The sequence below is a fragment of the Somniosus microcephalus genome, chromosome 13 (genome assembly GCF_052327205.1).
Source record: "Somniosus microcephalus isolate GS21.2 chromosome 13, FLI_Smic_1.0, whole genome shotgun sequence".
In the NCBI taxonomy this organism is placed as follows: Eukaryota; Metazoa; Chordata; class Chondrichthyes; order Squaliformes; family Somniosidae; genus Somniosus; species Somniosus microcephalus.
Genome location: NC_140999.1, coordinates 36,683,338 through 36,755,426, shown reverse-complemented (window position 1 = coordinate 36,755,426; position 72,089 = coordinate 36,683,338). Strand labels below are relative to the sequence as shown.

Sequence of the window (72,089 nt, the reverse complement as noted above, 5' to 3'; positions counted from 1 at the left end):
TTGGGGAAAGGATTTTTGTTGGAACAGAATTTTGTATTTCAGTGTTCTGCTCTCATTAAATCTGCTGTGTCCATGAAACGGTCCAGTTGTTAACCCTGGTGTCTGGGTTTGAAAAAAAAACTTCAAGAGGGGTGAAATTCACCTTCAGCAGGGGTGCAAATTGGACAGTAACAGATTGGCTTCATGTTTTACACCCTGCCCAATTTTTCTTTTCATTGACGTCAGTGGACTTAGTAATGAGGGAACAATATTCAACTTTGCTGATTACGCCAAATCGAGGTATGGACAGCTGCGGTAAGTTTGCCGGAGGATGTAGACCAGACTAGCAGGATGGTCCAGTAGGTGGCAGATGCTGTTCAGTGTAGGACAAAGTGAAGTACAAAGTGAGCACTTTGAAAAGAACCAGGAAATGAAATAAACCATGATTACTAAGGTTTTAAAGAGAATAGAGGAGCTCAGTGGCCTTGGTGTTAAATTGGTCATTAAAGGTTTTTGTTTTATACCTAGAGGCACACAACACAAATGCAAGGAGGTATTGTGGAATTTGTACAAGACTTTAGTTAGGCTGCAGTCAGAGAGCTGTTCACAGTTCTGGGCACCCAATTCTAGGAAGGATATAAAAGTAATATGAAAGGTGTAGCATAGATTTATTGGAATGTTGCTAGGGATGAGGAGTTACAGTTATTAAGGGAAACTTGAGGAGTAGGGATTTTTCACTGGCGCTGAGATTAGAGGTGACTAACAGAGATATTCAAGATTGTGAAGAATTATGATAAGGGAATAGTGATTGATTATTTCCATTGGTTAGCAGATTTAAGATAATCACATTAAGAATTAAAGGCAAGGTTAGAAAAAAGACCGTTGCACAGTAGGTAGTTAGAATGTGTCATCCTCTCCCACAAACTGCTGTTGAAGCAGAACCATAAATTCCTTTAAAAAGGAATTTGTTAATTTAAAAAGAGGAATATTAAAGGTTACAGAGAACAAGCAGGAGCGTGTGATTAGATTGAGTGAGTAATGTGGAGATTAACAGGCACAGATTTAATGGGCTACATGGCCTGTAACATTCTCAGATTTGTGCAACGTGGAGTGACAATCTCAATGCGTTCTGAAGATTTCCCCTGTGTAGTGCTGTCAGCAAAAATTGTTCGAAAACAGTGTTGCCCAATAGAAATTGCTGACTAGTCACAGCTGTGGCTATAGCGACACTTTTTTAGCCACATGCACTAATTTTAGTAGGAAACGCCTGACACACGATACAGGTTAAAGTACTTCACGTGTATTTACTTAACTAATATCTCCCACCATTCAACAACCAAGGAAGTAAAGCACTCACAACAATCAAAACACAATCGCACACTCTGCTTTTCATAACTATTCTACCAACAAATGTACAACAGGTTAAATCACACATGCATACACCATGTGAATATGAACATTAAGATCACATGCTCATTGACAGTGATATTCCTCATTTTTGTTTACTATTAGCCATATCGGGATTCCCAATTAATCACCTGTGGTTAGTGACTAATGTACTGGACAAAACTGTTCTAAAAGAATGAGCTCACAGAGTCATTAGAAATACAGTATTGAACAGAGGGAAGCTACACAAACATGTTTACAATGTCACTATATCTAGTGACTGGAGGAAGAGAGTGTTTGAAGACCAGGACCTCAAACCCGGCACTAAGCTCATGGTCTACAGAGCAGCAGTGATACCCGCCCTCCTGTATGCTTCAGAGACCTGGACCATGTACAGCAGGCACCTCAAAGCACTAGAGAGGTACCACCAACGCTGCCTCCGCAAGATCCTGCAAATCCATTGGCAGGATAGGCGCACCAACATCAGTGTTCTCGCTCAGGCCAACATCCCCAGCATCGAAGCTCTGACCACGCTCGATCGGCTTCAATGGACGGGCCACATCATCCACATGCCCGATACGAGACTCCCAAAACACGCGCTCTACTCGGAGCTCCGACATGGCAAGAGAGCCCCAAGTGGAAGCGCTTCAAGGACACCCTCAAAGCCTCCTTGAAAAAGTGTAACATCCCCACCGACACCTGGAAATCCCTGGCCCAAGACCGCACAAAGTGGAGGAGAAGCATCCGGGAAGGTGCCGAACACCTCGAGTCTCTTCGCTGGAAGCAAGCGGAAGCCAAGCGCAAACAGCGAAGGAGCACACGTCAACTCAAGCACCCCACCCACCCGCCCCTTCAACCACCGTCTGCCCCACCTGTGACAGAGACTGTAGGTCCCGCATTGGACTCATCAGTCACCTGAGAACTCATTTTTAGTGTGGAAGCAAGTCATCCTCGGTTCCGAGGGACTTCCTAAGAAGGATATCTAGTGACTGGAGGAATTCTTGCCAGATAGTGTTAGAAGTGCTGATTGAGAAAGGGAAAATGAAGAATCATAGTCAATAATTGAAAAAAGAGCCTTGTGGAGTGAAGTAAAGGAAATATTAATATGGATGTGTATGTCTTCAGGTGATTGGAAAATTTACAACAGCTAGTTGGAAAAGGTTTAAACAACTGTGAAAAGTATATTTAACAGTGAATAAAATGAGAAGCTGAAGGTATCTATTTTCCTCCAACTTATTGGTGAAGAATGAGATGCTACATTTCTTTGTGATGGTCCAATAGGGTTTCCAATATTAACCTGGTGTAACTTTCTCAGTATCGCCCCATTTGGGGCGCCGTTATCAGCCGTGCGCAAAGTTCAGCGCCTGGCGCTAATTATCGCCGCCGACAGCAAACTTGGCTTTTATCGCCCCTGGAGGTGATTGGGGCGCTAAATCAGGCGCTACACACCTCTCTTAAGGCACAAATGCTGAGGAGTGAGGCGCTACCTCAGAGTGCTGGCGAAGCAAGGAAGGGCAAATCAAAATAAACCTGCAAAGTGCTGCTCAGTACTCAAAACTCCTTCACACAGCGTTGAATCTCTCCAGAAGTCTCTCTCTCTCTCTCAGACTGAGTGGTGCAAAAATGTCACCAACAAAAAAAGGCAGGAAGCGGTCGCCTTTAAATAGCGCTCCCCTAGTCCCTTTCTGACAGCATAACGTTCCCCTCAACCTGTCGTTGCTAGCGGCAGGCGGTAAGGCAGGGGGCACCACTCAATATCCAGTCTGGGGCACTCGAATGATGTCACAATCTGCCAGCGCAGGAGATCGTGGCGGAAGTGTTTAGCGTCACCGCAAAATATCTAGTTAATTTCGCGAGCGGCACAAACATCGGTTGCTTTGCGCCCCAATTGGCGCCCTCTTAAGGTGCTAATGGGAGGCGCAAACAACTGAATTTTTCCCCCCTTGAGTCTTCAGCATGCAGTTGCAGGTCTTCCACCACAGGCGGTGCTTCAGTGCTTCCATTTCCACAGAGTCTTCTTCACCACCGTCAACTTCTCACCGCCAGTTCTTGGCCACTCCCTGGGCTGCAGCCAGCTTGCCACTGCCCAAAATCCTTTGGGATCTCCCCTACCTCTCTGTGCCACTCCCCAACTTGTGCACAGCCGCTCACTGGCCTGTAACTTTCTCACCCCAGCCAATAATGGGCCTCTTTCCACCCTGGCAGCTTTTTGGACCTCCCCAGCCCCTATCCATTCTGCATTGCTCCTCAACTCGTTCTCAGCTACACACTGCTCACCGCCTTCTCCCTCCAATTGACTTTGGGCCACTTCACTGGCCACGGCTTCATCAAATGCTTTCTCACTGGCTCGCAGCCTGTCGCCCACACATCACATGTTGACACCACGGCTGCATCTGCAGTAACCCCCACCCTGGCTCTAGGCTGCTCTGTGTCTGTGCCATCTGTCAGTCTTTGAGGCCTAATCTTCAATTCCATGGTCTCTCCCTTTCAAGAAGACAATAATTGTTTGGTTATAACATTCTAAACACTGTAACAAACAAAGTGCTGGTTTCTCATCTCCCTCTGTTAATTTTCCATGTTAGGCTTGCAGGGGGAGCAGAGGCAATGGATATAAGGAGTGAATATTAGGGGGAATTGGAAGGACAGAATGTATGACATTAAAATGGAGACTGAATTTTATCTGTGCCCTTGTCCAAATATCCCCCCACCCTCTAACCCTGCATCACCTGAAGACTTGGTCTTCACTCCCCATGTGAATGTCATAGGTAATATTAGTTAAATCTCTGATGGGTAGATTTTAAACCTGCTGCCCAGGCAAGAAACTTGCACTGAAACAGAGCTTATGGGTGTCATTGACACTAGTTTAGCTGCGTAAAGAGGAAGAGGATCAGCAGCAGCAGCATGTTGGCCAATGTTATGTTGTAGCAGTTGGGCCTCTCATGAGATCACATATGGGGGCAGAGGAGAGGGCTGCTTGAAGAAGGCCTTATCCAGCCCATAGGGTCTACAGGCTTAGAGTCACTTTCCTGGAATTATCTGAGGAGCAATGCATGAGGAGGCTGCACCTCTCCAGATGGGTTGTCACAAACCCACTGGGCAAGGTGGCCATGCTTTGCCTGTTGTAGTAAAAGTCACCACTGCCCTTAATTCCTTTGCCTCAGTCTCCTTCCAGGCTGCAACTGGTGACAGGTCTCACATCATAGAAACATAGAAGTTAGGAGCAGGAGTAGGCCATTCGGCCCTTCGAGCCTGCTCCGCCATTCAACGAGATCATGGCTGATCATCCAAACCCTAGCACCCAGTCCCTACACCGACAGGCATCCCACCCAAGCCCTATCACCGTAACCCCACGTATTTAATCCCCCCTAACACTAAGGGTCAATTTTTATCATGGCCAATCAACCTAACCCGCACATCTTTGGACTGTGGGAGGAAACCGGAGCACCCGGAGAAAACCCACGCAAACACGGGGAGAATGTGCAAACTCCACACAGACAGTCACCCGAGGCCGGATTTGAACCCGGGTCCCTGGCGCTGTGAGGCAACAGTGCTAACCACTATGCCACCGTGCTTTTCACGGTAGCAACGCGCGCCTGAACCTCGTCTTCCCTCAAGACGACCAACGCACAACCGACGAACAACCACGGAACAGCAACCGCCTAACATCGATTCCACCAAAAGCGACCCCGTCATTGCGTACGTATTCGCAACGGAAGCGCAGCTTGGAGGTGAGCCCGTTTTTCACGAACGATCTCACAGAGGTAGAGCACGACCAACGGCAACCGTCGTCCACCAGCGCTACAATTGGTGGGTTTGTGAACGTCTTTCACAAACGAAGCACGCTATGGAAGCATCAGCCGTTCCGCTGTCGCTACCGCAATCCAGGGAGCCACGGTCTCCCTCGTGCTTTATGAAGGTAGAAGCCCTGTTCGCCGAGAACATCGATGCGGCACAGACCACGCACGTGCTCACGGTCTCCGTATTCGACTCTTCTACCGCCACACGGATCATCCGCCTCTACGTCCAAAGCAACAGCAAGTATACATCTCTCCAAGCGTGGGGTACAGCATGTTCGGGCCCACAAAATCGGAGCGCGCCCTGCGGGGATACCACGAGGATTCAACCCCGCAAAGCACGAGGACGCACTCCTCGCGCACGAGGACCCATCCCTCGCGAACCACGAGAACCCATCCCTCGTGAACACCGACGGCTCCTTCCCCGCCGACGATGCACCAGCCCTTCAGCCTGCTGGTTGTGTTACCTACTACACGATTCGGCGTGAACAAAAAGCGTGCCACCCTCCCGGCTGTTTTCTCCTAAAGCAAGAACTGTTACAAGTGTTGCCGCCCTCCAGGCAGAGTTAACCCCTCCTGAAAGCAACAACAACCTGGACCGTTGCTGCCCTTTCTCCAGTTTTCCCTTTAACAAACGCAAACGTCTACTGATGCTGCACACATCGAGGACGGGTCCAACGGGCATCCTGCGGCCGCGATCAGCCACGTGAAAGTTGCTGGCCTCACCGATCACTGATCAGCGCAGCAACTCTTCACCCTCCATTGTGTTATCGTCGTAGCACTATGGCACGCACCGTTCCGTGCGTTGAAGCCTCCCAAAGGTTTCGCTCACCTGTCGGCGAGTTCACCGACCTCGCCTGTCAAGTCCTTCTGGATCGCTCGTTTGGCGTTCCTGCAGAGTTCGTCGGAACAAGGACTTGTTTCAACATCAACGGAGCCATCGCCCGCGTCCGCCCAACCTGCCCGTCACTCTGACAAGGCCTGCTGTTTCGCACGTTTCCACGGTCTTTCGCCTGACGGATACGTTTTATTCGCCACGACGCGCGTAAGGATCTGCTAACGAGCAGCATCTTCATACCTCGCCTACCAAGTCGAGACAGCACGACCGCCGTGACCACCAGCTCGTCAGACCATCTCATCCTTGGACTTTCGTTAAAGCGAATTCTGGGGTGGCCTATGTGGCGGTACCACTGGTTGTACCTTACATAAAGATATACATAATTCCCTTTAACTTACCTTACTGTATGTATAACTTACTTGTTGGGGCCGTTGCCCCTTTAACTTACCTGTTGGGGCCACTGCCCCTTTAAGACGCACCCTAGCGTGCTGACGTCACGTCACGTACGACGTGATGTGCGTGCGCTGGCACAGCCCGGCCTAGCGTCTTCGGCCTCAACGGCCAGCCGGCAGGAGCGACGCGATCTTCCGCTCCTGCAGCAAGCACCGGCACGGCCCGGCCTCGCGACTTCGGCCTCAACGGCCAGCGACGCAACGACGCGCCTCATGAGACGCCCTAAGCGCGGGAAACGCGAACAACGTGATGACGTCACAACACAAACGCGATGAAGTCATCGCGCTCCCCACAGGACTGCGAACTCAGTCCTCGTGGAGTCCCCGCTGGGACAAGACCTATACCACGGTGCTCCTACAGCCAGCCATCTTACCTGCCATCTTACCTGATGTAATTAGTCTGTTCCTGTAAATAAACAACTTGTTAATAGTTCGTCGAAGTCAAACTCTCTTATTTAGTGGCGATCTACACGAACCGCTACATTGGTGACCCAACGACGTGAGTACGGGAGCTCATCAATTCCAACGCTACAATTGGTGAGCCCGTATCCGTGAACGATTTTCACGGTAGCAACGCGCGCCTGAACCTTGTCTTCCCTCAAGACGACCAATGCACAACTGACGAACAACCACGGAACAGCAACCGCCTAACATCGATTCCACCAAAAGCGACCCCGTCATTGCGTACGTATTCGCAACGGAAGCGCAGCTTGCAGGTGAGCCCGTTTTTCACGAACGATCTCACAGAGGTAGAGCACGACCAACGGCAACCGTCGTCCACCAGCGCTACAATTGGTGGGTTTGTGAACGTCTTTCACAAACGAAGCACGCTATGGAAGCATCAGCCGTTCCGCTGTCGCTACCGCAATCCAGGGAGCCACGGTCTCCCTCGCGCCGAGAACATCGATGCGGCACAGGCCACGCACGTGCTCACGGTCTCCGTATTCGACTCTTCTACCGCCACACGGATCATCCGCCTCTACGTCCAAAGCAACAGCAAGTATACATCTCTCCGAGCGCGGGGTACAGCATGTTCGGGCCCACAAAATCGGAGCGCGCCCTGCGGGGATACCATGAGGATTCACCCCCGCAAAACACGAGGACGCACTCCTCGCACACGAGGACCCATCCCTCGCGAACCACGAGAACCCATCCCTCGTGAACACCGACGACTCCTTCCCCGCCGACGATGCACCAGCCCTTCAGCCTGCTGGTTGTGTTACCTACTACACGATTCGGCGTGAACAAAAAGCGTGCCACCCTCCCGGCTGTTTTCTCCTAAAGCAAGAACTGTTACAAGTGTTGCCGCCCTCCAGGCAGAGTTAACCCCTCGTGAAAGCAACAACAACCTGGACCGTTGCTGCCCTTTCTCCAGTTTTCCCTTTAACAAACGCAAACATCTACTGACGCTGCACACATCGAGGATGGGTCCAACGGGCATCCTGCGGCCGTGATCAGCCACGTGAAAGTTGCTGGCCTCACCGATCACTGATCAGCGCAGCAACTCTTCACCCTCCGTTGTGTTATCGTCGTAGCACTATGGCACGCACCGTTCCGTGCGTTGAAGCCTCCCGAAGGTTTCGCTCACCTGTCGGCGAGTTCACCGACTTCGCCTGTCAAGTCCTTCTGGATCGCTCGTTTGGCGTTCCTGCAGAGTTCGTTGGAACAAGGACTTGTTTCAACATCAACGGAGACATCGCCCGCGTCCGCCCAACCTGCCCATCACTCTGACAAGGCCTGCTGTTTCGCACGTCTCCACGGTCCTTCACCTGACAGATACGTTTTATTCGCCACGACGCGCGTAAGGATCCGCTCACGAGCAGCATCTTCATACCTCGCCTACCAAGTCGAGACAGCACGACCGCCGTGACCACCAGCTCGTCAGACCATCTCATCCTTGGACTTTCATTAAAGCGAATTCTGGGGGGGCCTATGTGGCGGTACCACTGGTTGTACCTTACATAAAGATATACATAATTCCCTTTAACTTACCTTACTGTATGTATAACCTACTTGTTGGGGCCGTTGCCCCTTTAACTTACCTGTTGGGGCCATTGCCCCTTTAAGAAGCGCCCTAGCGCGCTGACGTCACGTCACGTATGACGTGATGTGCATGCGCCGGCACAGCCCGGCCTAGCGTCTTCGGCCTCAACGGCCAGCCGACAGGAGCGACGCGATCTTCCACTTCTGCAGCAAGCACCGGCACGGCCCGGCCTCGCGACTTCGGCCTCAACGGCCAGCGACGCAACGACGCGCATCACGAGACGCCCTAAGCGCGGGAAACGCGAACAATGTAATGACGTCACAACACAAACGCGATGAAGTCATCGCGCTCCCCACAGGACTGCGAACTCAGTCCTCGTGGAGTCCCCGCTGGGACAAGACCTATACCATGGTGCTCCTACAGCCAGCCATCTTACCTGCCATCTTACCTGATGTAATTAGTCTGTTCCTGTAAATAAACAACTTGTTAATAGTTCGTCGAAGTCAAACTCTCTTATTTAGTGGCGATCTACACGAACCGCTACATATCATTCAATGAATGTGCAGCTGGTCAGTGATCAGCACCACAGAATCATGCAGGTCTTTGACTGGTATCTGAGCAGCTGTCACACTGCCTCCAGTCAGCCATCTCCCCACTATTCCACCTGTCTCAGAACGTCAGAGGATTGCTGCTAGGGCACAGGGGCTACCCCTCCACACATGGCTCATCACACCTCTCCGTAACCCGAGCACACCTGCAGAGATGAGCTACAACCACAGCCATGGGACCACCAGAATGATTATTAAGCACACAGTTGTGCTCATCAAGCAACGCCTTCAGTGCCTGGATAGTGCAGTATAGCCAAAAGAGAGTCTCCTGCATCATGGCTTTGTGCTGCACCACACATAAACTCGCTGGACAAAGAGGGATGCACATGGAGGAAGAACAGCAAGAAGATCTTCCCTCATCTGATGAGGAAGACCCAGACAAAGTCAAGGAAGGGGCAGAAGAGGGAGGGGGAAGACACCAGCTTGCAGCCAGAGATGCTTGGGATCATTGATTGCCCAGCACTTTGCTTGATCTACTCATTCCACACAAACCACCCCCTCCGCAATAACCTCCTCTGCCAGTCCTTCCACCCTGCAATAAAGAACATCCAACATCTGAGCTAAGTATCAGATACATGACATCCTGATGGTGCTGGCTCAGAACCTGCTATGAAATCACACTGCAGACAAATGTGGAAAGTTAAAAAGGTTAATTTCTTAATGGCTAATGCATTAATAGCCTTAATATTATTTTTTACCTGTGCCTTTATTACAGTTTTTGAATTATCCTACCACTTCTACAGGTGCTTCAGGATGGCTGGGGAAGGCTGCTGTTGCTCAGTCAAGGTTGTTCCTAACGCTAACTTCAGCTAACAGAGGCCCTCATTACATATTTATACATTTCTTAAAATGCACCTAATTCTACAGTTTCCTTGTCTGTAACTGTCACCCATCCTGACTCAGCAGATAGAATCATAGAAATTTACAGCACAGAAGGAGGCCATTCGACCCAGTGTGTCTGTGCCAGCCGAAAAAGAGCCATCCAAACTAATCCCACTTTCCGGCTCTTGGTCCACAGCCTTGTAGGTTACAGCACTTCAGGTGTATCTCCAAGTACTTTTTAAATGTGATGAGGGTTTCAGCCTCTACCACCCTTTCAGGCAGTGAGCTCCAAACCCCCACCACCCCCCGCAAAACCGTGAGAACTAAGGGCTCCAATTCTTATCTGTACTTCTCAAGGCCGCTGATTCCTGCCTTTCTCACAGTCTCTCGAGTTTATTTCTTCGCCTCAGTATCTTTCCATTTCCCTCAAACTTAGGCTCTGATTTTAACTGCCCTGGCGGAAACCGGGCGTGGGCGTGGCGGGGGGGGTCAGTTAAAATTAGGACAGACACTTACTCCCTCTGATCCCGCTGCCTTCCTGCTATATTCCGATCCTAACCTGCTCCTTTGCGCAGGCGAGCAGGAGATTTTCAGGAGGGCAGTGGGGTGCTTCTTTAAATATGCAAATTGGGTCTGATGATGTAATCGGGGCCCGATCTGTAATTTCAGTCAGAGGCTGGAGCGGGGGAGCAGTGACGGCTTCCCCCATCAGGCCAGACCTGCCGGGAGGGGGATCGTGGGTCAGAAGAGGCCCAACAGGTAAGTGTGAAAAAATGTATTTTAGGTTTCCTTATGGGCCAGGAGGAGCAGGAATGCCTTGTGCCTCCCTTGCCAACCGCTCCCCCCAAGCCCCGATCGCCTCCAGAGCCCCTCCCCCCCCCCCGCAACAACTGACTGCTGGGGACCATTCCCACAGGTCCCCCCTCCTGCAGCCAAATTCCCAAACTCCTGCCGAGCTGGTCAGCTTCGGGCAGGAGTCGGAGAAAATCTATTTAAATAAGATCAGCTGGGCCTCCAGGTCCCCGGCCACCCCAGGTTGTCCACCCACTTCAGGGCTCGCACGTACTGTACACGCCCTCCCTTTAAAATTGGGCTCTTTAATTATGTTATAACTATATTTCCTCAGCTTAATGAGATTGCTTTCATTGTTTGTTCTAAGTTCAGTTTACGTGATGGTCAATCATGGACTGGCACATCTGTTCCTGCTCCTGCTTTTGACCTTCTCACGCTAGCTTTACCGTGACGTTCCCACACTGGTAACCGTTGTGCTGTGTCAACGAGTCAGCACGTAAACATTCTTCCTTGTATCCTTCTCTCTTCAGTTGGGTGCGAAAGCTATTTGTTCTAAATGTCTCCCCTGCACATACAGTTGCAATACTGTCCTTTAGTTCTAATATACTTTGGTTTGGAGTTTACGCTGTCATGGTGATAGGCAAGAGCTGAGGATTATTACACTATCGCAACTAGTTGCTACTGAACTTTCATAAAGAAAGAAAGACTTGCATTTCTATTGCACCTTATACGACCTCAGGACATCCCAAAGCACTTTACAGCCAATGAATTACTTCTGAAATGTAGTCACTGTTGTAATGTAGGAAATGCAGCCGATTTGCGATAATGACCAGATAATCTGTTTTTTTAGTGATGTTGTTTGAGGGATCAATATTGGTGTTTACAGGATCCTTGCTGCTGTTCCCTGGTGAACTCTTTTCATACCAGTCAGTCAATTTCATCAGGTTTTATTTTATTGTCCAACAATATACAGAATCAATGACAGTCCACCAAAACTACAATTACAGCAGCCAGGCACGAGAATGTCCCTTTAAGCTGCTGCAGCTCGTTAAGGTCTTACTGTACACTAACTTCCTCTGTAGACTCCCTGGGCTGGATTCTCATTGAGGAGGCGTGTAGGAGGCGGGACTACAACTTTCGGGGTTGTAGTCCCGCCTCCATCGAGTTGTGGCCATCCCACGCAACTTTCACTTGATTGACTTTGGTGAGCCCGCCCAGCAGGCTCAGCAGGCCAATTAAGAGCCAACTGGCAACAGGTGATGTCACAGATTGACATTTCATCTGTCAAAAGCTTTTGACAGATGAAATATCAGCATTTGACAGCTCTTTGAAGTTGTCAAACACTGACAATCTGTACTCCAAATTAATTCCTTCCTCTCAGGCTGATTTAGAGATCTCTCCAGAACAGAAAGCTGAATACTGCAACTTTTGACAGCTAGCAGCCATTCTGCTTTCTGTGCCGGTGAGATGAGGGACTCCCGAGACCTGAAGGAAGGAAGGCTGTAAAGGTAAGTAAATGTAAGTAAAACTTCTTTAAACACTTTACACACACCAAACACACTTACCTCTGAACTCATGCACCCATCACTCACCTGAACACCGGACATCTCGAACCCTCCAGGCCCTTCAGCCCGACGGTCCGCCTCGCTAAATTGGCGTGGTTTAGAGCCGTCGGGAATCCCACACTTCAGCAATAAAAATAGGGATTAGGCTAAAAACTGCCTGTTAACTACCCGTTAACAGGCAGTTAATTGGCACTAATCCCCTTCCCGCCTCGGGGAGGCGGGTCCCAGCAAAGGTCGGGTATCCGCCTCCTTTGAAACTGGCATGGAGGCGGGTTGGGGGCGGGATGGGTTCGAGCCCCCTGATTTCGAGATTTTAACCCCCCACACGCCTCCAATCCCGCCTCCATAGCCCAATGAAAATCCTGCCCCCTATCTCTGTAACCTCCTCCAGCCCCACAACCCCCCTGAGATATCTGTGCTCTTCTAATTCTGGCCTCTTGAGCATCCCTGATTTTAATCGCTCAATCATTGGTGGCCGTGCCTTCAGCTGCTGAGGTCCTAAGCTCTGGAATTCCTTCCCGAAACCTCTCCAACTCTCTACACCTCTTTCCTCCTTTAAGACGCTCCTTAATACCTACCTCTTTGACCAAGCTTTTGGTCATCTGCCCTCATTTCTTCTCATGTGGCTCAGTGTCAAATTATGTTTGATAATCGCTCCTGTGAAGCGCCTTGGGACGTTTTACTATGTTAAAGGTGCTATGTAAATACAAGCTGTTGTTGTTGTTGTCTGCCCATTCGCAGGGTGCCAAATGCACGTGGCACATGCCCTTTACATGCTAATGAGGCAAAACAGGAAATATGTGCGCTAGGGGGAATGGCCTGATGGAGTGTAGCTCTGGTGTGTCCCACTTGCTGTGAGCTTGAGTGCAGGCCAGAGGGGAAAATTGGCCTTTGTGTCTATTTTCACTTACTTCGCATTCCCTTTAAGTATCAGTTTGAAACTGAAACCTGCACTGATGGGTTTTGTAACACTACCTGTTCACGTTATGTATGGATTAGTGATGGTGTACTCTTTTCATCCATTCTAGCTCTGATTAGCCTTCGCCTACTTTGTTGTTGGCAATTTTATTATTTTTATCTTTTTGCAATTTCCAAAAATTATCACGCTGCAATTTTTACTTGACACGAAGATCCTATTTATCCAATACTTAGATAGTGAAAATGTAAACTCCTGTTGGTTTTCAAAGAAGCCATAAGAAACAGACAAGGGTTTGCAACCAGACTTACTACTTGTGCAAAGAGACACTAATTTCCAACAGATGCTTGACAGTGGATTGGAATACAACACTGTGACTACAGCAAGTAATAGCTTGGCAGCAAGAGGGATAGCATGAATAATGAAACACCTCATCAAAAGTAGGAACAACTCCATACACTGCGCCCAATCTAATACTAATCTAATATTAATGGGAGTTCACACAAAGAAACACCTTGACCTGCACTCAGACACATACATTGTCTAATGGGAATATTCCCCAATACTCCCTCTAATACATGGACACACACACTGTCTAATGGGAATATTCCCCAATACTCCCTCTAATACATAGACACACACACTGTCTAACGGGAACATCCCCCATTACCCCCTTTAATATATATAGACACACACATTGTCTAACGGGAATATTCCCCAATACCTCCTCTAATACAAGGACACATACAGACTAACAGGAACAGTCCCCAATACCCTCTCTAATATATAGACACACACACACACTGTGTAACAGGAACAGTCCCCAATACCTTCTCTAATATATAGACACACACAGACTAACAGGAACAGTCCCCAATACCCTCTCTAATAATAATAATTCAACTTTATTGTCATTGTACAATGCATAAGTACATGAACAACGAAATGTGATCTTGCAAGCTCCCATGAGTCCAGTACAAATAACATTAACATTAAACATAAATAGCACCGTCCTGGGAGAAGCAAAGCTGCTGCATCTGTGCTCACCGCCATTCCATTTCCACCATTCCTCCTGTCCGACAATCTTCAGCCCAACGCCCGGGCCTGCTCACCAGCCGCCCCTCCCGAGGCTCCTTCCGTGACCTTCTCACCAACCGCCCCTCCTCGGGGCTCCTTCCGTGACCTTCTCACCAACCGCCCCTCCTTGGGGCTCCTTCTGTGACCTTCTGCACCTGGTCTTCCCTGATGGTCACCCCTGCCAGGTATTAAGCAGGCCTGGCTCTGCTTAGCTTCCAAGCCTTGCCACACACACACACACTGTGTAACAGGAACAGTCCCCAATACCCTCTCTAATATATAGACACACACAGACTAACAGGAACATTCCCCAATACCCTCTCTAATATATAGACACACACAGACTAACAGGAACATTCCCCAATACCCTCTCTAATATATAGACACACACAGACTGTGTAACAGGAACAGTCCCCAATACCCTCTCTAATATATAGACACACACACACACACACTGTGTAACAGGAACAGTCCCCAATACCCTCTCTAATATATAGACACACACACACACTGTGTAACAGGAACAGTCCCCAATACCCTCTCTAATATATAGACACACACAGACTAACAGGAACATTCCCCAATACCCCCTCTAATACAAGGACACACACACACTGTCTAACAGGAACATTCCCCAATAACCTCTCCCTTGTTATTTCTGGGGATCTCCCGGTCTCCAACCATAATTTCAGCGGAAACCCCGTTTATGAAGTTTCTCTGGGGTTTCCGCCAATCTTCTGCCGAAGTTACAGGAGGAGATCAGGGAACCTCTGCAGAAATTCTACCCCACACACTGCCCTGCCTAACACAAGCATTCGCCAAAATAACAACAGAGAATGCTGGAAAAACTCAGCAGGTCAGGCAACATCCGTGGAGAGAAATTTGAGTTGACGTTTCAGGTTGAAACCCTTCTTCAAAACTGGAAAGAAAATAAAAAGATCGAAGGCAAAGCTGCGATCGAACAAAAGAAGAAAAGGAGACAATAAAAGGTATTAGAAGCCAGATGAGATGGTAATGGGCCCGTGGAGACAAAAGGCAGCTGATTACCATCTCATCTGGCTTCTAATACCTTTTATTGTCTCCTTTTCTTCTTTTGTTCGATCGCAGCTTTGCCTTCGATCTTTTTATTTTCTTCCCAGTTTTGAAGAAGGGTTTCAACCCGAAACGTCAACTCAAATTTCTCTCCACGGATGTTGCCTGACCTGCTGAGTTTTTCCAGCATTCTCTGTTGTTATTTTGGATTTCCAGCATCTGCAGTATTTTGCTATCATACAAGCATTCGCCAGTACCCTCTCCCATGCACACACATACCATCATCATGTCTAATAAAAACATTCCTCACCCCCTCCAACCCGCCATCCTCCACATACACACAAACAAATACAGCACTCTATCCAACTGGAACCTCCCCTACATGCACACACAGAGCACACATCTCCCAATCTAATAGGAACACATTACAGTTGCCAGAAACAACAAGGCAGAATTCTGCCAAAATGTAAACAGTGATAAGAGAGGATAACGCAGAGGATTTTAAAGAAAGGGTACGGACTCGGTTACTAGGTGTGTTGTACAAGGTAAGTATTAAGATTTAATAAACACTTTGCATAAATATCATCTGTTTATTGATTCTGTGCCATTCAAACCCTTTGCAGTTTCACACGGCATGGCTCCATTCAGATTGTATATTTATTCAAACTTCATAGAGCTGGGCAAGCACTCAGGCAGCATTCTGTATATTTGATTTTGAATTACAGCCTTTGAATGAAAGGGGACCTTGAATCCTGAACAACAAACAGATATTCAAGCTAAAAAGCTGAGGGACTGGAGCCATCCCTTCCCGTGGGTGGGGAATGGGTGGAGGCTGTGGAACTGGATGCGTCCAAATAGTTCTAGGAAGCCATTCTAAATCATGAAGAGCAGCTCGGCTTGGAATGTGCAGCAATCTGCATTTTGGGACATGTTGTTACGCTTAAACATGTCCCATTCACGTTGATCCACAATGTTGTGTATGTACCTTTAAGGGAATAACTGGTCTTAGACTGCAGTACCGACAGTGACCACCCCTGTATAAAAGGCCCTAGCAGGCTTCTGTAGTGTCAGTTTCAAGCTGCCTCTTGTTCAGTAAAGTACCTGTTAAACTGTTCTCCCGAAGTCCGTGTATTATTGAGGCGCGGACTTTACAGTGGCGACGAGTAAGTTCGAACTCACCTGCAGTGTGGCATCATCTCACGGGGATCTCGCCTGAAAGGAAGGTCCTGGAAGGTCGTAGTCTGAGCAACGGGCGTCGACCGAGGGCAACCGCCCAAAGAATCCATCGGTGTTCGGAGAATTGCGGGAGAGACTGTGGTCCCAGTGAATCGTGCTGGTAGCAGGTAGCGCGCTGTCCCTTCCGGACTGCGGCAGGCTCAAGCTCGATCGAGTGGCTCTACAAATCGGGCCGCGCAGCGTCGCCGGGAAAAGAAAACAAGAGAGAGAGGGTGGAGTGCACAGGGCGCGGTCGGTGCTCGAGAACAGGACAGCGGAGAGAAACTAAACGGGGGGGAAGGAAAGCGAGACGCGCCGAAGCTGCGGGTCGCCGCCATTACCCCGTAGAAAGCTAGGAGCAGCGTGACAGTAAGGGGAAGAAGCAAAAGCACGGGAGGCACCATTTTATCCCGTTGGGGAAGAAGCAAAAGCGCGGGAGGCGCCATTTTATTCCATTGGGGAAGAAGCAAAAGCGCGGGAGGCGCCATTTTAAATTGCCCAAGATGCCGAAAAGTGGCAGTATCACTGCTTTCGACAACGAGGTAGAAGACTGGACCACGTATGTGGAAAGAATTGAAGTGTACTGCAAGGCAAATGAGGTGGCTGATGGAAAGAGGGTGTCGGTATTATTAAATCTGATGGGTGCGAGTACGTACGGCCTATTGCGGAATTTAATTACCCCAGCTAAACCAATGGAGAAAAGTTTTGAGGAGATTGTTCATATCTTACAGGAACACCTAAGCCCTACACCACTGTTGATAGCAGAAAGATTCAAGTTCCATAAAAGAAACCAGCACAAAGACGAGAGCAATGCTGACTATCTTACGGAACTACGCAAGTTATCGAAGAACTGCCAGTTCGGAGCAGGACTGGCAGACACCTTACGGGATAAGTTTGTCTGCGGGCTCCAGAGTGAAGGAACCCAGAAACGATTACTTTCAAAAAAGGACCTGACGCTAGAACAGGCTTTCAGCGTGGCAGTATCCTACGAAGCAGCAGCACGGGGAGCTGCGGAAATACAACAGAAACCACAAGAATACAGCGCTAACGAAATGGCGTATGGAGCCGAAAAGTGCTATCGCTGCGGCAGAACAACCCATGAGCAGAAGGACTGCTGGTTTAAAGACAAAATATGCAGGCAATGCGGGAAAATGGGACATATAGCAAGAGTCTGCAGGTCGGGAAAGAAGACCAACATGACAAGAACTACTAAGGAACAGTACAGGAAAGTAAAGAAACTGACAGATAGTAGTTCAGATGATCAGGAGAGTGATAAGGACTCCGGGAGCAGGCGACTAAGTTGTTTAAAGTTACACAACGTGATCGCAAAAGAAGATCACCGAACCATTTGGGTCACCCTCATGATAGCAGGGTCCCCAGTGAAGATGGAATTGGACACAGGATCAGCCCTAACTGTCATGAATCGACGAGACTATGAGCGGCTATTCTCACACATACCCTTAAAGGACACGTCCATTGTATTGAAGACATACACGGGGCAAAAGGTCTACCCCAGAGGAAAAATAAGGGTGCCAGTTGAATATAACGGAAAGGAAACACAGAAACTATACATGTATATACTACGAGATGGAGGACCACCATTATTGGGATGTGAATGGATCCGAAGACTACAATTGGATTGGCATTCCATTCTGGCACTAACTGTGACTGACAAAAAAGATGATGACGTCGCACCTGGACGTTTGTCACAAATTCTATCTGACGCGGAAGAGGTGTTCCAACAAGGACTTGGGACTCTAAAAGGAGTAAAGGCAACCATAAAGATTGAGGATAACGCAACCCCAAAATTTTTCAAGGCCAGACCAGTGCCATACGCGATACGCCCAGCTGTGGAAGCTGAACTGGAGAGTCTGGAGCATTCGGGGGTGCTGTCTAAGGTGGACTGGAGCGAGTGGGCCACACCCATCGTTCCTGTAATGAAGAAAGCATTGAGCAGCACGCCTGGGGAGCCAAGGAAGGTTCGCATCTGTGGGGACTTCAAGGTGACTGTGAACCCAGTCCTGCACACAGTACAGTATCCGCTTCCGCGGATAGAAGATATTTTCGCCTCACTATCTGGAGGGAAACGTTTTACAAAGATTGACCTGGCTCAAGCATATCTACAAATGGAGGTGGAAGAAGCATCTAGGAAATACCTCACGATAAACACTCACAAAGGCCTTTACCAGTACAATCGACTGATATTTGGGGTAGCATCGGCCCCAGCTATGTGGCAGAGGGCAATGAAACAAGTCCTGCAAGGGATCCCGGGGACCCAGTTTTATTTGGACGACATCCTGGTTATGGGCGAAAATGACAATGAACACCTTGCCAACCTGGAACAGGTGCTCACGAGATTGCAGGAATATGGGCTACGAGCCAACCGTCCCAAATGCGAGTTCTTCAGGAGACAAATCTCGTATTGTGGCCACATGATTGATGAGGAAGGGTTGCATAAGTCGCCGGACAGGATTGAGGCTGTAGTCAAGGCTCCAGCACCAGAAAATGTGTCGCAACTGAGGTCGTTTCTCGGGCTGGTGAACTACTACCATAAGTTCTTGCCGGATTTATCTACAATTCCGCACCCACTGAACGCCCTCCTTCAAACTGGTGTAACATGGAAATGGAGTGATGAGTGTAAGCATGCCTTTCAGGAATGTAAATGCCAAATCACTTCAAAAGAAGTATTGGCCCACTACAACCCAACACTACCGATTCGGTTGGCATGTGATGCGTCACCTTACGGCATTGGAGCGGTGCTGTCACACAAATTCCGTGATGGTTCAGAGAGGCCAATAGCCTTTGCATCGCGCTCGCTAACCTCAGCCGAGCGTAACTACGCCCAGATTGACAGGGAGGCCCTCAGCCTGGTGTGGGGGGTGAAGAAGTTCAATCACTATCTGCACGGGCAGAAATTCACCCTACTGACTGATCATCAACCCCTGGTCTCAATTTTTAACCCAAAGAAGGGCGTTCCGGTGATGACGGCGCAACGGCTGCAAAGATGGTCACTTTTTCTAGGGGCACATCAGTATGACATAGAGTACAAAGGTACGAAACAACATGGAAACGCTGATGGGCTGTCGCGCCTACCGTTGCCTACGGCGGAAGAAGCACCTGCAGTGGTCCCTATGGAGATATTCCATGCGACCATAGTCGAATGTTTGCCTGTTACAAACGCAAGTATTGAGAAGGAAACTGGAAATGACCCGACACTCTCTCGGGTCTATGATTTGATGGTGAAGGGATGGCCAGCATATGGCGACTCACTGTTGCCAGCATTCTCGCCAAGGAGGGAACAGCTGTCAGTGTGCCGGGGAACCTTGATGTGTGGATCCCGAGTGGTAATTCCACCCAAGTTGAGAGATAGAGTACTCAATGAGCTTCACGAGGGTCATCTGGGAGGGGTAAAAATGAAGAGCCTAGCCAGGGCGTTTGTGTGGTGGCTGGGAATCGATAAAGAAATCGAGGATATGACCAAGAGATGCACAGGATGCCAGAAGGCCCAAAACGCTCCACCACAGGCCCCGCTACATCCATGGGAGTGGCCCTCATCTCCATGGCAACGGGTACACATTGATTTCGCTGGTCCATTTATGGACTGAATGTTTCTAATCGCTGTGGACGCCCATTCGAAATGGCCAGAGGTCATTAAAATGTCCTCCACCACCACGGAGAAAACTATTGCAGTCCTAAGGACCATCTTCGCCAGGAATGGGTTGCCAGAACAGATCTGTTCCGACAATGGCCCACAGTTTGTGTCTGAGGATTTCCGGAGGTTCCTGAAGAATAATGGGGTGAAACATTACACATCTGCCCCATATCATCCAGCCACAAATGGATTGGCTGAGAGGTTTGTTCAGACCTTTAAAAAGGCAATAAAGGCAATATATAATGACGACATACCACTGCAACACAAGGTGGATAACTTCCTGTTTGCTTACCGGAATGCGACACATGCAGTAACCAACCAAACTCCAGCCGTACTGTTTTTCAACCGGAGACTAAGATGTCGCTTGGATTTGCTCAAACCAAACATAAGACGAGATGTTGAGGATAAGCAGTTCCAGCACATAAATGAGAAGCCAACCAGGAGCTTCAAGATAGGGCAACCAGTCTTGGCCCGCGACTACCGAACAGAAAAATGGCAGCCAGGCACGATATGCACACAGCAGGGACCACTAATGTACACAGTGGACGTTGGAGAGAGCATCGCGAGACGCCATGCTGACCAGATTCTAGAGTCACAGGAACAAGCCAAACCTGTACCACAAGCATGTGCACCTGGTAATGAGCCCGAAGTACAGATTGCGTCTACCTCAGAAGCAGGGGTATTGGAAGCTGACGAACCAACCAATGACAATGAGCCAGAATTGACTCCACCGCCAGAACAGGATACTCGAGAAAGGCGCTATCCAGTCCGGATCAGGAAGCCTCCTCAAAGACTGAACTTATAAATGACTATTTCAGTTGATGTATATATTACTGAGAAAATTGTAATCGTAATTGTAATTAGTTATTATTTAGTTGTTAAATGAATGTTATGTACTGTTTATCTAAAAGGGGAGGAATTGTTGTGTATGTACCTTTAAGGGAATAACTGGTCTTAGACTGCAGTACCGCAGTGACCACCCCTGTATAAAAGGCCCTAGCAGGCTTCTGTAGTTTCAGTTTCAAGCTGCCTCTTGTTCAGTAAATTACCTGTTAAACTGTTCTCCCGAAGACCGTGTATTATTGAGGCGCGGACTTTACACACAAAGGTGGGCATTAACTGTTGGCGGTCTGAAGTAATATCATTGCAAAAACGCAAGGAAAAATAATGTTTCCAATGAATTTGCCCATACTGCAACATAAGAAAGGCTACGTGGCTGTGCTCATTTGAGTATATTTATTTGACAACATAATGAAAGTAAACAATAGCTGCTCTCTGGTTACACTGTGTGATTGCAGAGCACCGCTTTCCTCCAGTTGTTCTGGGGGGGTTGCTCTCAGGAATGTTGGATGTGGGCAGAGTAAAGAGAAATGGAAATTTACAGCTGTTTGGAACGGTTTTCAAACAGAGCGAGAGTATCATGCTGATCAAAGAGAAATTCTTCCCACTTCTGGCTTAATATCGAGGTTCAGAAATGCAAATTCAATCCCATTGGAGAAGGGACAGGTAGAAGCCTTGGGTATGGTCTGGGAGCTACAAGGCGTAGCAACCTAGAGAACGTGAGTTCAAATGTCATCAGTTATGAAATTGAATTCAATAAATCTGGTAATTTTTGGACTGGCACCAGAAAAAATCATCATGAAAACTGTGGGATTGACATATCTTTAGTTGTCCAGGGGGTATTAAGAGTCAACAACATAGTGTGGAACGAGAGTTACGTGTAGGCCCGGTCAAGCAGGGTCCCTTCCATAAAGAGCATTAATGAGCATGTTGGGTTTTTATGTCAATCTAGCAGTTGAATTGAATTTCCTAACTTGCCATGGTAGGATTTAAATTCACGATCTCTAGGTTGCTCGACCTGTACCAAAACCCTTTTTTTTGGTGTGGATGCAAAGAATGGGTCTTGGCATTTGTATGAGATGAAGGATCAAGTTGCTAGCCTATTTTTCCAACACCATTTGGAAGACACAGATGGCTGTACATGCCTTTTGGAATCTCTCCAATTCGTGAACGATTTTCAAAAAGACCTCATATAAATTGTCCTTGTTGTGGTGGATTAAATTTTAGTCTATAGTGCAGAGAAACAAGACTATACTCAGAAACTGGAAGCCCCGTTGAAGCAATGCCAATGAAAAAGTATTAAACTGAACAAGGATAAAATGAAGTGCAAGGAGCGAGAGCTGAAATATTAAGGCCATAAACTTTCTGGATATCAACTAAAACCAGATCCTGCTAAAGTTGAAGCAGTACTTAAAATAATGTTGCCTATAGACAAACAAGGTACCGACCCTTTGTGCCAGCTAATTTACTTGCTTGTGCTCCTAATCTAGTACTCTTATGAGGTGCTGCCTTTGTGAAATGAGATTATGCAGTAGATGACTAGTTTCCCCAGCACTTAGAGACCTGAGGTGGCTCAGCTCATGGAACCTGCTGATGCAACCTTTTTGTTACAGTGGCAAGGGGTGCTGGTCCACGTCTGAAGCTCTCTAATGTGTAGGTATTTCCGAGGGCCTTAAGGAAGCAGGCTCAATGCCACTCTCCAGAGATACAGCAAACATGTGTTTACTACCGTTTCCAAGACTGTCACTGACCTCATCTCTTCTGGAGATCTTCCCCCCGCGGCCACCAACCTCATAGTTCCCCAACCCCGCACAGCCCGCTTCTACCTCCTTCTCAAGATCCACAACAGGACTGCCCTGGTAGACCCATCATTTCAGCCTGTTCTTGCCCCACGGAACTTATCTCTTCCTATCTCGACTCTATCTTTTCTCCCCTTGTCCAGTCTCTTCCCACTTACATCCGCGACTCTTCTGACGCCCTCCGCCACTTTAACAGTTTCCAGTTTCCTGGCCCCAACCGCCTCCTTTTTACCATGGACGTACAACTCCTCTACACCTCCATCCCCCATCCGGATGGCCTGAGGGCGCTCCGCTTCTTCCTTGAACAGAGGCCCAACCAGTCCCCATCCACCACTACCCTCCTCCGCCTGGCTGAACTTTTTCTCACATTGAACAACTTCTCCTTTGACTCCACTCATTTCCTCCAAATCAAAAGTGTTGCTATGGGTACCCGCATGGGTCCTAGCTATGCCTGCCTTTTCGTGGGATATGTGGAACACTCTTTGTTCCAGTCCTACTCGGGTCCCCTTCTTCACCTCTTTTTCCGGTACATTGATGACTGTATCGGTGCCGTTTCCTGCTCTTACCCTGAACTAGACAATTTCATTCACTTTGCCTCCAATTTCCACCCTTCCCTCACCTTCACATGGTCCATCTCCGACTCTTCCCTTCCCTTCCTCGACTTCTCCGCCTCCATCTCTGGGGATAGGTTATTGACCAACATTCACTACAAGCCCACTGACTCCCATAGCTACCTGGACTACACTTCCTCCCACCCCACCTCCTGTAAGGACTCTATTCCATTCTCCCAGTTTCTCCGTCTCTGCCGCATCTGCTCTGACGATGCCACCTTCCACACCAGTGCTTCCGACATGTCTTCCTTTTTCCTCAACCGAGGATTCCCTTCTACCGTGGTTGACACGGCCCTCGACCGTGTCCGTTCTATCTCCCGCACTTCTGCCCTCACCCCTGGCCCTCCCTCCCGGAACCACGATAGGGTTCCCCTTGTCCTCACCTTTCACCCCACCAGCCTCCACATTCAACGGATCATCCTCCGCCATTTCCGTCAACTCCAATGTGATCCCACCACCAAACGCATCTTCCCCTCCCCTCCACTTTCAGCATTCCATAGGGACCGCTCCCTCCAAGACACCCTAGTCCACTCCTCTATCACCCCCAGCACCCCTTCCCTTACGCCCAGCACCTTCCCGTGCAAGCGCAGGAGATGCAACACCTGCCCTTATACCTCCCCCCCTTTCCACTGTTCAGGGCCCCAAACACCCCTTCCAGGTGAAACAGCGATTTACTTGTACTTGCAATCTAGTGTACTGTATTCGCTGCTCACGATGTGGCCTCCTCTACATTGGGGAAACCAAACGCAGATTGGGTGACCGCTTTGCGGAACACCTCCGTTCAGTCTGTAAGGGTGACCCCGAGCTTCCGGTCGCCTGTCATTTTAATTCACCGCCCCATTCCCACTCAGACCTCACCGTCCTTGGCCTTTTGCATTGTTCCATGGAAACCCAGCGTAAGCTCGAGGAACAGCACCTCATCTTCCAATTAGGCACTTTGCAGCCTTCCGAACTCAATATCGAGTTCAACAATTTCAGATCATAACCTTGGCCCCCATTACATTTTTACATATATTTTTTATCCACACCTTTGTTTTGTGCCCTTCCCCCTTTTTTTCTCTCCCACATGGCAGCTGTCTCCCATTCTGCCAGCGCAGTTCACACCTAATCTAGAGCCGTCTTTTGTCTCTTTACTAGTCCTATCACCATCTCGTCTCATTTTGAATACCCCTTAATGTCTCTTCACTTCTCTTTTGTTCTTTCATCCCCATTTCCCAGCCCCCAAACTGGCCTTTTAATTTGTTTCATTTCCTGTGTTTATTCAGTCTTGACGAAGGGTTTCGACCTGAAACGTTGACTCTATGGGGTCGATTTTCGTTCAGGTGCGGGGAATTGGCGGTTTCCCCGAATTTAGTGATTCCGACAAGATTGTAAATGGGTCTGTGAGATTGATGCAAATTTAACACAATTGGCCAATTGATTTCCAGCGTGTGGGAAGCCTTGGCAATTGAGTATTTCCAATCAGAAAGTCGCAGAATATGGCGTCATCATTGCTGCTGCTTTTAAGGTCCACAGCAAGCCTTGCTGCCTCTGCAGGCTTCCAACCTTCCACATTAAGATATCACAGGAGCCTGTAGGAGGAACGGCCAGCGGGATGGCCAGATCTGCACCCAAATTTGATGAGGCTTCACTACAGGCATTATTGGATGGTGCTAGGGCCCACAGGAAGATCCTCTTCCCTTCTTCAGGGAGGAAGAGGCCTCCCAGCCAGACCAAGGCTGTGTGGCTAGAGGTGGCAGGTCAAGTCAACACCTTAGGGCTAACACAAAGAACGTGGTTGCAGTGCAGGAAAAGATTCCGTGACCTTCTTCGCACTGGAAAAGTAAGTACTGTATAATGTTTCCATCACCCTCAATCTGATCCCCATTGCCTTTCCTCACCAGCACTCAGCTTTAGCAATCTCTTCCTGCACATCCCACTAGACACTCACATCCATGCACCCTTACCCATTCCCTCTCGCTCTATGCTCACATTCACAGTACTATGCCACCATGCAGCCCTCACACTCCCTCTCGCTCTGATGCTTTGAACACAGCTGACAACACACAGGGAGGGCCCTTGGTCTTGCAACCTCACTCCATCTTTGTCTCCTTCTAAGCATCTATGCTATGCAATCTCTGCACTCACTCCTTCATTCTCACTCAACCTCCACTTGTCTCCCTCATTGCAGGAAAAGAGAGCTCACAACAGGAGAGAGCGAGCCAGGACAGGAGGAGGGCCGCCCTCATTAGCCCAGCTCACCCCCTGGGAGGAAGGCGTCCTGGAGATTGCTGGGGCTGACCGAGATGTGGACATTGGGGAAGGACAGGTAGGAGCATCCCCGCAAGCCGGTGACAGAATAGTTTTCCATCTCTCTCATTGGCACTGCATGAGTCGCTGATAATGATTCTGAAGCTACATCATATGAACTTATGATCATCTGCAGAATGCAATGTGCATGTAACCTTGGCATCACATCTCTAACTTTTTCCTTGACTCCCCCACAGGACCATCGAGAGCCCCCGTCCCCACTGTGCAGGAGGAAGAGCCTGAGCAGCCAGACTCCTCAGAGGAATCTGCAACATCTGAGGGCGCAGCGTCATCAGCAACAAGTGCACCCAGCACCAGCGCAGACACTCACACCTCGGTGGGACCTTCGGGACATCGAGTAGAGTTGTCACCTGGTGTATCACAGCTCACAAGTGAGCATCAGCAGATTGTGGAGACAGGGACAGCAGTGGAGAGTCCTCGTCGGAGGGCGCAGGACTCTGCCAGCTCGGCTCAGCTGCATGTCGACCCTCTGCCTCTGGGTCCATCCGTAAGATCAGAGGTGATGGAGCTCCAGGCACAGATGCAGGAGTCTCTGGCAGGTTTTGTCTCTAGGGTCGCTGCGAGTGTGGAGCGTGTGATGAAATATATGCCTTCATCAGCCCTTGTGTTTTACCTGCTTTGTATTGTGTGTACCGCCCCCTTTTTCCTATTGTGTGTATTGGCTACGCCCCTGTCTTTTGTCATATAAAGGTCTCAAGAGCTGTATGAGTCATTCTATCAGACAAACTCGATGTGTAAAGACCTGCAATGTTCTTAGTGATTAAAAGCCTTTAGTTGAATCCTTTAAACTCCTTGTCTTTGAGTTATCGATGGCACATCAATTTTAATCACTAAAACACCAAGATGGATCGACTCCTGAAACCAGAGCGCTTGGATCTGGACCCCCATGCCTCAGACGCAGCCACACAGTTCGGACACTGGTTCCAATGCTTCGAATTTTTCATTGCAAACTCATCCACCGCCATAGCAGCCGCAACCGCCACCGGAGACGTGAAACTGGGAATCCTGCGAAACTGGGTGAGCCATCGGGTCTCCCCTCTCATCCAAGATGCCACCAGCTACGGGGATGCCTGCACCATTCTGAAGGCCCACTACGTGCGGCCAATAAACGAGGTGTACGCCAGGCATCTTCTGACTACTCGCACGCAGCGGCATGGTGAGTCACTAGAGGACTTTATGCTAAGCCTAAAAGTACTGGGCAGAGACTGTAACTGTAAGGCCGTGTCTGCCATCGTGTACACGGAGGAGCTGATCCGAGACTCCTTTATTGCGGGCCTCAGTTCAAATTACATTCAGCAGAAACTGTTTGAAAAGGAGGGACTGGACTTAAAACAGGCTATGGGTATAGCGCGATCGCTGGATATGGCCCAGAGGAACTCTGAATCCTGTTCCTCAGGCCATGCGGCCCACTCCGCCTCGTGCGCGCCGTGGGGGCCGCCATCTTGGAAGCCATCTTCACCTCCCAGGTCTCAGGCCAGCCCAGCACCATCGGAGCCCCAGCCCCCACCCAGGAGCCCCACTACTGCCGCGATGCATCGGGGCCTGAAATGCTACTTCTGCGGCCAGGACAAACACTCCAGGCATCTGTGCCCAGCGAAGGGCACCACCTGTTTTAAATGCGGGAAGAAAGGACATTTCAGCAAAGTCTGCAGAGGGAACCCCGCCTCCAACTCCACCACCGCCACGTGCGCGCCGTGGGAGCGGCCATCTTGGACGCCATCTTGTCCACCCTCATGGAATCCACCATCTTGCCCCGACTACACGGACTTCCAGGACCCACTGGTGGCCTCGATCACAGTGAATCAATCCAGGCCGCATCCGTTGTCTAAATCGATGATGGACATAGAGGTAAACGGGAACAAGGTTAAATGCTTGATTGACTGCGGGAGCACCGAAAGCTTTATTCATCCTAGCCTGGTAAAACGACTTTCACTAACGATAGTCCCCACACTGGGCAAAATCGCCATGGCTGATAAGACTCATACCTCAAAAATTACAGGTTTCTGCGCGGTTATGTTGTCGGTAAAAGGCACTGATTACAGAGATTTTAAACTATTGATAATGCCAGATCTCTGTGTGAGCATGATCTTGGGTCTGGACTTCCAGTGCCACCACCAAAGTATCACGCTTACCTACGGTGGGTCCCAGCCGCCCCTCACAGTGTGCGGTCTGGCTACCCTGAAGGTCAAGCCGCCCTCTCTGTTCGCCAACCTCGCACCCAACTGTCGACCCATAGCGACCAAGAGTAGGCGGTACAGCTGGGAGGATAGACGGTTCATTGCGTCGGAAGTAGAAAGACTCAAGCGGGAGGGTATCATCGAATGCAGTACCAGCCCGTGGCGCGCCCAGGTAGTAGTAGTTAAGGGTAGCGAAAAGAAGCGGATGGTGATAGATTATAGCCAGACGGTTAATCTATACACCCAGCTAGACGCCTACCCTCTGCCCCGCATAGCGGATATGGTTAACCAAATCGCGCAATACCGGGTGTTTTCCACCATCGACCTAAAATCGGCATACCACCAGCTCCCCATTAGGCCGGAGGACCGTCCATACACCGCCTTCGAGGCGAACGGACGCCTCTACCACTTCCTCAGAGTCCCCTTTGGGGTAACGAACGGGGTCTCGGTCTTCCAGCGGGAGATGGACCGCATGGTCAATGAGAACCAGTTAACAGCCACCTACCCATACCTAGACAACGTCACCATCTGCGGCCACGACCAGCAAGACCACGACTCGAACCTCGCGAGATTTCTGAAAACCGCCCTCAGACTCAATCTCACCTACAACGAGGATAAGTGTGTCTTTAGCACCACGCGCCTCTGTATCCTGGGCTGCGTGGTGGAAAACGGGGAAATCGGTCCGGACCCCGACCGATTGCGCCCCCTACGGGAGCTACCCCTACCAAACACTCCCAAGGCCCTGAAAAGGTGCCTGGGGTTCTCCTCCTATTACGCCCAATGGGTCCCCAATTATTCCGACAAGGCCCGTCCCCTCCTGAAATCAACGTCCTTCCCGCTCACGGCCGAGGCCCACGCCGCCTTCAACAGCATTAAACACGACATTGAGAAGGCCGCGCTGCGGGCAGTGGACGAAAACATCCCTTTCCAGGTCGAAAGCGATGCATCCGACTTCGCTTTAGCAGCCACCCTCAACCAGGATGGGCGGCCCGTAGCCTTTTTCTCAAGAACCCTCCAAGGGCCCGAGATCAGGCACTCCTCGGTAGAGAAGGAGGCCCAGGCCATAGTGGAGGCAGTGCGGCACTGGAGGCACTACCTAGCCGGCAAACGCTTCACCCTGCTTACCGACCAGCGGTCGGTAGCCTTCATGTTTAACAACAAACAGAGGGGGAAGATCAAGAACGACAAAATTCTCAGGTGGCGGATCGAACTCTCCACGTTTGAGTATGACATAATATATAGGCCGGGGGCCTTCAACGAATCCCCCGACGCCCTATCACGAGGGATGTGTGCCACCATCCAGGGGGACAGGCTACAGGGCCTCCACAATGGCCTCTGCCACCCGGGGGTCACCCGGCTATTCCACTTTATAAAATCCCGTAACCTGCCCTATTCCATCGAGGAGGTCCGGTCTATGACCAGGGACTGCCGCACCTGTGCGGAATGCAAGCCCCGTTTTTTCAGGCCCGACCGAGCCCACCTGATCAAAGCTACACGGCCATTCGAGCGCCTAAGCTTAGATTTCAAGGGACCGCTCCCCTCCACCGACCGCAATGTGTACTTTCTCCACATTGTGGACGAGTACTCCCGCTTCCCATTCACCTACCCCTGCCCAGACATGACCAGTGCCACGGTCATCAAGTGCCTCGGCAACCTGTTTTGCACGTTCGGCATGCCTAACTACATCCACACTGACAGGGGGGCGTCGTTCATGAGCGACGAACTGCGCCAATACCTGCTGTTGAAGGGGATAGCCACGAGTCGGACCACTAGTTATAACCCCCGGGGTAATGGGCAAGTGTAGAGGGAAAACGCGACAGTGTGGAAGGCGGTCACCTTAGCACTAAGGTCTAAAGGCCTCCCCACCTCCCGCTGGCAAGAGGTCCTCCCAGACGTACTCCACTCGATAAGGTCGCTACTGTGTACTGCTACTAACGCCACTCCTCACGTGAAGATGTTTGTTTTTCCCCGCAAATCAACCTCAGGAGTGCCCCTACCCTCGTGGCTCTCCACCCCAGGGACAGTCCTATTATGAAAGCATGTGAGGGGCCACAAAACGGATCCACTCGTGGAGGCAGTACACCTACTCCACGCAAACCCACAGTACGCGTACGTCAAGCACGCCGACGGGCGTGAGGACACCGTGTCCATAAAGGACCTCGCCTCGGCAGGAAGCGACGACGACCCATCACCACCACCCCCAGAAGAACCTCCACCATCCCCAGGCTCACCACCCCCAGAAGTACCCGCAACACCCCCAACACATGGGTATGCCCAGGAGGGCACCACGGACTCCCGGTCAGAACCCGAGGTACTGTTGCGACGTTCAGGAAGGACTATCACACCCCCGGACAGACTAAATCTGTAGAAGGGGTGAATGTGATGAAATATATGCCTTCATCAGCCCTTGTGTTTTACCTGCTTTGTATTGTGTGTACCGCCCCCTTTTTCCTATTGTGTGTATTGGCTACACCCCTGTCTTTTGTCATATAAAGGTCTCAAGAGCTGTATGAGTCATTCTATCAGACGAACTCGATGTGTAAAGACCTGCAATGTTCTTAGTGATTAAAAGCCTTTAGTTGAATCCTTTAAACTCCTTGGCCTAGAAATTGGGTTTTGGCGCAGCAACGGCTTGAGCGCCGGAAGTTAGTGCCGGAGCTAAGTCGCGCTGGTCGGGCCAAAAATTCACTACTTCTGCGCCCAAATGGCTGCCGGCGCTGCTGAAAGCTGTTAGCGCCTGAAAACTGGCGCTATGCACTGAATTTCGGCGCTATTCCGGCGCTGCGGCGCCCGCTGCGGTGCGGCAGGTTCGGGAAGTGCAGGCCTCCTCCTTCCCTTAAGGAGGACCTGCCTGCACCCGGCCGCGGCCCGCGATAATCTTATTAAAAATGAGCCCGGCACCTCGGACAAGTGCCGGGCTTGCTTCTGTTCCGGGGGGGGGTGGGGGGAAGTCCGGGGAGGGAGCTGCGGCCAGGCGGGCGGCGGGAAAGCGGCCGGCCGCCACGGGGCCTTTAATGCGCCGGCGCAAACTTGTGCAAGGCACCTCTGCCAGAACGTTGCTTGCGGCTGCCACGGGCGAGGCGGCCGCAAGTCAATTTCCCAGTTCGGGCGGGTTACCATGGCAACCGGGACGCTGCGCACACCGATGACGTCATCGGTGCCGGCGCAGCGCTACCGGTCTACCGCGGCGGAAGGGCCCCAGGCAATTTAGGCGCCGGCGCCAATTGCAGCGCTAGGCCCTCTAGCGCCGCAAAATCGGCGCTAAGGGCACTGAATTTCTAGGCCACAGTCTTTGAGTTATCGATGGCACATCAGAGCAAATGGAGGAGTCCATAGCGAACATGAGCAGAGCCTTTGTGGAGTCATTGGCGCATGAACGTATCACCACGGAAAGGATGGCAACCTCCGTGGAAAGGATGGCTACAGTAGAGGAGAGGATAGCTATGGCCATGGAGGAGCTAAGTCGCCAGAGTGTTGAAAACACGGTGAGTGTTCAGAATAGACTGACATCTCTGGAGGAGCGATGGTCAGCTATTGAACAGAGAAACCAGACCTTCATGGCAGGCTCTCTGAGTAGGACTGCCATTGTAGAAACGGGTCACCATGGCCCCCCTAATGTGCAGCAAGCTGCTCTCAAGCCACTTGCAGGCACTGAGGGGGATCTGACCCATGAGTGGGAGGTTGGTGGCAGACTTCATGGAAGTGGGGTCTCCTCTCCAAGCGCTCACAGTTCCATGCCACCGCAGAGCCCTCGGTCAGAGCCCCGCCGGAGTCCACACCCAACGGAGATAGAGGTCTGAACTCCTGCACAGCCGCAGGAGCAGCAGACTGCTGGCGAGCCCTCACAGGCTCGCCATCCCAGAGGACGCCCGCCAAAGGTGTCGAGACAGGAGCAGCAGGAAAGTGAGCAAGGGACCTCCACATCTGCTGAAGCCACAGGGGAACCACTACGTAGGAGCACGCGTAAGAGGAAAATAAAGCACTAATAGTCACAAGGGTAGTCACTTGGGTGAAATGTGTTTATTTTTTAAATGCCATCAGTTGGTTATTGTAAATAAAATTTCTGATGGCAACTTCTGCAGTTGTGGCGTGTGTCATTTCGCGAATGGGGCTGGAGGTCCTCTAATGCCAAGAGGGGAAGGAAAAAAAGGCCTCCCATGCTTCTGGTAGGTGCCTCAGTTGAGGAAGCGCTGAGTGAGGGTGGCGAGAGGGGTCTCGCAGGAGGTCACACTGGAGAAGTGTGTGAGGCTCCAAACTTCCACAGCTGTGGTTATGCCTTCTAAATGTTCCCCCAGGCCTGAGACAACAAAGTCCTGCCACCTGCAAATGATGACTGATCAAATATCCTCTTTAATGTTGGACCTGCAGCTGATAGTCAGCAAGCCAATAGTGTTCACGCCAGGTTTCACAGGCGTCATCCCCACCAGGTGCGTTTTGCGTGGGAAAAGGGTTAAACAGGCATGGGCCTGTTAAAATGGGATTATAAAGGTCAGTCGGTGCTGCTTAAGGGCCCTAAAGACCAGTCCTGCCTGTTGCAGGCGGGACTGATTCGGGTCAATCAGACACACCTAGGTTAAAATGGCGTGGAGGCGGGAACCAGGCGGAGGGGGGGGTCACGACCCCTAGGTTTTGCGATTTTAACCCCCCGCACGTCTAAAAGCTCGCCTCACGGCCCAATGAAAATCGAGGCCTATTTCTCTCTCCACGGATGTTGCCTGGCCTGCTGAGTTTTTCCAGCATTTTCTGTTGTGATTTCGGATTTCCAGCATCCGCAGTATTTTGCTATCGTACAGGTGTTTACTCCTTGCAGCCTGCTGGTGTTGGACACAAGCATATTGGTGTTATGGGTTGGTGTCCAACTGTATAGTCCCAACAACACCTTAGAAGCACTGTGCATGTGTGGCATTCAGGATAATCCTTAAGGCATCTGTTGAAGCAGCAGTAGCTGCCTTTCCAGAAGCCACCATAGAAGCTGTCCCCGCGGTCTTGATGCCACAGAAATCTCCCAGACTATCACAGTGATCTGCAGGTCATGGGAAACAATCTGCAATGAGTAGTGGAATTCTCTCAATTGTCCATCATCTAAACCATATGCATGGAAACCATATTCATTGCCTCCTGGGAGTCTGCTCTGTTGGCGAAAATGTGGTGGAGTGGAACCTCCATCCACCCTTGCCTGATGTTATTGACATAATCCAGAACTTCCAAAGACTGGGTCATTGCATGGCCATGACTGGCTCGTCACATCTGGAAGGGCATTTCAATGTCGCCCATGCCGAACCACCGCTTGGAATGTTGGAGTGGTGCCCGACCACTCCAACACCAGAGAAGGGTTACCATGAAATCTTATACGGGTGGAGTGGACAGAATTTCCTGGGAGAGCTCAGGAACTCTCCTAGACATACCACTTTGCATTGGGAGGCATGAGCAGAAGATCCACCCATAGCCCTTTTAACCTGAGCAATCTCTCAGTGCTCCAGTACCTGTGTTTTCAAGTCTCTGCATGGCCTCGCCCCTCTCTATCTCTGTAACCTCCTCCAGCCCTACAACCCTCTGAGATCTCTGCGCTCCTCCAGTTCTGGCCTCTTGTGCATCCCCGATTTTAATCACTCCACCATTGGCGGCCTTCAGCTACCTAGGCCCTAAGTTCTGAAATTCCTTCCCTAAACCTCTCCGCTTCTCCATCTCTCTCTCTTCCTTTAAGACGCTCCTTAAAACCTACATCTTTGACCAAGCTTTTATTCATCTGTCCCAATGTGTCGGTGTCAGATTTTGTTTGATAATGCTCCTGTGAAGCACCTTGGGAGGTTTTACTATGTTAAAGGCTTTATATAAATGCAAATACAAAAGCAAAATACTGCAGATGCTGGAAATCTGAAATAAAAACAGGAAATGCTGGAAATACTCAGCAGGTCAGGCAGCATCTGTGGAGAGAGAAAGAGTTAACATTTCGTCAGAAGGGTCATTGAGTATTTCCAGCATTTTCTGTTTCTATATTATATTATATAAATGCAAGTTATTGTTGTTGTTGTAACCTGAACAGTCTCTCAGGGCTCCTGTACTCCTGTCATTGATCATCAGACTTCACTAACCAATTATATCAGTACAATTACATGAATTTTGAATTAATGTTCCTAAATGTTTCTGGCACATGGAACATATCTTTCTGCAGTGTGTGTGTTTTCACTTAAAGGAGACAAGTGAATCAAGTCCAGCTTTTAGTGTAAATCTAACCTTGGTAAGTATTTTGGTCATTGTGTTTGATTGAATCAGTGTGGTTTTGGCATAGCTGGGGCCCAACTGAATAGAATCACTAAAGGATTTGTTTAGTTCTGTCTCTTTTGAATTTCAGATATTTAGAGCAAGCTTTGAAGTGATTTCCAAAGCAAACTTCATTTTCATCCTGTCTGGGTAGCTCTTACTGCCCAGTCCCGACACAGCCCTGATACTGGAGTACTGATGGCTGCTGCCAATCTGTTCAAAAATTTCCTCATGGTCATAGAAACATAGAAGATAGGAGCAGGAGTAGGCCATTCGGCCCCTTGAGCCTGCTCTGCCATTCAATGAGATCATGGCTGATCATCTAAATTCAGTACCCTGTCCCTGCTTTCTCCCCAAATCCCTTGATCCCTTTAGCCTTAAGAAATATATCTAACTCCTTCTTGAATATATTTAATTAATTGGCCTCAACTGCCTTCTGTGGTAGAGAATTCCACAGATTCACCACTCTCTGGGTGAAGAAATTCCTCCTCATCTCTGTCCTAAATGGCTTACCCCTTATCTTTAGACTGTGACCCCTGGTTCTGGACTCCCCCGCCATTGGGAACATCCTTCCTGCATCTAGTCTGCCTAGTCCTGTTAGAATTTTATAAGTTTCAATGAGATCCCCTCTCATTCTTCTAAACTCCAGCGAGTATAAGTCCAATCGACCCAATCTCTCCTCATATGTCATTCCTGCCATCCCAGGTATCAGAATGGTGAATCTTCGCTGCACTCCCTCCATGGCAAGAACATCCTTCCTCAGATAAGGTGACCAAAACTGCACACAATACTCAAGGTGTGGTCTCACCAAGGCCCTGTACGACTGCAGCAAGACATCCTTATTCCTGTACTCAAAACCTCTCGCTACGAAGGCCAACATACCATTTGCCTTCTTAACCGTCTGTTGCACCTGCATGCTTACCTTCAGCGACTGGTGCACAAGGACACCCAGGTCTAGTTGCACTTCCCTTTCTCCCAATCTATTGCTGTTCAGATAATAATCTGCCTTCCTGTTTTTGCCACCAAAGTGGATAAACTTGCATTTATCCACATTATACTGCATCTGCCATGCATCTGCCCAATCACCCAACCTGTCCAAATCATACTGGAGTTTCTCGGCATCCTCCTCACAGCACACACGCCCACCCAGCTTTGTGTCGTCTGCAAACTTGGAGATATTACATCTAGTTCCCTTGTCTAGATCATTAATATATATTGTGAATAGCTGGGGTCCTAGGACCGATCCCTGCGGTACCCCACTAGTCACTGCCTGCCACTCGGAAAAAGACCCGTTTATTCCAACTCTTTGCTTCCTGTCTGCCAACCAGTTCTCTATCCAAGTCAGTACCTTGCTCCCAATCCCATGTGCCTTAACTTTACACGCTAATCTCTTATGCGGGACCTTATTGAAAGCCTTCTGAAAGTCCAAATACACCACATCCACTGGTTCTCCCTTATTAATTCTATCAGTTACATCCTCAAAAAATTCCAGTAGATTAGTCAAGCACGATTTACCTTTTGTAAATCCATGTTGACTTTGTCCGATCCTGTCGCTGCTTTCCAAGTGCACTGCTATTACATATTTTATAATGGACTCTAGCATTTTCCCCACTACCGATGTCAGACTTACCGGTCTGTAATTCCCCGTTTTCTCTCTACCACCTTTTTTGAACAGTAGGGTAACATTAGCTACCCTCCAATCCATGGGAACTGTTCCAGAGTCTATAGAATTTTGGAAGATGACCAGCAATGCATCTACTATTTCTAGGGCCACTTCCTTAAGTACCCTAGGATGTAGATTACCAGGCCCTGGGGATTTATCGGCCTTCAATCCCGTCAATTTCCCTAACACCATTTCCCTACAAATACTGATTTCATTCAGTTCCTCCCTCTCATTAGACCCTATGTTCCCCGACATCTCTGGGAGGTTATTTGTGTCCTCCTTTGTGAAGACAGAACCAAAATATGCATTTAATTGGTCCACCATTTCTTTGTTCCCCATTATAAATTCCCCTGATTCTGACTGCAAGGGACCTACGCTTGACTTCACCAATCTTTTTCTCTTCACATATCTATAAAAGCTTTTACAGTCAGTTTTTATGTTCCCTGCAAGCTTACTCTCATACTCTATTTTCCCCCTCTTAATCAATCCCTTTGTCCTCCTTTGCTGAATCCTAAACTGCTCCCAATCCTCAGGTTTACTGCTTTTTCTGGCCAATTTATATGTCCTCTGGTCGATTAATGCAGCAGCGAACAGTTCCCCTGGAGTCATGGGGCTCGAATTTCACAGGGCCATGGAGGCAGGAATGGAGGTGTGTGGGGTGTTAAAATTGCAAAAAGTGGCAGGCGGGCCCAACCCTGCCTCCAAGCAATTTTCAAGAAATTGGGGCAGAAATTCGGATCGGGGGCTTGCCGCGTGTGCAAGCCCCCGATCTGCACTTACCCGACGCGCCTGCCGTTCACCTCCAGGGACGCCTGGAATTCCTTTTTGAAAGAGAAGAATCCCGGGCAGCGTATGACGTCACGCCGCCCAGGAGTGCAGCCAGCGCAAAGCCTGTAGCGCGCTGTGCAACTGAGATATGCCCCTTGAGGTCTCAGTTTAATAGGACACGCCCCCAATGTTTCTCACAAGCTGCAAAGCATTTTTACATGCAGAGCAGCATTTTAAATAGGTTTTTGGTATTTTTATGAAGCATAGTGGTTAGCACTGTTGCCTCACAGCGCCAGGGACCCGGGTTCAAATCTGGCCTCGGGTGACTGTCTGTGTGGAGTTTGCACATTCTCCCCGTGTTTGCGTGGGTTTTCTCCGGGTGCTCCGGTTTCCTCCCACAGTCCAAAGATGTGCGGGTTAGGTTGATTGGCTATGATAAATTGACCCTTAGTGTTAGGGGGATTAAATACGTGGAGTTACGGGGATAGGGTGGGATATGTGTTGGTGTAGGGGTTACGGGGATCGGGTGGGATATGTGTCGGTGCAGGCTCGATGGGCTGAAATGGCCTCTATCTGCACTGTGGGGTTTCTGTGATTTCTGTGATTTTGGTAACTTTTATAAACTTTTAAAAGCGTTTACATTATTTTGAAGAATCTGAAGTAGTTTTAAACAGAATTAAAGCAATTTAAATAATTTTAAAAGCCCTGAAAGCATTTTTTCATTCCATTTATTTAATTAGTAACGTCGTCATCGTACGTGGCTTCACACTGTTCCCTTTGGGGAACTGTATGAAGTGGTGGAAGGATTTATGGCCATGATTAACACTCCTTCCGTGACCGTAACCATCTTTGTACCAGCCATTAGGGTGGTTAGTCCTATGGCGGGAGGGTTTTACGGGCTCCCACAACCTATACGGTGGGGGGGGGGGCCACCCACACCCACGGACGCAAATATCCCACTGGATGTCAACCCAGAATTTAGAGCCGGAGCTCCGACTCCACTTGCCGGGACTGTCTGGAGCGGGGTTCGAAACCCTACCCCGTCTGGCCAAGCGGCGGGGATCCTACCGCTACACCAAAGGCCCACTCCGATTAGCAACATGAAATGGCTGGAATGAGCACAATTCACGGCATTAAAAGAACTCACAATTGAACTGATGATGACCTCAGCAATCTCCTCAACGAGGTGGAGGCGCAGCGCCTGCTCATCATTGGCAATGAGAAGTCCAAGGCGCCGCAAAAAGGACAGATGATAGCTTGGTCTTTCAAGTGGCAGCATAGGGCTCCAGTCACGGGGAGGGAAAAGGCGCAGGAAACGTATGGGTGTCACCTTTTGCGCGGAGTGGGCCTTTTGCGTAGCGGTAAGCATCCCCGCCGCTGGGCCAGAAGGAGTAGGGTTTCGAAGCCCGCTCCAGACAGTCCCGGCAAGTGGAGTCGGAGCTACAACTATAAATTCTGGGTGGACATCCAGCGGGATACTTGCGTCCGCGGGTGTGGGTGGCCCCCCCCCTAAGGTGGGTTGTGGGAGCCCGTAAAACCCTCACGCCATAGGACTAACCACCCTAATGGCTGGTATGAAGATGGTTATGGTCACGGAAGGAGCATTAACGTGGCCAGAAATCCTTCCACCGCTTCATACAGCTCCCGAAAGGGAACAGTGTGAGGATACGTACGACGATGACCTCTTGCGCAATGCACCTCCTTGGACCCTCAGTCGCAGATGCGAGGGGGCAAATCGTGCAATTGTTAAATTTTTCATTTTATTGACATGTAAAATGTTGTGTTTGCTGTTTTCATTGAAATGTTTATTTGTGACTGAAAGGATATGTAACCTTTTCCTTTAAACAGTGCAGCCTGTAGTCAGTTTGAAAAAAATTAGCAACTTTTATTGGAGCCAAAGTATTTTTACAACAACTGTTTGAAAATTAGAACATAGCTAGTTTCCACCTTGAATGTCTTTATTGCACTAAGAAAACAGAAAAAGTCACTTTAAAATGTTAACACATTTTTTTCTGAACTATTCATGTTTACAAATGTTTGAAAAGCAGGAAATAGCTAGTTAACATTTTAAAGTTATAAACTGTCTACATCAAAATTGACCCTGAAAACTGTTTTATGATGCAATAAAAGTTCACTGCTTCACTTTAAATTGTGTCTGTTCCTTTCTTTGCCTTGCGGGGGGAGGGGGAGGTACAAGGCGCCACTAGCTCGTGAAGGTGTTGGCTACTAGCAGTTCCCGGGCATTTTTCTCGCTCACAGGCCTCCTGCTTACACAGACGTCCTTGCAAGGAAGAAATGGAAAAAGTTGTTAAAGTAATTTTAATGAAGTGACTGGCTAGAAAATCACCCTGGCCTATGGCAGGAGAAACGCGTTATCGTCTTGGTAATACATCATACCCGCCTGATCAATTTCACAGCCCGAGATGATTTTCCAATAAGTTACTTTCTCTCAAAGTCATAATTAAATACATACATTCATACACATAAGTAAAGGAATATATAAATGCATACATATACGTAAAGGAACATATACGGACATACATACATAATTACTTACTGATGAAAAGTTTCTTTCTTAAAAATGTTGGAAATGTTACATTATTCATTTTCGAACAGTCATTTTCACATTTAATAAACACAGCAAATTCAATTCACACAGCCACAATTGCTCCTTCTACCTACACTACTGAAAACCCGTTTAAAAAAAAAAAATGAAACTTTAAAACTTGCCTCATCATTTCTTAAAATAACTTTCCTCCCTTTCCCAAACAAAAATATTGCCTTTCAGAAGCTCCACGATAAAATATATCTTCCTCCGCAGCCTCTGGAGCAACTTTACTCATGCTTTTTTCATGTGTAAGTTGTAAGGACTTAACCTCACTGAATCCATGAATGAAATTGACGAAGTTCACTGCGCATGCGCTGCCTGTGCAGTCGCACGCGCTGTGCCTCTGAACCCCTTCGTTCAGTGGACAAGAAATGCCAGTTTTCCCCGCATGCGCTGTGCATGCTGAAAACCGGCATTTCCTCCGGCCAGACGTGTGAGTACCCCGACCGTACTCACGCGTTTGGAACGGAATTACTGGGCCATTGTGTTTACTGCTCCCATCTGCGGCCCGCCTCCAAGAGGCGGGATTTGCCCTTAAGGCCCCTAACAAGCACTAAATTGCCTCTATTATCCCATTTTGAAAGGCCTTGGTGATTTTAACCCTTTTCGGACGTGAAGCACGCCTGCTCTGAAACACGACGGTGAAACCTGGCAGCACAATTGGATTACTGACTATTAGCTGCAGCTCCACGATTAAATAAGATGTTTGATCAGCCATCATTTGCAGGTGGCAGGACTTTGTTGTCTCAGGTCTGGGGGAACCTTTAGAAGGCATAACCACAGCTGTGGAAGTATGGAGCCTGACACCCATCTCCAGTGTGACCTCCTGGGAAACCCCTCTCGCCACCTTCACTGAGCGCTTCCTCAACTGAGGCATATACCAAGTAATCCTAAGCCCTCAATGTGCAAGTCCCATTAGCGAAATGACACACGCCACAACTGCAGCAGTAACCATCAGATTTTTTATTTACAATAACCAACTGATGGCTTTTTAACATTAAACATCAAATTTCACCCAAGTGACTACCCTTGTGACTATTTGTGCAGTATCTTTCTCTTACGCGTGCTCCTACGTGGTGCTTCCCCTGTGGCTTCAGCAGATGTGGAGGCCCCTTGCTCACTTTCTTGCTGCTCCTGTCTTGACACCTTTGGCGGGCGTCCTCTGGGGTTGTGAACCTGTGAGGGCTCGGCAACAGTTTGCTGCTCCTGCGGCTGTGCAGGGGTAGAGACGCCGATCTCAGATGGGTGTGGACTCTGGTGGGGCTCTGACCGAGGGCTCTGCAGTGGCATGGAACTGTGAGCACTTGGAGAGGAGCCCACACTTCCTTGATGTCTGCCACCAACTTCCCTCTCATGGGTCAGGTCCTCCTCAGCGCTTTCAAGTGGCTTGAGAGCACCTTGCTGCACATCAGGGGCCATGGGGACCCGTATCTGCACTGGCAGTCCTATTCAGAAGGACTTCCATGAAGGTCTGGTTTCTCTGTTCAATAGATGACCATCGCTCTTCCAGAGATGTCATTCTATTCAGAACACTCACCATGTTTTCTGCACTCTGGCGACTTATCACCTCCATGGAGGTTGCCATCCTTTCCATGGTGATGCGTTCATGCGCCAATGACTCTGCAAAGGCTCTGCTCATGTTCGCAATGGACTCCTCCATTCGCTCCACACTCGCAGCGACCTTGGAGACAAAACCTGCCAGAGACTCCTGCATCTGTTCCTGGAGTTCCAGCACCGCTGATCTTGAGGATAGACCCAGAGGCAGCGGGTCGACATGCAGCTGAGCCGAGCTGGCAAAGTCCTGCGCCCTCCGACAAGGACTCTCCACTGCTGTCCCTGTCTCCACCATCTGCTGATGCTCACTTGTGAGCTGTGATACACCAGGTGACAACACTACTCTATCTCGCGAAGGTCCCACCGAGGTGTGAGTGTCTGCGCTGGTGCTGGGTGCGCTGAATTCTGCTGACGCTGCGCCCTCAGAGGTTGCAGGTTCCTCCGAGGAGTCTGGATGCTCAGGCTCTTCCTCCTGGCTAGTGGGGATGGGAGCTGTCGATGGTCCTGTGGGGGAGTAAAGGAAAGAGTCAGAAATGTGATGCCAAGGTTACATGCACGTTGCATATTGCAGATGATCATAAGTCCATCTGTTAGAGCTTCAGAATTATTATCAGCGACTCATGCAATGTCAATGAGAGAGATGGAAAACTATTCTGTCACCAGCTTGCTGTGATGCACCCGTCTGTCCATCCCCACTTGCGTATCGTCCTCCACTCCCACGATCTCCAGGACCACCTCCTCCCAGGGGGTGAGCTGGGCTACTGAGGGTGGCCCTCCTCCTGTCCTCGCTCTTTCCCTCTTATTGTGAGCTCTCTTTTCCTGCAATGAGGGAGACAAGTGGAGTTTGAGTGAGAATGAAGGAGTGAGTGTAGAAAATCCATAGCATAGATGCTTAGAAGGAGACAAAGATGGAGTGAGGTGGCAAGACCAAGGGCCCTCCCTGTGTGTTGTAAGTTGTTTTCATAGCATCACAGTGACAGGGAGTGTGAGGGCTGCATAGTCGAATAGTTAGGTGAATGTGACCATAGAGAGAGAGGGAATGGGTAAGTGTGCAGGGATGTCAGTGTCAAGTGGGATGGGGAGGAAGAGATTGCTAAAGCTGAGTGCTGGTGAGGAAAGGAAATGGGGATCAGCTTGAGGGTGATGGGAAATTCATTCTCACTTTTCCAGTGCACAGAAGGTCATGAAACCTCTTCCTGCACTGAAGCCAGGTTCTGCGGGTTATCGACAAAGAGTTGGCCTCCTGGGCCACCTGGATCCACATAGCCTTGGTCTGCTGGGGAGGCTTTTTCCTCCTTGAAGAAGGGAAGTGTTAAGTCTGTGAGTTGTTCAAGTAATTAATACTCAGGCTTAATCAGTAACAATAAAACAGGTCTTTACTGGTTGGAGGTAGGGACTACACGTAGGTCTTTACTTCATGCCCACAGGCGGGAACTGAGGGGAGATCAGTACCCACAGTACTATTTATACCCCTATGGCCAGGAGTGGTACTGCGTATCACTACGCCCTACAAGTAGTGCAGTCCTGTCCATAGGTTCAAAGTAGCACACATATTACATACACAACATTCCTCCCTTCTTAGCTTTAGTCATCTCCCCATTTAACATAACGTAATAACATATATACATATATAACTTCAGGTTTACATAACAGAATAACATAGATACATAGATAACTTCATGTCAAACGTAACATATCACAGATTCAGTCTCTGCGGAAAACAGTTCACAGATTCAATCTCTGTGGTGTAGTCGGTTCACGTTACTCATTCAATAGTCCTTTCATGGATTTAACAGCTTGAACTTCCGAACTGATTTGGCTCCGTTCGGAGGGACCACGTGTGTGATCTGGTAGAGGTGATAATGGTTCAGATGGGTCATCTTCTGTTTTTACTTTTCCTTTTCTGCTTCTTGGAGACTCTCTGGGCTCCATTGTCAGCTGCCACAGCTGCCAGCTGCATGCGCAGTTCCTCCTTCTCTTCCTCCTGTTTCCGTCGTAGAGCCAGCTTCTCCCGATGTTCCGTAGATTTTTGGTGCTCCTCCATGATTTCTGCACTTTGGCAGTCGAAGTTACAAGCTGGGCAGGACAGGACATCGTAATATTCGGTGTCGTCCACCAGGTCATGGTAATATTCGGTGTCGTCCTGAGCTAGACCAGTGAGAGGGTCGTCTATTTCCTCCATACCCAGCTGGACGTTAGCCAGCTCTTGTTCCAAATCCAGACATCTTTCCTGAAGAGACTTCTTCATGTGTACCTCTGCATCCAGCTTTTTCTGGGCTTTCAGCAAGTCGTTTACTAGTGACCTCATTTGTGATTTTAATACTTCAACTTCCTTTGGAGATTGATTGATCGGACTATGCAATCCCTCTACCGGAGCAGCGTACTTTTGGCATCCAATGGCTGCTCTGTTGCAGTCGTTTCAGTCTGTGCCGTCACATCAGCCATCTCAATTACTTTTGAGAGCTCCGAACCCTTTTCCTTTGAAGATCGCAGCTCGTGTTCAAGTTTTTCCCATTTCAGAGTCTTGTCCCTCAGCATATGAAGGAGTTGGCTGACCGTTAACTCTTCTGACACCAGATTATGGCACGCACCTTCAGAACCTGAATCAGCTTTGATTTGTTCGGCCTCCTCGCGCAGATGGTTGGTGTGCTCCTGCTCCATTTTCTCCATCAGTTGCTTCTGTTGCCTTTCCAGATTCTCCCACTCTGTAACAAAGAACTTTTTTATTTCATTCATCTCTTGCTCAAAACGGCGAATCATTTGTTCTAATTACTGTTGTAGTTTGAAATGGAGTTGAGTTCGAGCCCAGTGTCCCTCAAAAATGTGCATATCAGTAGACTTGACAGACTCAGAATTCTCTGTTAAACTATGTTGTTGTTGCTCAGTGGAATTCTGTGCTGAAACTTTGTCTTTTGCACATGGGTTGGTCTTACCATCATCAGTTCTAGAGTCTGGGCTGATTATCTGCACCGAGTTCTCACTCTTTATGGCTTTTAGCGAATGCCAGTCCATATTTATGTTTCTAAACCACTCCCGGCCTAGTAGTGGTGGACCTCCCTCCGGTAGCACATATAAGTCCATTATTTGACTTCCTTCACCCTTGTTGGCCACTGCAACCTTTATTGTCCCGATGGGGTACACTCTCTGCCCCGTGTAGGTTGTCAATATAATCTCCGTATCCTGTAGGGGAATATGTTGGAATAACCTTCTGTAATCTTTCTTATTCATGACCGACAATGCCGATCCAGTGTCCAATTCCATTTTTACTTGGACTCCTTCTATCTGAAGAGTAACCCAAATTGTCTGGGGGTCTGCACCCTTACCAACGTTGAGTACCCTTAAGCTAGCCAGTTCAATACTGCTTAAGCCAGCCAGTTCATTACTGCTAGCGTCTGAATCGGACTCCTGTTCAGCCACCTTGTGTACCTTTGCGTATTTCCCTTGCGGTGACTTCTTGTTGCTGGTCTTCTTCCCTGACCTGCATACTCTAGCTATATGTCCAAGCTTACCACATGTTCTGCATTCTTGGTTTTTAAACCAACACTGGTTCTGATCATGCGTTGTCTTTCCACAACGATAACATTTAACAGAACTCACACCCAATTTGTGTGCACTGAGCTCCGGTGACCGTAGCTGCATTACTGCCGTGCCTCTCGCTGCGGCTTCGTGTGCTGCTGCCATAGTGACCGCCTTCTCAAGCGTCAGCTCATTCTCCTCGAGCAGTCGCTTTTGTGTATCCTGTTTAAATAAACCACACACAAATTTGTCTCGTAGTGCATCTGTCAGTCCCGTTCCAAACTGGCAATATTTCGCTAATTTACGCAATTCCAGCAAATATTCAGCATTGCTTTCATGTTGTAGCTGCCTTCTGTCGTAAAATTTAAATCGTTCCGCTAGCATCAGCGGCGTGGGGTTTAGATGATCTTTCAGGACAGTAACAATCTCATCGAACGTCTTATCCGCCGGTTCATCTGGTGATAACAGGTGTTTCAATTGCCCGTATGTCTTCGCACCCATTAAATTTAATAATGTTAGTGCTTTATCAGCCTCACGAATTTTATTGGCCTTACAATAATTTTTAACTCGTTCAACATATATGGCCCAATCTTCGATGTCACTATCAAAGTTGCTAATATTCCCGTGTTTAGGCATTGTAGTACTTTATCAGATTTGCAATTTCTCAAATTTTTTTTTTTACTGCTATCCAAGATGGCGGCTTCCCGCTCTTGCCGTCGTCCTCCGCCCACAAAATGGCGGTTTTCCCGCGCTTGGCGGTCTTCACCCGTCCCCCGACGCCGTCTCCCTTCAGCCCCGAGTGCGGCCCTTATCTCCGCCGCAATCGATGGCCCGCGCTTTTCACCGCGGCTCTCACGCCTTCAGTGTCTGCCGACGCTGCGCCTTTCAGCCCGAGTGCGGCCCGTATCAGGGATTGCGATCGATGGCCCTTCTACCTCCGATTTCCCCCAGCCCTGTCTTTGCAGCCAACGCTGCTTGGCTTACCCACCACCGAGGTTGAAAAAGAAGCTGCAGGATGTCTTCTGTCCTCCAGTTTTCAGTCGCTGATGGAGGCTTCAGGGTCCTAATGCCTGTCGCTTCCAGTGGGGTGGTGAGATTTGAAACCTCTCTTCAACGTCCTGTCTGTGGACGAAGCCGCCGTGGAATAACTGCCGCAGGGTAAGAACCTGACTCGTCGCCAGTGTTAAGTCTGTGAGTTGTTCAAGTAATTAATACTCAGGCTTAATCAGTAACAATAAAACAGGTCTTTACTGGTTGGAGGTAGGGACTACACGTAGGTCTTTACTTCATGCCCACAGGCGGGAACTGAGGGGAGATCAGTACCCACAGTACTATTTATACCCCTATGGCCAGGAGTGGTACTGCGTATCACTACGCCCTACAAAGTAGTGCAGTCCTGTCCATAGGTTCAAAGTAGCACACATATTACATACACAACAGGAAGAGCAGCTCTTTATTGGCTCTTGCTCCCTCCACTAAAGCCTGCAGGGCGACGTCATCAAACCTGGGAGCAGACCTAGGTCTCTCGCTGGTCATTCTGCCTCCAGGTCCCTCTAACATGAAAGGCCAAACGGTTGGCAGTCTGCAGAAGAAGCAAGGCTTGTTGCAGACCTTAAATGCAGCAGCAATGATGACGTCATCAGAGGTGAGTTTCAGACTGAAAAAACTAATTGGGCCATGGGTTCCCACACGCTGAAACTCAATTGCTCACAAGTTAAAATCGCATCTTTCTCCCACATCGATTTAGAATCGGGTGGCTAACACGAAAAGCAGATTACACGACCCCAGCCCGCCCCAGTAACAAAATCGAGCCCATGGTGTCCTGTGTACCTCGATATTCCCAGACTGCCCCCTCAATATCTGTGACTTGACTTAAATGTGCCTTCCGCTTTCCCAGCATACCCTGCCAGTTGAATCACAGCATGGTTGTGTGATGAAATATTCCATTCATCACTGCCTGTGACTGTGGTTGGTTTCAGTTTCATTTCCCTTACCTCTGTTCCGTTTCCTCACCATTGTATTGTACTATGTGTAGGGCTCCGCCCATACCTGGCCCATTGTATTGTACTATGTGTAGGGCTCCGCCCATACCTGGCCCCTATGTAAGCTGGCCCAGCCTGCAGCACATCCAGTACGGCAGAGCTCTGGATGGAAGATACCTCTCTCCTGTGTGTTACCTTCTAAGTCAATAGAAGCCTTGTTTTGTTTCGCTAACATCGAGTCTCGGATTTATTGAGGCACATCAGGTTGCAAATCTTTGTACCTTTATTGACAAAATAAATTTCCTTTAAGAATTGTTGGAGCTGCCATGGTCTCAGGTCAGGTTAATAACGTATACTCACACAGTGACACAAATGCTCCATCACACACGCGCACAACACACACTAACATATATACTCACAATGATTATAAGACATAAAACACACACTGCTAGGCAGCATAAGTTTATACCTAACTGATATCATTACAAGTCAGCACTGTACAGAGACAGGCATCATTAATTACAAAACGCCTGAGTGTGGGAAGAAGTTACTGAGCAGCTGAGTACCATCTCTGTGAACAACAACTACTGCTGGCATTTAAATAGTGCCTTCAATGTAAAAAAATGCCCCAAATGTGCGTGACAGAGGAGAAGGGAAATGGATGCTGAAGAATAGAAGAGTTAGGAAAGGTGACAAAAAACATGGATGAAGTGAGGGAGGAAAAATAGGCCCTGAAAATCTGCCAGCCTAAGTGCCCGCTGGGGTCAGGGGAGGTCACCTAATATAAATAATCCCGATCGGCACCTGCGCCACCATGGGAGCATCGAGCACCTGCCCAAAGAGAGAGGGGGGGTGGGGGGTCGGGGGAATGTGGTGTGACCAGCCATTCTAGCAGGTGCCACCACCAGTGGCCAACAAAAGGATGTCTATGTGCCCAATCTTCCTCATTTATAAGGCAAACAATTTAACTCATATTGCAGTAATTATTTTGGGAGGATGCAGGTAAGACACAGGCTTGGACCCCAGGTAGGCCTCACCTATGCTACTTTGGGTGCAGGTATATCTCATTGATCCCGGTGTACCGTACACTTGACAGAAAGCAGCCTCGGCATGAGGGAATCCCCAGAATGGAATTTTCTTCCCCCCCTAGCCCACCCTGTTTGACAGCAGGTGCCCAGTTTGGGGCAGTTAGTGGTTCTGCCCCAAACACCCTCCTCCAGAAACTGGCAGACAAGGGTGGGGGCAATATATCTGGATCCCTGCCAATTTTCTGCCCTCTCTATAGTCCTATCAGACTTAAACTAAAAATATGTTGCTAGCGGTGTGGAATTTTGGGGCCATAGGGATATGGAAGGGTTTAAGGAAGGAGTTCCAGAGAGTAGGATCAAAGAGGCTGAAGGCTTTCCTGATGTGCCTCAATAATTCCGAGACTCGATGTTAGCGAAACAAAACAAGGCTTTTATTAACTTAAAAGGTAACACGCAGTGGAGAGAGGTATCTTCCATCTGGAGGTCTGCAGTACTGGATATGAGGCCAGACTGAGCTTGCTTACATAGGGGCCAGGTATGGGCGGAGCCCTACACACAATACATTACAATATACAATACAATGGTGAGGAGACGGAACTGAGGTAAGGGAACTGAAACCTGAAACCAACCACAGTCACAGGCAGTGATGATTGGAATATTTCATCACATTCACCCCTTCTATAGATTTAGTCTGCTCGGGGGTTTGATAGTCCTCTGCGACCGACGTGGCTGTTGTGGTGTCGGCTGGGTGTCCCCGATGGCCTCCTGGGTCTCTGCCGGGGGTGCCGCCAGGGTTGTTGAAGGGGTAGTTGGTGGGGGTGCCATTGGTCGATGTTCTTCCGGGGGTGATGAAAGAGTAGTGGGTGGGTAAGAGTTGCTGTGATCGTTGTTGTTGCTATTGCCGTGGTTGTTGTCGTTACCGGCTGGGGCGACGTCTTTTATGGACATGGTATCCTCCCTTCCGTCGGCGTGCCGGACATACGCGTATTGGGGGTTGGCGTGGAGTAGGTGCACTGGCTCCACGAGAGGGTCCGTCTTGTGGCCCCTCACATGCCTTCGCACGAATACCGGACCTGGGGTGGAGAGCCATGACGGCATGGATACGCCTGAGGTGGATTTCCGGGGAAAGACAAACATTCGTTCATGAGGCGTGGCATTAGTGGCAGTACACAATAGCGACCGTATCGAATGGAGCACATCTGAGAGGACTTCCTGCCAGCGGGAGATAGGGAGGCCCTTGGTCCTTAGAGCTAGAGTGACTGCTTTCCATACTGTCCCGTTCTCTCGCTCCACTTGACCGTTACCCCGGGGGTTGTAGCTGGTGGTACGGCTCGTGGCGATCCCCCTGGACAGCATGTACTGGCGTAGCTCTTCACTCATGAAGGACGCCCCCCTATCCATATGGATGTAGCTTGGCATACCGAACAGGCAGAACAGGCTGTTGAGGCATTTAATGACCGTGGCGCTGGTCATGTCTGGGCAGGGGAAGGCGAATGGGAAACGGGAGTATTCGTCCACAATGTTCAGGAAGTAAACATTGCGGTCGACTGACGGGAGGGGGCCCTTGAAATCTAAGCTGAGCCGCTCAAAGGGCCGTGTAGCTTTGATTAAGTGGGCTCTATCTGGGCGGTAGAACCGAGGCTTGCACTCAGCGCAAGTGCGGCAGTTCCTGGTCAGAGACCGAACTTCCTCAATCGAGTAGGGTAAGTTACGGGACTTTATGAAGTGGAACAGCCGCGTGACCCCTGGGTGGCAGAGGTCGTTGTGGAGGGTCTGTAGCCGATCCCCGGTGGCGCTGGCACACATCCCTCGTGAGCGGGCGTCAGGGGATTCGTTAAGGGCCCCTGGCCGGTAAATGATGCCATACTCGAAGGTGGAGAGCTCGATCCGCCACCTAAGAATCTTATCATTTTTAATCTTCCCCCTCTGTTTATTATTGAACATAAACGCTACCGACCGCTGGTCGGTAAGTAGGGTGAAGCGTTTGCCGGCTAGGTAGTGGCGCCAGTGGCGCACTGCCTCCACGATGGCTTGGGCCTCCTTTTCTACGGAGGAGTGTCTGATCTCGGGCCCTTGGAGGGTCCTCGAGAAGAAAGCTACGGGCCGCCCCGCCTGGTTGAGGGTGGCCGCCAAGGCAAAGTCAGACGCATCACTTTCCACTTGAAAGGGAGTGTTCTCGTCCACTGCCTGTAGCGTGGCCCGCTCAATATCCTGCTTAATGCTTTTGAAGGCGGCGTGGGCCTCAGCAGAGAGCGGAAAAGAGGATGCTTTCAAGAGGGGGCGGGCTTTGTCGGAGTAGTTGGGGACCCATTGGGAATAATAAGAAAATAACCCCAGGCACCTTTTCAGGGCTTTGGGAGTGTTGGGCAGGGGCAGCTCCCGTAGGGGGCGCAATCGGTCGGGGTCTGGTCCGATTTCCCCATTCTCCACCACGCTGCCTAGTATGCAGAGATGCGTGGTGTTGAAAACGCACTTGTCCTCCTTGTAGGTGAGGTTGAGTTTTTGTGCGGTTTTCAGGAACCTCTCGAGGTTCGAGTCGTGATCCTGCTGGTTGTGACCGCAGATGGTGACGTTGCCGAGGTAGGGGAAGGTTGCCTGCAAGTGGTGGTCATCGACCATGCGGTCCATCTCCCTCTGGAAGACCGAGACCCCATTCGTCACCCCAAAGGGGACTCTGAGGAATTGGTAGAGGCGTCCATTCGCCTCGAAGGCAGTGTACGGGCGGTCCTCTGGTCTGATAGGGAGCTGGTGGTACGCTGACTTGAGGTCGATGGTGGAGAACACCCGGTATTGGGCGATTTGGTTCACCATTTCTGATATGCGGGGTAGCGGGTAGGCGTCTAGTTGGGTGTACCTGTTGATCGTTTGGCTATAGTCGATCACCATCCGTTTCTTCTCGCTACCCCTTACCACTACCACTTGGGCGCGCCACGGGCTGTTGCTGCATTCAATAATGCTCTCTTTCAGGAGCCTGTCTACCTCGGTCGCGATAAACCACCTGTCCTCCCAGCTGTACCTCCTGCTTTTGGTCGCTATTGGCCGGTAGTTAGGGGTAAGGTTCGCGAATAGCGAAGGCGGCTTTACCTTCAGGGTAGCCAGACCGCACACTGTGAGGGGCGGCTGGGACCCACCGTACTTGAGCATGATGCTTTGGTGGTTGCACTGGAAATCCAGGCCCAAGATCACGCTCGCACATAGATTCTTCATGATTAATACTTTAAAATTATCGTATACAGTTCCGTTAACGGACAATTGTACCGTGCAGTAACCCAGAATGGTCGATGTCTGGGTTTTATCAGCCATAGAGATGGTACCCTGAATAGGGACCACCTTTAGGGAGAGTTGTTGTGCCAGTTCAGGGTGGATAAAACTCTCCGTGCTTCCACTGTCAATTAAACATTTAACCCGGCATCCGTTTACCTCGATGTCCACCATTGATTTGGATAGCGGTTGCGGCCTGGTCTGGTCCACTGTGACCGATGCCACTGTAGGGCCCTGATCGAGACAAGATGGCATCCACGCTGTCTGCTCATGAGATGGCGGACCCCACGAGGTCGGGCAAGATGGCGTCCAAGATGGCCGCTCCCACGGCGCACACGCGGCGGTGGCGGGTTTTCCGGCGGGGTTCCCTCTGCACACCTTCCCGAAGTGCCCCTTCTTACCGCACTTAAAGCAGGTGGTGCCTTTCGCCGGGCACAGGTTTCTGGTGTGCTTTGGCTGCCCGCAGAAGTAGCAGTTGGGTCCCCGACGCGTCGCGGCTGTCGTCGGGCTTCTGGGGGGAGAGCGGGGCCCCGACGGTGTCGGGCTGCCGGGCGGGGAAGATGCCTTCCAAGATGGCGGCGCCCTTGGTGCACACGTGGCGGCGTGGACGGCGCGGGCTGAAGAGTAGGCGTCCGAGTTTCTCTGGGCCACATCCAGGGATCGCGCGGTGTCCGCAGCCTGTTTCAGGTCCAATCCCGTTTTTTCCAGCAGTCTCTGGCGGATGTAAGTGGAGCTGAGGCCTGTGATAAAGGCATCGCGAGCAAGCTCGTCAGTGTACACTGCGGCTTTTACATCTTGGCACTTGCAGTCTTTGCCAAGCATTTTCAGGGTGCCTAGGAACTCCTCCACCGATTCCCCAGGTCGCTGTGCGCGAGTAGCGAGCAGATGCTTAGCATACACCTCATTCGTAGGCTGCTGGTAATGTGCCTTTAAGATGTCGCAAGCGGCCAGGTACGTGTCGGCGTCTTGGATGAGGGGGTAAACCCGGTGGCTTACCCAATTCCGCAGAATTCCGAGTTTCATACTCGCAGCGTCCGTAGCGTCTTTGACGGCTGCGGAATTGTCCAGGAAGAATTCCATACACATAAACCAGTGTCCGAAGCGTGCCGATGCATCCGCAGCATGCTGGTCCAAATCCAAACGTTCGGGTTTTAGGAGTTGATCCATTGTGTTGAAAAATAAGTTAATAAAATTGATGTGCCTCAATAATTCCGAGACTCGATGTTAGCGAAACAAAACAAGGCTTTTATTAACTTAGAAGGTAACACGCAGTGGAGAGAGGTATCTTCCATCTGGAGGTCTGCAGTACTGGATATATGAGGCCAGACTGAGCTTGCTTACATCGGGGCCAGGTATGGGCAGAGCCCTACACACAATACATTACAATATACAATACAATGGTGAGGAGACGGAACTGAGGTAAGGGAACTGAAACCTGAAACCAACCAGTCACAGGCAGTGATGATTGGAATATTTCATCACATTTCCCACCAATAGTGGAACAAAGGGAAAAGGGGATGCACAGGAGACCAGAGTCAGGGGGACAAAGGGTACCACTGGGATGTGGGGCTTTGGAGGTAGGTGGAGTAAAGCCATGGAAGAATTTTCAAATGAGGACAAGGATTTTGAAATTGATGGTTTGAGGGACAGGGTCAGCAAGGGTGGGAGTGATGGGCAATGAGTTGAAGCTTGTGTAGCGTGGAGCTCAGGATCCCAATGAGAAGGGTGTTGAAGAACCCTAGAGATTCTTCTAGAGATTACAAAATTGTGGTTAAGAGTTTTAGCAGCAGTGGGGACGAGGTAAAGACAGAAGGAAGCAATGTTGCAGAGGTGTTGGATTAAGTAACCTTGGTGACACATAGGCTATGGGGCTTGCAACCTAGCTCATAGTCAAACAAGACATTGAGGTTGAGCACCAGCAGTTTCAGGCTTAGTAAACAGCCTCGGAGGGGTGTGGAGTCAGGGCCTAGGGTGTGGAGCTTCTGGTGGGAGACAAATCAGTTGACTTCCGCCTTCTGATTGTTTACAGTAAGCAAGCTCATCCTGGAATATTATGTCTGACAGAGGTAGCCATGGAGTCGAGGATGATGGTGGAGGGTGTTGTCAGCATACATATGGAAACTGACATGCCTGTGGGTAATGTTGCCGAGGAGTAACATACAAATAAGAAAATGGATATAAAAGAAGGTGGCCAAGGATGGAACCTTAGGAAGCACAACAGGTGACCATGGGGGTTATAGGAGTCACTGCTAGAGAGCTAAATCAGGATTAGTTAGCGTGTAACGATGCAAGGACAGTTCCATAGAGGTGGACCATAGAGTAGAGTTGTTTTTTTATTTATATAATGATGCTGGCAAGGCCTAGTTGCCTTGAGAAGGTGGTGTTGGGCCTTTTCCCTGAACCACTCCAGTCCTTGTGGTGATGGTAGGGGAATTAACACCTGCTGGGTTATTCAGAAGAGTAAACCACATATAGTGTGAGTGTGTTGGTTACAGAGACACAGACATCTTACCTACAGGAGTGCACACAGATTGTGAGCGTGTTACATACAGGAGTGCACACAGACTGAGCATGTTACATACAGGAGTGCACACAGGCTGTGAGCATGTTACATACAGGAGTGCACACAGGCTGTGAGCATGTTACATACAGGAATGCACACAGGCTGTGAGCATGTTACATACAGGAGTGCACACAGGCTGTGAGCATGTTACATAAGCTGTGTGTGCAGAGCTGGGTGTATCTGATAAATGGAATGGCTTGCTAAACAGAGGGACAACGGAAATTTGGTAAGAGTGAAAAGGAGGTGCTAAGTCATTTAAACCAAGGGGCAACAGTAAATAAATAATCAGAGTAATTAATTAGATCTAAAGCAAAATAATGGGACAGCTGGGACTCATTGTTTGCAATTCCTGTACCATGTGGGAACTCCAGGATGCTTCATGTAAGTGGGTAGTAATCCAGTGGTAAGAGGCAGGCAGTGCAGGAATCCAGGAACAGACAGAAATCATGGTCCATGTTAGCAAACTTGTTTGACTTGTTAGCAAAATTAAAGCCCATGGTATTAAAGGGAGAGAGTGGCAGCATAGATACAAAAGTGGCTCAGGGACAGAAAGCAGAGAGTAGTGGTGAACGGTTGTTTTTCAGACTGGAGGGAAGTGTGCAGTGGTGTTCCCCTGTGGTCGGTATTAGGACCACTGCTCTTTTTGATATATATTAATGACCTGGACTTGGGTATACAGAGCATAATGTCAAAGTTTGCAGATCAAACAAAACTTGGAAATATAGTAAACAATGAGGAGGCTAGTAACAGACTTCAGGAGGACATAGACAGACCGGTAAAATGAGCAGACACATGGCAGATGAAATTTAACACAGCAAAGTATGAAGTGATACATTTTGGTAGGAAGAATGGGAAGAGGCAAAATAAACTAAATGGTAGTTTTAAAGGGGGTGCAGGAACAGAGATCTGGGGGTGTATGTACACAAATCTTTGAAGGTGGCAGGTCAAGTTGAGAAAACTGTTAAAAAAGCAATTGGGATCCTTGGCTTTATTATAGAGGAACAGAGTACAAAAACAAGGAAGTTATGCTAAACCTTTTGTAATTAACCACCACCTAGACCAAAGGGTGTGTTGATGCGGGGGGTGGAGGACACAAGCAGTCACAAGATTGGTAAATGAAAAACAGCAGTTAGCTGTGTTTTATTTTTAGAAAACAGGGAAAAAAAGGTTCACGTCTGGCAAAAATCAAAAAAACATATGACGTTCAAAAAAGAAACGAAGAACAAAGCCATCACCCGCCTCGGGTGGTTAGGAAGGCAGTCCCTAAATCAATTTCCTCCAAAAAAACAATAAGCCAGGGTTACTTTACCACTGGATCTTTCTCAACCAGTCCAGGGATCACATCAGGCTCTCAGAACTAAACAATATTCCACCCGGGTTCAACAGCAAACCTCTCTGTGGCAGTTGCAAGCTGGGCCCCAACAGCAACCTTGGCTTTCTCCTCAGGCTCAGGCCCTGAAGGGATGCACTAGTTTGCCTTTTGAACTCCTGAGCTAATGGGTAGATTTGCCTCAGGTGTGTTGGAGGTGGGTGTGGCCTTCACCTGAAGTGGCGTGAGAGGGGGACTTTGTCTCCATCTGGTGGCCACATACCATCCATCCACCACAAACTGCCCCCATAGCTCACACTTTATAAAACACTAGTTAGGCCCCAGCTGGAGTATTGTGTTCAATTTGGGCACCACACATTAGGAAGGATGACAAGGCCTTGGAGAGGGTGCAGAAGAGATTTACTAGAATGGTTCCAGGGATGAGGGACTTCAGTTATGTGGAGAGACAGGAGAAGCTGGGGTTGTTCTCCTTAGAGCAGAGAAGGTTAAGAGGAGATTGAATAGAGGTGTTCAAAATCATGAATGGTTTTGATAGAGTAAATAAAGAGAAACTGTTTCCAGTGGAAGAAGAGTAAGTAACCAGAGGACTCAGATTTAATGTGATTGGCAAAAGTACCAGGTCACACAAGGAAACTTTTTTTTTACACAGCGAGTTGTTGTGATCTGGAATGCACTGCCTGACAGGGTGGTGGAAGCAGATTCAGTAGTAACTTTCAAAAGAGAACTCGATAAATACTTGAAGGGAAAAAATTTGCAGGGCTGTGGGGAAAGAGTAGGGGAGTGAGATTAATTGGATAGCTCTACAAAAGAGGCACGAATGGCCTCCATCTGTGCTGTATCATTCTATGATTCTATGATTCTAATACAGACCAGAAATCAAACCTCAAGTTTTCCTTGTTCCGACTCAGTGTGGTGAATTACTCACTACATCACTGACTGTTAATTTTGACTATTACATTATTTCTCCCCTCACATCACCCTTTGATGTGGTGTCATGTTATCAGGACTATGCCAACATTGCTCTCCAGCTGGGAGATGATTGACACCAGCCGAAGGTGTCTCGCCTTCTCATTTTCCCAACAACCCTGCAGGAACTGGCTATTCGTAATATTTGTTGGCAGCCTTGCTGAGATTGGTAGCTCACTGTACGTGTCACTAAGAGACCAGACAAAATATTTTAAACAGGAAACGTCTCTATAAAGAGACTAGTAAATATTTAATATTTTCTGATTTTTCTGTCTTCTCCCTTAAAGGCATTGCCTGCTGCTGTGTACAGTTCCACAGGGGCCCCACAACCATCTTCTCACCCAAGCAGTAGTTCTTTATGCATGAAAAAAACAGTAAGTGGAGGCAAACTATTCTATCGGGGAGGCCGGCTATTTGATCTCACAAGGGGGGAGGGGATGGGGTCTGTGCCCAATTCTGTCCTGTCCTTTTCAGTAAGGGTCACTAGATAGCAATCAAAAGCAAGAATCCTGCCTGATTTTCCTCTCTGCGCAGCCCAAGGGCGCTGAGACCAATTCTAATACCTAAGCTGCTGCTTCAGCTCAGACTAGTTAGCTGAGTACAGACCAAGGATTGAACCTATATGACTTAGTACCACACCACCCATTGCATTTACCCACAAGTACTCTCTCTATCTCTTAAATCTTGTTGTTGCTTTTTTTTTATTCGTTCACAGGATGTGGGCGTCGCAGGCAAGGCCAGCATTTATTGCCCATCCCTAATTGTCCTTGAAAAGGTGGTGATCCGCCTTATACAACTGAGTGGCTTGCTGGGCCATTTCAGAGAGGAGTTGAGAGTCAACCATATTGCTGTGGGTCTGGAGTCACATAAAAGCCAGATTGGGTAAGGATGGCAGATTTCCTTCTCTAAAGGACATTAGTGAACCAGATGGGTTTTTACAACAATCCAGTGGTTTCATGGTCATCATTACTCATACCAGCTTTCTATTCCAGATTTATTTAATTAACTAAATTTAAATTCCCCAGCTGCCATGGTGGGATTTGAACTCATATATCCAGATCATTAGTCTAGGCTGCCTTATTAGTAGTTCAGTACCCTAACCACTATGCTACTGTACCCCATGCAAAATGCTAAGCAAGAAATAGGCTGTTTCCTTTACTTGATGCTGAAGAAGGTTTGTGCTATGTTGAGTCTCACAATAAGAACTGCCATGCTGATATGAATTTATTGGACATTAACCATTGCGGTTTTACCTTTAACAATCACTGCATCAGGTTTACAATGAGTGAATAAGTGAAATTCCATGGAATTCCACAATTTTAATAGGAATTTAGTTGCATCTGGTGGTTTTAGATGTGATTGTAGGTCTTGAGTTTAAAATCTGTGAGATGGTCTACATGCTTCAGATTAGGTTTGAAGGCTTTTAGATGGGATTAGCTTCAAATGAATTTACTAAAACTAAGGGCATCAGACCCATCAGTGTTCACTCTATCCATTATAGTGCAACTTCATGGACTGCCCTTCCGAAAATCTTCAGTTGAGTCGGAAGTGGAACTTGAGGAAATGCCTAACATTGATCCGAAGGCTTTGAGTTGAGTCTTTAGTCCTGGGATTGATACTGGAGGCCTTTGATTGGCTTTTTAGCATTTTCTCAAATCTAGATGCTTTGGGTTGGTTCTAAAACCTTTTTGTAGAAATCTGTATCAGTTTAAAAGTACCCAGGATGCTGTGGAAAATTTAACTGTAATAAAGACAATGCAAGAGAATTGAAAATTAATTTATTTTGCTGGAAGATTATTTTTGAAAAAAGTGATGATTTTACATTTCCACAGCACTTACACAGTACTCCAAACAAATCCAGGTTTGAAATACTTGAAGAATGTGACAATTTGTTCAAAGAAATTACCTTTTAGTTCACGTCTCATTATATTTGAAAGAACTAGGGACACAAGTATAAAATGAATAATCGTCGCTCTCCCGATGGTCCAACAAGTTTATTCAGTGAGTTTTTGAGTCATACAGACCACATAGAGTCATAACGGTACAGAAGGAGGCCATTCGGCCCATTGAGTCCGTGCCGGCTCTCTGTAGAGCAATCCAGTCAGTCCCATTCCCCCGCTCTATCCCCGTAGCCCTGCAAGTTTATTTCCCTCAAGTGCCTATCCAGTCTCCCCTTGAAAACATTGAGTGTCTCTGCTTCCACCACTTCCGTTGGCAGCGAGTTCCAGGTCCTCACCACTCGCTGCATAAAAAAGTTTTTCCTCACATCCCCCCATATCTCTTGCCCAGAACCTTAAATCTGTGTCCCCTAGTCCTTGTACCATCAACTAGTGGGAGCAGCCTTTCCCCGTCTAGTCTATCCAAACCCGTCATAATCTTGTACACCTCTATCAAATCACCCCTCAACCTCCTTTGCTGTAATGAAAACAAATCCAGCTTCTCCAACCTGTCCTTGTAGCTAAGATCCCCCATCCCCAGAACCATTCTGGTAAATCTCCTCTGCACCCTCTCAGGTGCCTTCACATCCTTCCTAAAGTGTGGTGACCAGAACTGGATGCAATTCTCCAGTTGTGGCCTAACCAGCGCTTCATAAAGGTTCAGCATAACTTCTCTGCTTTTGTACCCAATACCTCTATTTATGAAGCCCAAGATCCCATATGCTTTGCTAACCACTCTCTCAATATGTCCCGCCACTTTCAGGGGCCTATGCACATTCATTCTCAGGTCCCTCTGTCCCTGCACACTTTTTAAAACTGTGCCATTAAGCGTATATTGTCTCTCCCTGTTCCTTCTGCCAAAATGCATCCTCACACTTCCCTGTATTAAATTCCATCTGCCACTTGTCTGCCCATTCTGCTAGCCTTTCTATGTCCTGTTGCAGTCAATTGGTATCATCCTCACTGTTTACCACACCCCCAAATTTAGAAATTCTACTCTGTATTCCAATATCCAGGTCATTTATATACATCAAAAAAAGCAGTGGCCCCAGCACTGACCCTTGGGGAACACCACTGTCTACCATCCTCCAGTCTGAAAAACAGCCATTTACCACAACTCGCTGTTTTCTGTCCTTCAGCCAATTCCTTATCCAAGCGGCCACAGACCCACCTATTCCATGAGCCTCAATTTTGTTAACCAGCCTTCTATGTGGTACCTTGTCAAATGCCTTCCTAAAATCCATGTAGACAACATTCATTGCATTCCCTTCATCAATCCTCCCTGTTACTTCATAAAAAAATTCAATTAAATTAGTCAAACATGATCTGCCTTTTACAAATCCGTGTTGGCTCTCCTTAATTAGCTTAAACCTCTCCAAGTGCCCGTTAAATTTTTCCTTGATTATTGTTTCTAAAACTTGACCCACCACTGATGTTAAACTGACTGGCCTGTAGTTACTAGGATTGTCCTTACACCCTTTCTTGAACAATGGTGTCACATTTGCCACTTTCCAATCCTCAGGCACCTTCCCCGCATCTAGGGAAGATTGGAAAATTGTGGCAAGCCCTTCTGTTATCTCCTCCCCCAATTCCCTTCGCAACCTGGGATGCAAGCCATCTGGACCAGGCGATTTATCCACTCTAAGCATACCCAGCCTTTCTAGTACATCCTGTCTATCAATTTTCACCCCTTCCATTGCTTCTACCTTTTCCACTTCTACCGATATTTTGTCAGTATCCACCTCCTTAGTAAACACTGATACAAAGTATTCATTGAGTATTCCAGCCTTGCCCTGCGCCTCTAAGCATATATCACCTTCTTTGTCCCTAATAGGCCCCACCCCGCCTCTTACTACCCACTCACTGTTTACATGCAGGTAATTAACAGAAGATTTTTGGGTTCCCTTTTACATTAACCGCCATTCTTGTTGTGTATGTACCTTTAAGGGAATAACTGGTCTCAGACTGCAGTACCGGCAGTCACCACCCCTGCATAAAAGGCGCTAGCAGCCTTCTGTAGTTTCAGTTTCCTGATTGACTCCATTCAGTAAAGACTTGTTATAATCAACTCCTGCTGTCCGTGTCTCAATTATACACGGACATAATATTGGCGACGAGCAGATACGAACTTACCTACAGTCTGCACCACCTCATGGGATCCATTCCTGAAGCGAAGTGAGCAGAGGTCGAGGCCAGAAGGAAGAAAGAAGCAGTAGAAATGGGCGTCGACCGTGGGCATCCGCCCCTGAGTCAGCGGAGTTGAAGATTTGCAGGAGAGGCTGTCGAGAGCGGGGCTTGGTTCCTGTCAACGGTGCTTCAGCTAATCGGGCTGGTGGCAGGTAGTACACTGATCCTTCCTGGCCTGCGGCGGTCTAGAACTCGAGCGGGTGGCTTGCAACGGGGCCGAGCAGCATTGTCGGGAAGAGGAGAGAGAGAGACGGTGGAGCACACAGGGCGCGGCTGGTGCTACGAAGCCGGGCAGCGTACAGACCCGAGAAGAGGGAGGCAAGAGTCCCACAGGGTTGTTCCACGACGGGAAAATAATAAAATAAAAAATAAAAAATATTAAACACGCAGAAAGCCGCGAGGAGCTGCAGGTTGCCAAGGAAACCGCGGAAAGCAGCGCTAGCAACAGCGGGGAAGAAGGCAAAGCGCGGGAGGTGCCGTTTTAATCCAGCGGGGAAGAAGGCAAAGCGCGGGAGGCGCCATTTTGTTAAATCGGGGAAGAAGGCAAAGCGCGGGAGGCGCCATTTTAGATTTCCAAGATGCGAAAGACTGGCTATATCACTGCCTTTGATAATGCAATAGAAGACTGGACCACGTATGTGGAAAGAGTCGAGGTATATTGCGAGGCAAACGAAATAGCCGATGAGAAAAAGGCATCGGTACTGCTAAACTTAATGGGCGCAAGAACGTACGGCCTATTGCGGGACCTGATTACTCCAGCCAAACCGAAGGCGAAGAGTTTTAACGAAATTGTTGCTATCCTACAGGAACACCTAAACCCTGCACCGCTGCTGATAGCAGAAATATTTAAATTCCACAGGAGAACTCAGTATAAAGATGAGAGCAATGCTGATTATCTTACGGAACTACGCAAGCTATCAAAGCACTGCCAGTTCGGAGCAGGACTGGCAGATACCCTACGGGACAAATTTGTCTGTGGACTCCTGAGTGAAGGAACCCAGAAGAGGTTACTCTCAGAGAAAGAGCTGACGTTAGATAAGGCTTTCAGCGTGGCAGTATCGTACGAAGCAGCAGCCAGGGGAGCTGCGGAAATACAACAAAAGCCACAGGAATATGGCACCCACGAAATGACACGGGGGTTTGCAAAATGTTATCGCTGCGGCAGAACAACCCATGACCAGAAGGACTGCTGGTCCAAGGACAAAATATGCAGGCAATGCGGAAAGATGGGACACATTGCACGAGTTTGCAGGTCTGGGAAGAAGACCAACGACAACAAAAAGGCTACTAAGGAACCGTACAAGAAAGTACAAAAGATGACGGACAGTAGTTCCGAAGACCAGATGAGTGATAGTGAATCCGGGAACAAGAGACTAAGCTGTCTCAAACTTCACAATGTAATCGCAAAAGAGGATCACCGAACCATTTGGGTCACCCTCACGATAGCAGGGTCCCAAGTTAAAATGGAATTGGATACAGGATCAGCGCTAACCGTCATGAATCGACGAGACTACGAGCGGCTATTCTCACACATACCCTTGAGAGAGACATCCATCGTCTTGACGACGTATACGGGGCAAAAAGTGTACCCCAGAGGAAAAATAAGGGTGCCTGTCGAATACAACGGCAAGAAAATACGGAAATTGTATCTCTACATACTGCAAGATGGTGGACCACCGTTATTGGGACGTGAATGGATCAGGAAGATAAGCTTAAACTGGCACTCCATTCAGGCAATGATGGTGGCTAGTAAAAAAGATGACGACGTCACTCCTGGACGATTGTCAACAATCTTAGCTAACGCCAAAGAGGTATTTCAACAAGAACTGGGCACTCTTAAAGGCGTAACTGCCTCGATAAAAATAGAGGAGAATGCAATTTCCAAGTTTTTCAAAGCAAGACCGGTACCATATGCAATTCGCCCAGCCGTCGAGGCAGAGCTGGAGAATCTGGAGAAAGCAGGCGTGTTGTCTAAGGTAGACTGGAGCGACTGGGCGACACCCATCGTTCCTGTCATGAAGAAAACGTTAAACAATAAGTCTGAGGAGCCAAGGAAGGTTCGCATCTGTGGGGACTTCAAGGTGACGGTGAACCCAGTCCTTCACACAGTACAATATCCTCTTCCAAGGATAGAAGACATCTTCGCCTCACTATCTGGAGGGAAGCGTTTTACAAAAATTGACCTAGCACAAGCGTATTTGCAGATGGAGGTTGAAGAATCCTCTAGGAAGTATCTCACGATGAACACCCACAAAGGTCTTTACCAGTATCATCGATTGGTATTCGGAGTAGCATCAGCTCCGGCGATATGGCAAAGAGCGATGGAACAAGTCCTGCAAGGGATTCCGGGACTCAGTGTTACTTGGACGACATCCTAGTGACAGGTGAAGATGACAGTGAACACCTTAACAACCTAGAACAGGTGCTCACTAGACTACGTGAACATGGGCTACGAGCCAACCGCCCCAAGTGCGAGTTTTTAAAGAAACAGATATCGTATTGTGGCCACGTGATTGATGAAGAGGGGTTACATAAGTCCCCTGACAAAATTAAAGCGGTTGTTAAGGCCCCAGCGCCTGAAAATGTGTCGCAACTGAGGTCATTCCTCGGATTGGTGAATTACTACCATAAGTTTTTACCGAATTTGTCCACAATTCTGCACCCACTGAACGCCCTACTACGAACGGGAGTAGCATGGAAATGGAGCAATGACTGTAAGCGGGCCTTTCAGAAGAGTAAAGACTTAATCACTTCAAGAGAAATATTGGCTCACTACAACCCATCACTCCCGAAATGACTGGCGTGTGATGCGTCTCCCTACAGCATTGGGGCGGTACTGTCACATAAATTCCTTGATGGTTTAGAGAGGCCGATAGCTTTTGCGTCACGTTCGGTAACTTCAGCCGAGCGTAACTACGCCCAGATTGACAGAGAGGCCTTCAGCCTAGTGTGGGGGGTGAAGAAGTTCAATCACTACCTGCACGGTCAAAAATTTACTCTACTAACTGATCATCAACCTCTTGTCTCCATTTTCAACCCTCAGAAGGGCGTACCGATAATGACAGCACAACGGCTACAGAGGTGGTCCCTTTTCCTAGGGGCACACCAATATGACATCGAGTACAAAGGAACTAAACAGCATGGGAATGCTGATGGATTGTCGCGCCTACTGTTGCCGACAGTGGAAGAACTTGCAGTGGATCCAATGGAGATATTCCACTCGACCATAGTCGAATGTCTCCCCGTGACGAATGCAAACATAGAAAAGGAAACACGAAATGACCCGACACTATCCCGGGTCTATGATTTAACGGTGAAGGGATGGCCAGCACATGGCGAACCACTGCTGCCAGCATTCTCGGCGAGAAGAGAACAGCTGTCAGTGTGCAGAGGAACCTTGATGTGTGGATCCAGAGTAGTAATTCCACCCAAATTGAAGGATAGAGTGCTCAATGAGCTTCATGAGGGTCATCTGGGAGGGGTAAAAATGAAGAACTTAGCCAGAGCGTTTGTGTGGTGGCCGGGAATCGATAGAGAAATCGAAGAGATGACCAAGAGCTGTACAGGATGCCAGAAGGTCCAAAACGCCCCACCACAAGCCCCATTACATCCATGGGAGTGGCCCTCATCTCCATGGCAAAGGGTGCACATTGATTTTGCTGGTCCCTTCATGGACTCGATGTTTTTAATTGCGGTGGATGCACATTCAAAGTGGCCAGAGGTAATAAAAATGTCCTCAACCACCACAGAAAAAACTATCACAGTCTTACGAACCATATTCGCCAGGAATGGGCTGCCTGAACAGATTTGCTCTGACAATGGACCACAGTTTGTGTCTGAAGAGTTCCGGAGGTTCTTAAAGAACAATGGTGTTAAGCATTACACATCTGCCCCATATCATCCAGCCACTAATGGATTGGCCGAGAGGTTTGTTCAAACATTCAAGAAGGCTATCAAGGCAATGTGTAATGAAGATATACCTCTACAACACAAGGTGGACAACTTCTTGTTTGCCTACTGGAATGCGACACATGCGGTTACCAACCAAACTCCTGCCATGATGTTCTTCAATCGAAGACTATGATGCCGCTTGGATTTGTTTAAGCCAAACATCAGAAGAGATGTGGAGAACAGGCAGTTTCAGAATATGAATGAAAGACCGACCAGGAGTTTTAAGATAGGTCAACCAGTTTTGGCCCGGGACTACCGCACAGAGAAATGGCAGCCAGGAACGATTTGTACATGGCAAGGACCTCTCATGTACACCGTGGACATTGGAGAGAGCATTGTAAGACGCCAGGCTGACCAGATTCTAGAGTCACTGGAAAACGTCAACTCCACACCACGATCTGATACACCTGGCGAGGAAACCGACGTACCAATTGCATCTACCGCAGAATCGGTGATATTGGAAGCAGATGAACCAACCAACGACATTGATCCCGACTCAACCTTGCCAGAAGAACCTGATACCCCAAAGAGGCGTTATCCAGACAGAATCAGAAAGCCTCCTCAAAGATTGAACTTATAATTGCTTAACCTCAACCAATGTATCTAGCAACCGTAATTATGATTGTAATTAGTTATCATTTAGTTGTTAAATGAATGTTATGTACTGTTTATCTAAAAGGGGAGGAATTGTTGTGTATGTACCTTTAAGGGAATAACTGGTCTCAGACTGCAGTACCGGCAGTCACCACCCCTATATAAAAGGCGCTAGCAGCCTTCTGTAGTTTCAGTTTCCCGATTGACTCCATTCAGTAAAGACTTGTTATAATCAACTCCTGTTGTCCGTGTCTCAATTATACACGGACATAATAATTCTACTCTCATATTCTCTCTTTGACAATCTTATTTTCATCTTTACTTCCCCTCTCAACTTATTGTATTTGGTCTGGTTCTCCCTTGAAGAATTCACCTGACATTCATCATACACCCTCTTTTTTTGTTTCATCTTCTTCTCTATCTCCCTCGTCATCCAATAGCCCTTGCTTTGGTTCCCTTACCCTTCCCTCTTGTTGGAATGTACCTAGCCTGTACTTGGAACATCTCCTCCTTAAAGATCACCCATTGTTCCATTACAGTTTTTCCTGTCAGTCTTTGGTTCCATTTTACCCTGGCTAGATCCTTTCACATCCCATTGAAGTTAGCCCTATTCCAGTTTTGAAGTTCCACTCTAGATTGTTCCTTGCTTCTCTCCCTTGCTAATCTAAATCTTATGATACGATGATCACTCGCACCCAAGTGTTCTCCCACCTCATTCCCCAGCGCCAGATCCAGCAATGCCTCCTTCCTAGTTGGGCCAAGAACATACTGGTCAAGGAAATTCTCCTGAATACATTTCAGAAATTCCTCCCCCTCCTTTCCCTTTATCCTAGACCACAATAGGGTCGGATTGGATCCTGGATCTATACTAAGTTAGCCACTCTCAGCTAGGTACAGGTGCAATAATTGGTATCTATAACCATGGATTAGTGAGGTGAAAATCACCCAGGTTCTTACTCATGATCGCTCTCAGTGACTCTTGCTGGAAGTGTGTATGTGGGGACATCGGGCAAGCACTGGATCTGACTCAGCTGCGATGCTCCCCTGCTGTCGAATAGCCTGCTATCAGGGCTCACACATTAATAAGTGGGATTAATTGGATAGCTCTACCAAAGAGCCGGCACAGGCATGATGGGCCAAATGGCCTCCTTCTGTGCTGTATCATTCTATGATTCTATGATAAAGGAGTGCACACAGACTGCGAGTGTGTTACGTATAGGAGAGATAGACTGTGAGCGTGTTACACACAGGTGTACATACAGACTGTGAGTGTGTACATACAGGTGTACACACAGACTGTGAGTGTGTACATACAGGAGCTCACACAGACTGTGAGTGTGTACATACAGGTGTACACACAGACTGTGAATGTGTTACACACAGGAGATCACAGTGCGTATTATACAGGAGTGCACGCAGACTGTTTGCATTACAGAGAGCTATGAAGAATTGAAGAGTTAACATGAAGTCATAAATTACAAAGCTGGATTATTTTCTCAATGTCATCTTGACCTTGAAATAAGAAACTGCTCGGAGGCTCACTTCAGGGCGTGTTCAGCAGTAGATTCTAGCGAAATATAACATTACTTCAGTGGTTTACAGTGGTAAAGTTTTAACTTAGTTGATTACCTGGCTTGTAATGAGGACTGACAATGGATGGGAACCCGTGGATAGCAGGGTCCCAGAGTTGTCTCAACTGAATTACAGAAGTGGGATTGCATGATGTCATTTAAGCAGTGATGAGAACAGAATTTATTTCACTGCACATTATAGGGGAATTTCACAGCTAGTAAATGTGAGCTACATCAATACAAAATAAACTACTGTAATAAATAATGTTAAGATAACAAGTTAACAATGCCGGCGGAATAATAATTCTAACACTAGATGGTTGTAGCAATCCTGAAGCAATGAATCTACTGCTTTACAAACCTGTGTACTACCATTAGGATTTCTAACCATTCGAATGGGGAGACGAGCTGCAGTTCTTTTTACCTGAACACACTGCAAGGTGACAGAAGCAGGGAACGTGTTTACCTCTGCAGCAAATGACAGAGTAATTGCCATCAGAACGCCTGGCTGAGCACAGCAGAGCCAGCACAGCGCTATCATCGAGATCAGATAGGGAGTCGCTGTGGCCAGAGATTAAAGGCAATCTGACAGTAATGAGTTCGGAGCCGGCTGGGTCGGGCTGTTTACATCCAGCTACTCGTCAATTCTCTCCTTGGCAGATTCAGCCGTATCAGTACATAAGCATGAGTGCCGGAGAAATAATGCTGGAATCAGGCTTTCTGCAGTCTCCTTCTTTAAATACCTATTTGTAACACGTCTGCCTTCTCCGTCGCCCTTTGCCCATTTAGTAATAATTTGTCACAAGCATTATCTCTGTGAGAAAGTGTATCTTTTATTTGGCAGCAAAAGGGTTAAATGGAAAGATCGCTACACTGTTTCGTTAAGCGCAGTGTGGTTTAGATTTAAAAATAAAGGAAAGATTTGCATTTATATAGCACCTTTGACGACCTCAGGACGTCCCAACGCGCAGTAATGAAGTCATTTTGAAGTGTAGACACTGTTGTAATATAGGAAACACAGCAAGATCCCATGAACAACAACTTGATAATGCCCAGATGATCTGTTTTCGTGATGTTGGTTGAGGGATAAATATTGCCCAGGACACTGGGGATAACTCCCCTGCTCTTCTTCGAAATAGTGCCACGGGATCTTTTACATCCAACTGAGAGCAGAAGGGCCTCAGTTTAATGTCTTATCCAAAGGATGGCCTCTCTGGCACTGCAGCACTCTCTCAGTACTGCACTGAAGTGTTAGCCTAGATTTTCTGCTCAAGTCTCTGGAGTGGGACTTGAACCTACAACCTTCTGACTCAAAGGCAAGAATGTTACTACTGTACAGAACAAACCAGGATTGTAGGCAACAAATTTAAAATTATAAACACATCTTGCAATGATAACCCCCTCTGCCATTACCTCCCATGCTATACACTAGCTTACACAATCCTTAAGGTCTTGGGTGCACTCCTTAACCTCACAGGAAATTTTGAATTTCATATCAAAACTTATACATTCTGGTTATTTTTTTAAAAACTTTTCACACTTTAATCCATGTTGAGTTGAATTATATGAGGTTAGTCACTACTGTACTCACAGGCATCAAGGTTTCTAAGGGCAAAGGACATTTTTGCGAATAGGCTGAAAATGGGCCTGGCATTTGACACAATTGATATGAAATTTAAGAAATTATTGAAAATTTGCTTTTAGGGCAAATTAGTGCAATAATGCTGGTGTTTGTTCTTGACAAGGTCAAGCTGATTACTGAAAGTTACATATTGTTCTGCTTTCTCACTGGTGCTTATGTCATAAAACAGCATGAACCATTTGCAATGCCACAGGATGTGGGCTAGTCAGTAAAGAATTTGATCATCCTTCTACATTTGCTTTCCAAGTACTGTTCAACAGAACAACACTCCCTGTTGTACTTCTAAAAAACAAAATCAGCTAATAAATTCTAGTATTTATTATTAGCACTCAGTTTAAAAACCATTAGCCGTGGAATGTATGCAGAGCGTGCGCCAAGTAATGAGGCACCTTTTCAATGAGCACAAGTCCGTCGCAGCTCAGGCATCACATCAGGTTTTACACTTGAACTTGATCAGCTAAAATGTCATGTACATAAAGCTGCAAGGCATCACACCTAAACAAGTACAGCACGGACCAATTAGTAAGCAGCAAGTGTGAACGACAACCAACAATGAAGAATTTGAAAAGCTGCCAATCCAAAATTAGCAGTCAGCAAACAGCTGCTAATAGCAATGAGGAGAAAGGGCACCAATGGAATTGCTCCAAATATTTTTTGTGAGAAGTTGGCTAGTTGTCCATAATGGCACGATGGAGATACGTATTAACACTGCAACCTTTGATGATGAATAGTTGGAGGAACTGTATCAAAGGATTCCGAAGGGACCGCTCCCTCCACAATACCCTGGTCCACTCCTCAATCACCCCCAACAGCCCCTCCTCTCCCCACGGCACCTTCCCGTGCAAGCGCAGGAGATGCAACACCTGCCGTTTTACATCCTCCCTTCTCACTGACCAGGTGAAACAGTGATTTACTTGTACTTCTTGCAATTTAGTATACTGTATTCGCTGCTCACGATGCGGTCTCCTCTACATTGGGGAGACCAAACGCAGATTGGGTGACCGCTTTGCGGAACACCTCCGTTCAGTCCGTAAGGGTGACCCCAAACTTCCGGTCGCCTGTCACTTTAATTCCCCACTCCACTCCCACTCTGACCTCTCAGTCCTCGGCCTCTTACAATGTTCCAATGAAGCTCAATGTAAGCTCGAGGAACAGCACCTCATCTTTCGATTAGGCACTTTACAGTCTTCTGGACTCAACATTGAGTTCAACAATTTCAGATCATAACCCCACCCCCCCCAACCCCCCACCCCCCCACCATTTTTTCAGGCGGCTAGTGTTTCTGATTCAGCCATCCCCATTTGCAACATTTAACCACTCCTGCCTTGCCTTCTAGCACAGACTGTCCCTTCAGTTCTTTCCTCCCCTCCCCCACTTCCCTACCTCTGCACCTGCTTAAAATCTGTTACATCTCCTACTTTTACCAGTTCTGACGAAGGGTCTCCGACCTGAAGCGTTAACCCTGTTTTTCTCTCCACGGATGCTGCCTGGCCGGCTGAGTGTTTCCAGCATTTTCTGTTGTTGTATCAAAGGAAGGTTGCCTTACTTGCCCAACCTTCTGTGACAGCCGAGGTGCAAGTTGCATGGATGGAAGTAGGCAACCCAGTCACACCTGGATGAAAATGAGGTAGTGGTTTACTTGTATTGGGAGGAAGGCAAAGTTCTGTGTGAAGAAGCGTGATACAAGCTTAAGTTAGGGACTACTACGCCCTCTGGAATATACCATTTAAAGAATTGTACACAAAACATTTTTCACACATCTTTCATTATTTCAAAGCTGCATGCCATACTTCTTTTGCTGGTGGGGGTGGAGCTGAGAAACAGCAAAGAAGTGCCCAGCCTTCCAACCCAGGATGCTCCTTTGCTGTTGAGGGGGGGAGGGCGTTCTCAATGGTATTACGTCCATGAATGATTGAGACACGGGCAGCAGGAGTAGAACAAAATAAGTCTTTACTGGTGGAAGTCAATAGTGAAACTGAAACAACAGAGGCTCACCAGCGCCTTTTATACAGGGGTGGTCACTGCCTGTACTGCAGTCTGAGACCAGTTATTCTCTTAAAGGTACATACGCAACAATTCCTCCCCTTTTAGATAAACAGTACATAATATTCATTTAACAACTAAATGATAACTAATTACTGTTGCTAGATACAGTGGTTAAGTTTAAGCAATTATAAGTTCAGTCTTTGAGGAGGCTTCCTGATTCTGTCTGGATAACGCCTCTTTGGGGTATCAGGTTCTTCTGGCAATGTTGAGTCGGGATCAATGTCGTTGTTTGGTTCATCTGCTTCCAATATTACCGGTTCTGCGGTAGCTGCAATTGGAACGTCGATTTCATTACCAGGTGTATCAGATCGTGGTGTGGAGTTGACGTTTTCCAGTGACTCTAGAATCTGGTCAGCATGGCGTCTTACAATGCTCTCCCCAACGTCCATGGTATACATGAGAGGTCCTTGTCGTGTACAAATCGTTCCTGGCTGCCATTTCTCAGTGCGGTAGTCCCGGGCCAAAACTGGTTGACCTATCTTAAAACTCCTGGTCGGCCTTTCATTCATATTCTGAAACTGCCTGTTCTCCACATCTCTTCGGATGTTTGGCTTAACCAAATCCAAGCGGCATCGTAGTCTTCGATTGAAGAACATCATGGCTGGAGTTTGGTTGGTAACCGCATGTGTCGCATTCCGGTAGGCAAACAAGAAGTTGTCCACCTTGTGTTGTAGGGGTATATCTTCATTACACATTGCCTTGATAGCCTTCTTGAATGTTTGAACAAACCTCTCGGCCAATCCATTAGTGGCTGGATGATATGGGGCAGATGTGTAATGCTTAACACCATTGTTCTTTAAGAACCTCCGGAACTCTTCAGACACAAACTGTGGTCCATTGTCAGAGCAAATCTGTTCAGGCAGCCCATTCCTGGTGAATATGGTTCGTAAAACTGTGATAGTTTTTTCCGTGGTGGTTGAGGACATTTTTATTACCCCTGGCCACTTTCAATGTGCATCCACCGCAATTAAAAACATCGAGTCCATGAAGGGACCAGCAAAATCAATGTGCACCCTTTGCCATGGAGATGAGGGCCACTCCCATGGATGCAGAGGAGCTTGTGGTGGGGCGTTTTGGACCTTCTGGCATCCTGCACAGCTCTTGGTCATCTCTTTGATTTCTCTATCGATTCCCGGCCACCACACAAACGCTCTGGCTAAGTTCTTCATTTTTACCCCACCCAGATGACCCTCATGAAGCTCATTGAGCACTCTATCTGTCAACTTAGGTGGAATTACTACTCTGGATCCACACATCAAGGTTCCTCTGCACACTGACAGCTGTTCTCTTCTCGGCGAGAATGCTGGCAGCAGTGGTTCGCCATGTGCTGGCCATCCCTTCACCGTTAAATCATAGACCCGTGATAGTGTAGGGTCATTCCGTGTTTCCTTTTCTATGTTTGCATTCGTCACAGGGAGACATTCGACTATAGTCGAGTGGAATAACTCCATTGGATCCACTGCAAGGTCTTCTTCTTCCACCGTCGGCAACGGTAGACGTGACAATCCATCAGCATTTCCATGCTGTTTAGTTCCTTTGTACTCGATGTCATATTGGTGTGCCCCTAGGAAAAGGGAGCATCTCTGCAGCCGTTGTGCTGTCATTATTGGTACGCCCTTCTGAGGGTTGAAAATGGAGACAAGAGGTTGATGATCGGTTAGTAGAGTAAATTTTTGACCGTGCAGGTAGTGATTGAACTTCTTCACCCCCCACACTAGGCTGAGGGCCTCTCTGTCAATCTGGGCGTAGTTACGCTCGGCAGAAGTTAACGAGCGTGCCGCAAAAGCTATCGGCCTCTCTAAACCATCAAGGAATTTATGTGACAGTACCGCCCCAATGCCGTAGGGAGACGCATCACACGCCAGTCTGATCGGCAGTGCTGGGTTGTAGTGAGCCAATACTTCCCTTGAAGTGATTAAGTCCTTAATCTTCTGAAAAGCACGCTTACAATCATCGCTCCATTTCCATGCTACCCCCGTTCGTAGCAGGGCGTTCAGTGGGTGCAGAATTGTCGACAAATTCGGCAAAAACTTATGATAGTAATTCACCAATCCGAGGAATGACCTCAGTTGCGACACATTTTCAGGCGCTGGGGCCTTAACAACCGCTTCAATTTTGTCAGGGGACTTATGTAACCCCTCTTCATCAATTACGTGGCCACAATACGATATCTGTTTCTTTAAAAATTGGCACTTGGGGCGGTTGGCTCGCAGCCCATGTTCCCGTAGTCCAGTGAGCACCTGTTCTAGGTTGTTAAGGTGTTCACTGTCATCTTCACCTGTCACAAGGATGTCGTCCAAGTAACACTGAGTCCCCGGAATCCCTTGCAGGACTTGTTCCATCGCTCTTTGCCATATCGCCGGAGCCGATGCTACTCCGAATGCCAATCGATGACTGGTAAAGACCTTTGTGAGTGTTTATCGTGAGATACTTCCTAGAGGACTCTTCAACCTCCATCTGCAAATATGCTTGTGCTAGTTCAATTTTTGTAAAACGCTTCCCTCCAGATAGTGAGGCGAAGATGTCTTCTATCCTTGGAAGAGGATATTGTACTGTGTGAAGGACTGGGTTCACCGTCACCTTGAAATCCCCACAGATGCGAATCTTCCTTGGCTCCCCGGACTTATTGCTTAACGTTTTCTTCATGACAGGAACGATGGGTGTCGCCCACTCGCTCCAGTCGACCTTAGACAACACGCCCGCCTTCTCCAGATTCTCCAGCTCTGCCTCGACGGCTGGGCGAATTGCATATGGTACCGGTCTTGCCTTGAAAAACATGGGAACTGCATTCTCTTCTATTTTTATCGAGGCG

General features: G+C 48.3%; 1 long non-coding RNA gene across 1 annotated transcript; it reads right to left on the bottom strand.

The window, feature by feature from the left end:
• Positions 1-38,405: 38,405 nt before the first annotated feature.
• On the bottom strand, positions 38,406-68,888 carry LOC147108223 (uncharacterized). The gene is made up of 2 exons (XR_015080711.1): positions 68,656-68,888; positions 38,406-38,822 (listed from the first exon to the last, which is right to left on the bottom strand). It is a non-coding gene; the product is annotated as an uncharacterized LOC147108223 (long non-coding RNA).
• Between the last annotated feature and the right edge of the window lie 3,201 nt (positions 68,889-72,089).